The sequence below is a fragment of the Leishmania martiniquensis genome, chromosome 34 (assembly GCF_017916325.1).
Source record: "Leishmania martiniquensis isolate LSCM1 chromosome 34, whole genome shotgun sequence".
Lineage (NCBI taxonomy): Eukaryota > Euglenozoa > Kinetoplastea > Trypanosomatida > Trypanosomatidae > Leishmania > Leishmania martiniquensis.
The window spans coordinates 60,183-127,594 of record NC_090169.1 but is presented as its reverse complement, the minus strand read 5'-3'; the positions used below and the strand labels follow the sequence as shown (position 1 = coordinate 127,594).

General features: G+C 60.4%; 15 protein-coding genes across 15 annotated transcripts; all 15 read right to left on the bottom strand.

Moving 5' to 3' along the window:
* Positions 1-2,769: 2,769 nt before the first annotated feature.
* Positions 2,770-3,846, bottom strand: LSCM1_02089 (uncharacterized protein; the record flags this gene model as incomplete). The annotated part of the gene is made up of 1 exon (XM_067319681.1): positions 2,770-3,846. The coding sequence occupies one exon, from the start codon at positions 3,844-3,846 to the stop codon at positions 2,770-2,772; it is 1,077 nt and encodes a 358-aa protein (XP_067175056.1).
* A 1,825-nt stretch (positions 3,847-5,671) lies between these two features.
* On the bottom strand, positions 5,672-7,729 carry LSCM1_02088 (uncharacterized protein; the record flags this gene model as incomplete). Its single annotated transcript, XM_067319680.1, has 1 exon — positions 5,672-7,729. One exon carries the CDS (start codon positions 7,727-7,729, stop codon positions 5,672-5,674), a length of 2,058 nt encoding a protein of 685 aa, XP_067175055.1.
* Positions 7,730-9,021: 1,292 nt separating this feature from the next.
* LSCM1_02087 (uncharacterized protein) lies at positions 9,022-11,298 on the bottom strand (the record flags this gene model as incomplete). The annotated part of the gene is made up of 1 exon (XM_067319679.1): positions 9,022-11,298. The coding sequence occupies one exon, from the start codon at positions 11,296-11,298 to the stop codon at positions 9,022-9,024; it is 2,277 nt and encodes a 758-aa protein (XP_067175054.1).
* A 1,087-nt stretch (positions 11,299-12,385) lies between these two features.
* Positions 12,386-14,413, bottom strand: LSCM1_02086 (uncharacterized protein; the record flags this gene model as incomplete). Its single annotated transcript, XM_067319678.1, has 1 exon — positions 12,386-14,413. One exon carries the CDS (start codon positions 14,411-14,413, stop codon positions 12,386-12,388), a length of 2,028 nt encoding a protein of 675 aa, XP_067175053.1.
* A 1,821-nt stretch (positions 14,414-16,234) lies between these two features.
* Positions 16,235-21,088, bottom strand: LSCM1_02085 (uncharacterized protein; the record flags this gene model as incomplete). Its single annotated transcript, XM_067319677.1, has 1 exon — positions 16,235-21,088. One exon carries the CDS (start codon positions 21,086-21,088, stop codon positions 16,235-16,237), a length of 4,854 nt encoding a protein of 1,617 aa, XP_067175052.1.
* Positions 21,089-23,737: 2,649 nt separating this feature from the next.
* Positions 23,738-26,128, bottom strand: LSCM1_02084 (uncharacterized protein; the record flags this gene model as incomplete). Its single annotated transcript, XM_067319676.1, has 1 exon — positions 23,738-26,128. One exon carries the CDS (start codon positions 26,126-26,128, stop codon positions 23,738-23,740), a length of 2,391 nt encoding a protein of 796 aa, XP_067175051.1.
* A 958-nt stretch (positions 26,129-27,086) lies between these two features.
* LSCM1_02083 (uncharacterized protein) lies at positions 27,087-27,359 on the bottom strand (the record flags this gene model as incomplete). Its single annotated transcript, XM_067319675.1, has 1 exon — positions 27,087-27,359. One exon carries the CDS (start codon positions 27,357-27,359, stop codon positions 27,087-27,089), a length of 273 nt encoding a protein of 90 aa, XP_067175050.1.
* A 1,706-nt stretch (positions 27,360-29,065) lies between these two features.
* LSCM1_02082 (uncharacterized protein) lies at positions 29,066-30,313 on the bottom strand (the record flags this gene model as incomplete). The annotated part of the gene is made up of 1 exon (XM_067319674.1): positions 29,066-30,313. The coding sequence occupies one exon, from the start codon at positions 30,311-30,313 to the stop codon at positions 29,066-29,068; it is 1,248 nt and encodes a 415-aa protein (XP_067175049.1).
* A 1,158-nt stretch (positions 30,314-31,471) lies between these two features.
* On the bottom strand, positions 31,472-35,542 carry LSCM1_02081 (uncharacterized protein; the record flags this gene model as incomplete). Its single annotated transcript, XM_067319673.1, has 1 exon — positions 31,472-35,542. The coding sequence occupies one exon, from the start codon at positions 35,540-35,542 to the stop codon at positions 31,472-31,474; it is 4,071 nt and encodes a 1,356-aa protein (XP_067175048.1).
* Positions 35,543-36,908: 1,366 nt separating this feature from the next.
* Positions 36,909-39,068, bottom strand: LSCM1_02080 (uncharacterized protein; the record flags this gene model as incomplete). The annotated part of the gene is made up of 1 exon (XM_067319672.1): positions 36,909-39,068. One exon carries the CDS (start codon positions 39,066-39,068, stop codon positions 36,909-36,911), a length of 2,160 nt encoding a protein of 719 aa, XP_067175047.1.
* A 1,018-nt stretch (positions 39,069-40,086) lies between these two features.
* Positions 40,087-40,398, bottom strand: LSCM1_02079 (uncharacterized protein; the record flags this gene model as incomplete). Its single annotated transcript, XM_067319671.1, has 1 exon — positions 40,087-40,398. One exon carries the CDS (start codon positions 40,396-40,398, stop codon positions 40,087-40,089), a length of 312 nt encoding a protein of 103 aa, XP_067175046.1.
* A 1,705-nt stretch (positions 40,399-42,103) lies between these two features.
* On the bottom strand, positions 42,104-42,721 carry LSCM1_02078 (uncharacterized protein; the record flags this gene model as incomplete). Its single annotated transcript, XM_067319670.1, has 1 exon — positions 42,104-42,721. The coding sequence occupies one exon, from the start codon at positions 42,719-42,721 to the stop codon at positions 42,104-42,106; it is 618 nt and encodes a 205-aa protein (XP_067175045.1).
* Positions 42,722-53,076: 10,355 nt separating this feature from the next.
* LSCM1_02076 (uncharacterized protein) lies at positions 53,077-55,521 on the bottom strand (the record flags this gene model as incomplete). Its single annotated transcript, XM_067319669.1, has 1 exon — positions 53,077-55,521. One exon carries the CDS (start codon positions 55,519-55,521, stop codon positions 53,077-53,079), a length of 2,445 nt encoding a protein of 814 aa, XP_067175044.1.
* Positions 55,522-59,286: 3,765 nt separating this feature from the next.
* On the bottom strand, positions 59,287-61,131 carry LSCM1_02075 (uncharacterized protein; the record flags this gene model as incomplete). The annotated part of the gene is made up of 1 exon (XM_067319668.1): positions 59,287-61,131. One exon carries the CDS (start codon positions 61,129-61,131, stop codon positions 59,287-59,289), a length of 1,845 nt encoding a protein of 614 aa, XP_067175043.1.
* A 1,035-nt stretch (positions 61,132-62,166) lies between these two features.
* On the bottom strand, positions 62,167-63,159 carry LSCM1_02074 (uncharacterized protein; the record flags this gene model as incomplete). Its single annotated transcript, XM_067319667.1, has 1 exon — positions 62,167-63,159. One exon carries the CDS (start codon positions 63,157-63,159, stop codon positions 62,167-62,169), a length of 993 nt encoding a protein of 330 aa, XP_067175042.1.
* Positions 63,160-67,412: the final 4,253 nt, after the last annotated feature.

Here is a 67,412-nt window from a genome sequence, read left to right as displayed (position 1 = left end):
GCGCTGCGCGAGTGCGCCGCGCCAAAGTGTCCGTGATTCAGGACGGGGCATGGCGCGCGGGCAGCGGCTCGTTTTGTATATCTCACCTAACGGCACCCTGCGGCCACGGTGCCGGGCTCGCAGCTCCGCCGCCGCGCACGGCGTAGAAGACACCTGGGCGGAGGGGCCTCGTCCTGGCCTCCGCCCCGAAGTACAGGACCATCTCGACTAGGCGCCTGGCGGCCTCCCATGTGGGGAGGAGCAGGTGGCTCGTGTGTGGGCTGGCTCACCGACCCGTCTTGAGTCATGATGGGGACCTGGGCGGGTGACACCAACGCCCCAATCGCACCCGGGGTCATGTCCTGCGGTGTCCGCCGGACGGTCGTTCGTGCCAGCAAACAGCTGGCACCGCGTGCAGAGGCGGCGCCACCTTGCCGCGCTCCATACATTCCGTGGGAATCGCCCCACGCACCTCAAGAGGTGCGGTGGTGTATTCGGGTGCTGGCTGTGTGTGTGTGTGTCGAGGGGGGTGGGGGTGGGGGGTAGTGAAGGAATGCCCTAGCCTCCCGGCTGCCCCCCTCTCTTCCGTCTTGGCGCACCCGTTTCATCCTGTACCTCTACGGACACGCGTTCCTATGCTAGCGCGCTGGCTACGGCCAGCCCGCGCGACAATCGGGGGTGTCTCACAGGTGGCGTTATGTCCCGGCTGTTAAACGTGACGCCGTAGATCACCGAGAACATGACGACGGGGAGCAGCAGCATGTGCGAGCCCGGGCGCTGCGCGAGCTGATACCGAGGATTTAGGTGACGTGGGCGTCTAGCGGGTCACGGCGCACGCTGCCCTGGGGCCAGACGGCACCAAAAGCGGCACCCCTTCCCCCCTCGATCGAAAGGAGCTCTCAGGGCCCGCGTTCGCTGGGCTGCGCTGAAAGTCCTCATCCTCCCCAGGTGCGTACCGCGCCGACGGGCCACACCAGGGGGACCGCTCGCGCTCCAAGTCGCTGTGCGTCCATCAGTGCAACCCCTGACGCCACCTGCAGAGTGACCCGGCGCTGGCTGTGTGCGTAGGAGGCGCTTTGGAGGAGCACCCGCGCAGATTGTATTCTGTGCGTGTCAGTCCGAGACGAGGACTCCGCGGAGGCAGCACCGCACATGGACTCTCTCAGGCTCGCTACACCCCTTGCCGGGCCAGCGCCCGCTCCTTCTCTCGGCAACGGGCGCGGAAGGCGGCATCCTCGACGCAACGCATGAGCTACTTGGGCACCTCTGCCCTCGCCCTCAACTGCACAGCGATGGCGTCACCCGGAATCACGATCACCGCGCGCGTAGGAGACCCGCCTCTTGCCCCGGTCTTCGACGCCTACGGGGCCTGATCGGCGGCCGCTGTAATGCTCGTCCAGTCTCGCCAACGTCGGGCCGCACGAGGCTCGGCCACACACACACACACGAGAAGCCCGCATACAGATGCTGCCCCGGGACGAGCCCATCGGAGCTGCACGGAGGCAGGGCCCCCTCTCTACCACGAAGACAACAGCCGCATGCCGAGTGTTCCCTGTCTGGCATGGCTCCTACGGCGTGAGGAAGGGAATGGGGCGGAGTGAGGCCCCGCGGAGTGTGACATGATGGGCCTCAGCGCATCTTTTCCACAGAGTCCCGTCGGGGCCGCTGAACCCACGCGCTGGCGTAGGGCGAAGACACGGAGGAGGAAGAGAGAGCGAGGGAGTGTGCTAACAGCATTCTAGATGCGAGGCACGCAGCATCATCTGTTTGTATTTTCTCGCGCAGCCTGACGTATCTGCGTGTGAGAATAAATGCTTATGCATGCGCACATGTGCCCAGAGGCAGTTATTGGTGCATGAAGGCCGAGAGGCAAGTTTCAGGAGCTCATGAAGTCACTGACAAGCACACAAATCAACGGACGCAGTCACGAGTGTGAGCGGGTCACGTAAAATAATTGCACGGGGGCTCGACGGAGAAACAAAATCTGCAAGAGAGAGAGCGCATCACACAAGAGAGGCAGCGCTCGTCTTTAAGAAGCAGTGGCGTGCATCAGCCCGTCCCGGAGAGGGCGTCAGCAAGCGGGTGCCGCATGTACTTCAAGGAAGCGGAGAGCGAATAGAGCGAGAGACCTCGAAAGTGTAGACAACCAAGGCGGAGAGGAAAGGGGGGTGAAAAAAAGTGGTGACGGCGCGGAGCGTGTCATCAGAGGCCGCGATGAGCGCAAAGAAGACAAAAAAAACACCCGAACAGACAGGGTGGTGGTGGCAACGCAACGGTGATGTTTTTTTTATGCAGGTAGCGCCAGCGTACAGCGACAGTGCGGGCACCTTTTTCATCTGCGCTGGGGGCACGTTGCGTCATCGGTTCACCAAGGAAAGGACGGCTGCGGAAGCCAAGCGCACAACTACAACGATGACATCCTGTGGGCCCGTGAGAAGTTGAAGGTGGTGGTGGAGAGGAATGTTAGGACTGGGGAGTGGGCGGGCGAGAAAGCTATGCAAATAACAAGGGCAAGCAGAAGTCGCGCGGCCGCAGGCGCAGCTCTGCTCCGTACCGCAAGGACGTGCACGCGTGAGAGACACACGGGGATATCATTATCAGACGTGCCGCCCTTGCTTTTCCTGTGGGGTGCCGTGCGCGCGGTGATACTCCCATCATGTTTTTTTCGTCCATGTCGCCAGCACGGCGTCGGCTCGCCCCTTTCGCACGCTTCTGTTCGTTGCCCAATGAGGGATGCCGCCGTCCGCCTTTCTTCTGCCCCCATGAGTGTTGACACGCACGCCATTGTGTCTACTCGAAGACAATCGGCTTCTCATCCGTCAAGAGGCGTCGCTCTTCACGCTCCATCGCGCAGCGGTGGTGCTTCACAGAAGGCTTTGACAGCGAACGCTTTCGAGTTCGTACGCCGTGCCGACAAGACTCGGCGGGCACGCCGCACGTATCCGGGTGACCCTTGGCGGCTTCAGAGGACGAGCTCACGACACGGGCTGGGAGCGCATCCTTGTAAAGCAGGCGTCTCGCGTTCTGAAGCTCTTTCGCAATCTCGGTCTTCATCCAGCTTACAATGAAAGTTGGTGCCCAGCCATTCGGGCTCATGCATGACACATATGTGCAGTGCGTCTTGCTGCCGATCTGTTGAAGGCGCCAGCCGAACATGACGGCGCCACGGACGCACTTGTCCTTCTCTATGGTGATGCCAGCCGTATCTCGGAAGTCGACACTTGTGCCATAGATGAAGTAGCACCGCTGCTCCGGGACATAGCGCTTCTCTACCAGGTAGATGAAATCGCGTGCCGCCACCGGAGGTGGGGCGCGATACCGGTTGTACTCCACATACCAGTCACGAATCCCTAAGCGGCAGAGCTCCTCCAGGTGTTCGTTGTCATTGCCGATGAACTGCGCCGGCAGCTTGGGGTTGCGGGCGATGAGATCGTACTGGCAAAGATTGTTCGAGTAGCGGTTGCGATCCTGCAGATTTTGCGCATGCATGAAGGTCAATATCTTTGGTGGCGACACATTGTCGAGCGTGAATGTGGCACGAGCAAAGTTGTACGTGCCCACATGTGGGCGACTGTAAAGGCGGATGTCGCCCTCGCGATCCGTGAAGTCGACCAGCTTGAAACCTTTGCGGGCTTTTGCGTTTGAAATGCTGCCGTGAAGCAGCGGAAGGTCATCGCTCAGGAGGTCCTGAACAGCTGCGTACGTGTCGTTGAGCACGCGTTCCATGGCGTCTGTGTCGTCTCTGTCTTCGATCACTTGAAGAGGGAGGGCGCAGGGGTAAGGGGGCTGCTCAGATCCGGAGGCGAGGCCGGTCTTCGTCGCCGCCTTGTATGCGGCGTCGCCCACGGAAGAAACGAATTTAAACATGGCGGCGGATGTGCGCAAGGGCCGAGGCTGGGGAAGAGCCAGAGAGCCGCTTAAAGTACAACACACTTTGACAGAACGGGTGAAGGAAGGCGCTCACCGCGGCGCCTCAGGGTGTTGTGAGACAAGAAAAGCGGCGGCAGGCCAACGAGAGAGAATTCGCTTGTGCCTTGCGTAGAGACGCACCGCCCGGTGAAGTGAGACAGAGGGGGAGGGGGGGATATAATCACAAAGGCAGGAAGAAAACACGTTCTGGGCAGTGAGTCGGAGGCGTGCACACAGCGCGAAGGCGGAACAGATAAGTGCTTCTTTCTCTCTCTGTGTGTGTGTTCGAGTGAGTGCGTGTGTGCTAAAGGGGAGAGGGGAGGGGGCCGCAACTCTTGCGTGTGTAAGTGGGGGGAGGGGAAGGTTATTTGCTTGTTCTTGGGCCCAGCCGCTGGTGACTGTTTCCGCCCTCTCCTCTCCCCTCTCGGTGTCGTTGTGGTTCGCTTTGAGCGAGTAAGTGCGTATTCACCCTTCGGCGCGTGATATTGCGCGTGCGCGCCAGCACACACGAAAAATGCAGCGAGGTGTAACGTGGAAAGCCTGCGCCAGGCGGGGAGACACAAACGCGGGCGTTGTGCAGAAATGGGAGACGGCGAGAGGAGGCGAAAAATAAGCAAACACAAAGGCAAACAAGAACTGCCGAGGAGGACGAAAGCGATGACGGCCGCAGCGTCCTCACAGCAGAGTAGACGGGGTCGAGGGACTTGAGGGGGGAAGGGGGTGGGAGTCAGGGAGGGAAACGAGGAGAGGAAAGAGAGAGAAGGAGAGAGGAGGCGAAAAATAAGCAACGAGAGGAGGCGAAAAATACTAACGAGCGTGGCTGAGACAGTTTGTGCGTGCCGGCAGGGTGCGCTACGTGGATGGAGCAAAGGGCGGTGTATGTGTATGTGTGCGGGGTGTAGCAGCGCTCCTGTTAGTCATATCAGCTAAGCAGCTTTACGTGTGCGTGCGTGTGTGTGTGAGGATAGGGGTGGGGGTGGGGGGAGAGAAAGGGAGATGATGGTGGCGAGGGCGATAGGAAGAGCGCCAGAGGGAATACAATTGCGGAAGGGGGAACTTCGCAGAGTGCGGCACGGCGTCAAAGACACGATGAGTCAGACGGAAAGAGGCAGGGCGAAGGGTGCCGCAAGGGGAGAAGAGAAGGGCGCGACGCCCGGCAACAGCGCGTCGTGAAGGGCGACTGAGCTCCTGCTGATGCGAAGGGCGCAGAATTCCTCCACCTCTCCTTTCTTGGTGAAGCTGCACCAATTACTATGCGTAACATGCGCGAGGTGGTACGCAGTCACACACCCGTCCTTTAGCGTAAGGCCCTCTTCGGCGAGCGCGCAAGAGACCACTCCGAATGTGAGGCATGCGCGCCGTGCCTCTTTGTGTCGGAGCCAACGATTACACAGCCCTTTCTTCATACCAATGTCGTGTTGCTCATGCAAGTCACCGAGGTGCACAAGCGGGCACATCCGCGCAAGTGGGCTTCGACAACCAAGCACTTCGTATCAGCCGGCTTACGCCCTACTCGTTGACAGGACGGAGAGGCACGCAAAGAGGAGAGCCGCCGCGCGCGCGCGTTGCTGAAGCAGAGGCTTCCGTCCTCACCTTTGCTGCCCTCTAGAGGCACCTCGTACCACCACGACGAACAAACGCGTCAACGCACACCGAGAAAATGCCAGCTTTTTCACGGCAAAGATACGGGTGGCCCTTTCCGCGACTTCTACCGCACACCACAGCGCTGGCTGCTATCTCCCCCTCTCCCGCTGCTACCGCGCTTCTTTACAGCCGGCCGTGCTCAGTCGAGCGTATGCTTCCACGCCAGCCGCAGTACATGTCGGAGAGAGCGCATCCACTTGCCCATGATGTCCTCCGCCATCTCGTTGCGCAGCACCACGGAAACGATGCGACGACGCTGCGCCTCTACCTCGTCAGCATCCGCGCCAGCCTCCACGTCGAGGGCGCCTTTGCCAGAGCCGTTCTTGCCGTTGCTTTGAATGCGCTCCAGTCGCCGATTGTAGCCGGAGAAGTCGAGGTGCGAAAGAAATAGACCATTGGCCGGCACCATCGGGATGCCTCGCCGCACGTCCTTGCGCAGGAGGACCTCCCGGATGTGGCCATCGGGGAGACCGGCGGCTGCAATGCAGATCACTGCGCCGATCATCTTACGAATCTGGTTCAGCATAAAGCTCTGCCCGTCCAGTTCGATTCGCACCACTTCAATGCCACCAGCGTAGACGTCCCGGATGTGCTTGCGCATGCGCTCCCGCAGGGCTGCGTCTACATTCTTTGGAATCTGCCGTGTTTTCTCCTCCGATGCGGACGCGAGGGCGTCCTGCATCCCCGCCGTCTCGCCCTCCGTTACCCACTCCTCATACGTCGCGGCCACCCGCTCGTCCGGAGAGTAGAAGCGACCAAGAGACCAGCTATCAATGCTTTGCTGCAGCAGCGCCTCCTCTGGCGAGAGAACGAAAGGGTCGCTCACGGTGATGCTGCGGATGAAGCGGTGGCACGAGGCATCGTAGCTTCGACCTCCCGGGGTGAAGTTGTGGTAGCAGTGCGTTCCCTCGTACTCGTGGAAAAGGCGGCGAATGCGCTCAAGCTGCTCCGCGGCAAGGCGGTAGTTGGCGACGTGGCGCATCGCGTCAGCTGGAATGGTGCGAAAGAGAATCATCGACTCGAAGAGGCCATCGTGGAAGTGCGTTGCGTAATGTTCCTCGCACGGGCCGTCCGCCGCGGCTCTCTCCAGCGCGGCCTGCACGTCCATGTCGCTGTCTTGATTCTCCGTCTCTTCCTCCTCCTCCGCCACCTCGCCATCCTCTTGTGCGCTTGTGTTCATCGGGCCGGCAGGGACCGCCGAGGACGAAAATGGGGAGCTGGTGTGCGGCGGCGCCAAGTCCGGCGGCGCAGCCCTCAACGTTGCCGCTTCCACAGCGCACGCAGCCGCTTTGGCTTTCTTACGCTTCGGGAAATGCCCCTTGCTCTTACGCGCGCTGTTCGCGTATCGCCGGCGCCGCGCCTCTTCTTCCTCGTCCGTCGCCGGGGTGGGGCGCGGGGCGCCATGCTTGCTATGCTTGCCTGGCACGAAGCCGACCTCCCTCAACGTCGGTTGGGAGGGCGCCAGGGATGGTGGAAAGTAAGCCGTGGAGTACTCGGTCCGCGTCATGAGCGAAAAGGTGGGCAGGTAGTACTCGTAGCGGCGCCCACCACAGTTCAGGTAGGCGTTAAAGCTGCGGGTCACCGGCACCACCGCGTAAACGTGGAGGTCGCGGGGAAGGGCTTCATTTAGCAGCCGCTTAGCTTCCTCGCAGCTGAAGACGGCGGCATCCGCGTCGCTTGCGTCATCTTCGACATCGCCGACTGTGCTATGCGCCTCGCCGGCGGCGGCGCCTTCGCTTCGCTCTCGTAGGGCGGCCAGACACTTCTTGGTGTAGGCGGGGTCGTACGGGAGCATGACTGTCACGGAGACGACGTTCCGAAGCGCATGCACGCCCTTGTCCGTGCGGCTGGCCCGCTCAAAGTTCAGCAGTTGTTGCACCTTGAGGTTGGAAAAGTTCACTTCGCTAATCATGTCCGTCTCGAAGAGCGCCTTCATGAGGGCCTCCTCGATTGTAGGGTACTCAGGAAGGTGGTTCCACTGCAGTCCGCAGTAGCGCTCGCCAACGTAGCCGAATATGATGCCCACTTTCTGCTTCCTGCGCAGCCGCTTGAGCCCGTCTGGTACGCGGTAGTACTTGTAAGGGGTGCAGTGGGGAATGATGGGCTCGAGGGGCGGCACTGACGATGTAGGCTGCTCGGCTAGCTTCGCCTCTTCAGCAGTTGCAGAAGTGACGCCATCCGCGGTGGCGCTCGACATTATAGTGATCCTGCAAAGGGGGTGGGGGTGGGGGGAGTCGAGAGCAGTGGTAGAGAGGCGGCGGCAGAGGGCCTCGAAACGAAAGGGCGACACCACAGTGCGTGCGCGCTCCTGCGTTTGTCTGTGCCGGTGGTGATGCGATGGCGTCCTCGCTGATGCACGTCTCACACGGATGACGCACGCAGAGAGAGAGGGATGTGCGCACACGCGCCCAGCACGACACGGCAATCGCTCGGAGAAGATAAGACAGAGAGAAGGGAGAGCTTGTGCACGCCACGCGTGTGGGGGTGCCGGCGATCACGGCCGGTGGCGCGCTACTTGACAGAAAGATTGGTCGCGTGGCAGAGGGCACAGGGAGAGAGACCGAGGATGGCCTGTGGAAAGAGAAGGGGGCGCGGGCCTCTATCAAGCGCACAGCGGCGCGCCCCCTTCTCTCCTTTCTCCTCTTCCAACGCCGCTGCTAACGGCGCCACCTTTGGGCGATGGCCGCTGCTTCAGTGCTGTTCAACCCCTATCCCTCCTCTCTATCTTACGAGAGGGGAAGTGGGCGGAGAGGAGGACACCAGAACACCATCACTTCGGGGGCGCTGTGCAGTAGGCCTCCTTCTTTTTGGGACGCATGTATCCCCCCTGCGGATGCAGCGCAAGACACATATTAGAGGTGAGACAGGGGAAGTCAATCAAGGCCAGTCACAGCTGCGCCATCGACTGCTGTGCTCCACGACGACACACACACACACATACCAGCAGTGATATCACCCTCAGTTCTTTCACAAGCGACTCCCTCTGCCCTTCTGTGTGTGTGAGAGCGCACGCTCCTGTCAGCGGGTACGTGCATGACCTGCACATGAAAATGGGCGGGTGGTGGTGGTGAGGTGCTGCCCAAATGGGCGCAGGCAGAGAGACAAAGGCACGGGCGTGCGTGCACGAAGAGGAAGTAGGGCCCTCCTCCGTGCGCGAATGCACGCGCGCACACTCAAACACAGAGAGGGCGCGAAAGAGAAAGAACAACAAAAATACTTCAGAGTTATTCGCGACACATTAACGGAATCAAAGTTAGCGAAATAAAAGACGAAAGGAGCACAGCTGAGCACGAGAGAGGGGTGAGGGATGAGGGGGAAGGGGAGAGAGACGCGTGTGTGTGTGTGGAACGCAGCTTCCTTCCACTCTCTTCCCTTATCCCTTACCGCCGCCGCCGCGCTACATACAGCATCCCCTCGCACACACGCTCGTCAACACGCATAGGCACCAACCGAAAGCATACACGCATAGCACGCGATAACTGTCGTATGTCATGCCTTCACCCGCTTCACGACTTTCTTGGACGCCGCGCTCGCGGCGCTAGAGATGTGCCGCATCTTGCCCTTGTGAACGATGCGCTCACGCTTCGTTGCCGACGACCTTTTCTTCTTCACCTTGGCGCTGCCGCTGCTACTAACGGGATCGCGCTCCACGGCCACGTCAGCAAGCACGCTGCTCTGCCGAAGCACTTTCGGCATGCCACTCTTCGCTCTTCTTTTCGAGGCGACGGCAGCACCACCTGCGAGAGACACGCCTTCTCTGAAGCGCATCATACCGTCCGGGCCGACATCGAGCATGTCTGCAATCTCCTCGACCTCTTTGTGAACAGTGATGGCTTCGCCATCGGCCTCGTGCGGCTCTCCACTGGAATCGACATCCGCTTCCGAAGCATCGGCTTCGCCCGCTTGCACCTCTCCTTTCTCGGTCGCGTCTTCCTCGGCGGCGGCGTCGTCGCTGATGCCGAAGAGCTGCGCAGGTATGTGCTCAACCTCCCCGTGCATCCCCTGCAACTTCTTCCGCCCGGACTCGGTGAGTGGCACGACCAAGACGCCGTTGCGCGCACTCGATTGCACAACCCACCGACCACAGCGAGGCTCCTTCGCCAGGGCGATGAGGAGAACATCGCCGTTGTCGGTGATGCGGAGCGAGTTCACAATGGCGCAGACTGGCAGCTCTGCGAGCAGCGCCAATCTCGGCTCCGTCCCCTTCCCGGGCGACGGTGCCGTGCTGCCGTTCACGCCGTTGTCTGTGCGCCTGCCCGGCGCGGTGGCACCTGAGCCAACCCCGACTACGTGCCACACGCGCACCACGCCGTCGTAGCTGCCGGTTGCTACTACGTCGGCATACGGCACAGCAGCCACAGCGGTGATGGGGTTCGCATTACGCCGATGCGACTCGGCCCATCCCGATGAAGACGCCGTCGTGTGCCCATGCGCCACTCCATCGCCATCGGCCTCCTCCTCCAGCTGCGCCGCTACCTTTTCTAGGCCCGTGCCGTCGCCGATAAAGTCGTAGCCGTGCGCTGCTGGAACAGCAACGAGAGGCTTGCGACGGTTCACGTCGAAGACGACGACCGCGCCGTTTCTGGCGCCTGCCACGATAATGCTCTCGTTAAGCATTGCCACTGAGTCCATGACGACGCTAAGAGGCGGCGGCGACGGCGACGAGGCCGCGGCACTCTTCTCAGGCACGCAAAGCGGTGCGTAGTTGTACGCCTGCTGCGTGGCCGCGTCCATCTTCCAGAACCGCATGGTGCCATCCTCGCCGACCGTCGCCGCCGTCTCCTTGCGCAGGCAATCCAGAAAATGAATGGGGCCCTCATGACCGAAGAGCTTGTCAACAGCCATCATCTGCGGCACGGCCCACACCCGCAGCGTGCCGTCCTCGCAGCTGGAGTAGAGAGTGGAGGTGTCCATGCGGAACCGCAATCCGGTGATCGGCTTGCGGTGCATGAAGAGAAGCCCTTTGTGCACGGTGGTAAGAGTTTCCCACACACTAATGGAGCCGTCCATCGCACCAGCCGCCACGTACGACGGACACGACGTGTCCACTGTTGTCTTTTCAAAGACGTCCCGCACCGTTGGGCGCCTGGCGGTTGTGTCGCTTATGGCTATCGAGACGATGCCGGACGGAAGTGCCGGCGCTAGCAACACCTTGAGCTGCCGCTGCAGCTCCTCCTTCTCTGAGACGGACATGCCGGTTCCGCTAGTCGTGATGGATATGTTGACGAGGTACACCTTACCGGACTTGTCACCATACGCGATGCGGTCCGCACCGAGGGCCGCCACACACGTGATGGCGTTACAATTGTGAGCAACACGGACGGAGTGCAGATCCTTCATCTCTGTGTGGTGGCCGAGGAAGTGCCGCACAGAGGAGGCCACATCGCGCTGCTTGACCCCAGCAGCCAGCTGTGCCTCCTCTATCAAACGCGCACGGCGCTCATGGAAGACGTCACCGTCGAGGTCGTCCTCAAATTTCACCTCCTGAAGGCGTGTGTTGATGTTATCCCCGAGGCTTCGGATTATGTCTGCCCGGCTGCCAGCTCCACTGCTCACCTCCGTCGCATCCGCACGGCTCAGGACTACGCGGCTACTGTTGTTCCTAAAGTACTCCGCTCCGGCTGCGGTACCTGATACCGTCGCCGCCTTCTCGCGCGACTTGGGCGGCTGCGAGTGCTGTTGCCTGAGCTTCTCATGAGCCTGGTGCTCCTTACGTACGGTGGCGCTGATGGCTGCCCGCTTGGCCGCCTTTTTCTTCGACAGCATATGGCGTGCGCGCTTTCAATGCCGAGTGGAGGCTTCAGATCAGATCGGCATGCGCGACCCTTCAGGGGAAGGGGGAAGTGACGACAGCGACGTTCTAGACGCGGGCACCCTTTACTGCCGTGAGCTATCACACTGCTTTCGTCGGTCAAGTACGCTCTTGATGATGCCGTGTGAATGAGGATACGAGACGTTGTGACGGCCGCTGATTGACCGAGGCGCTTTTGGTGATCTCAAACTTGACTAGGAAAGAGAGAGAAAGAGCGACGACGCGGCACAAGTGGAAGCGCAAGCGACTCCTCTGCCGCAGCGCGTTTGCAGCCACAGCCCATCCGAGAAGAGACAAGAGGAGGGTAAGGCTTGCATCGGTGAGCGGTGCAGTCGCATGCGCAACGCACTGAATGTGGCACAGAGACACATCGCCCTACAGATACATGCGCCACTCTGACACACATGCGCATTTCGCCAGGCACATCAAGGGGCCGCCGCAGGGTAGAACGTAGCGCACGCACACGTCTTTGAGTGACTTGCTTTACTGTGCTACCGTTTCACAAACGGGTTCGTTTTTCTTGGCCACACAGCATCGATGAAACTTCACGCCGCCACCCCCCTCTCCGGCGCTACACACAGGCTCCACCGCGGGGTGGAATGGCAGGCGTACAGACAGGTGTTTGACAGCAACGCGCCGACGCAGCCTGCGGTGTGGGCGGCCTCTGCCTCCAACTCTCCCCACACCCACGCTCCGCACGCCGCCTCACAGCCGCGGCGACGATGGCAGTGGCCACGTGGTGCATCGACTCTCAGGGTGGCGGCGTGCATTTTTCGCTGGCGCAGAGCGCAGTTTGGGACCCCCTCCCATGAGAGGTGGAAATGCATGGAGGCAGTCGGCATCCTCAGGGACACCCATTCGATCTTGAAGCAGAGAACGAGGGCAACCGGAGGGGAGGGGGAAAAGGGGGCCGGGGAGGGGGGCATGTCCGCATGCACCGAGACGCACCGGCTCATGCACGTTGACTCACACGCGCACACCTTCGATCAACATCATCACCATCGTCTAGCGCGCTTACCTACCGCGGGCGGCTGCGCCATCTCACCGACGACCACCGATGAGCTGGCGAACAACGAAGCGGCCGCGCCGCTGCACCGCCATGAACAAGAGGTGCGCCACCCAATACCACGCCATCGCCTCGGGTATCGCAGCTGGGAATGCCGCTGTTAGCTCCGTTACGCCGAGCGCACAAACCGCCTCTACCCAGGTCGAAGAGGAGACTCCCCGGCGAGAGGCTGCAGCCGCACCGAGTTCGCCTTGGTCACAAGCCCCCGCAGCCCCGCCGTCAGCAGCGGCGCCCTCGCTCGGGATGTTGAAGGGGTTCTTCGGCGAGAAGAAGTAGCTGGCCAGCGTCGCCAGCGTCGCTGGAGTCGGCCGAACCGCTGCAAGCGTGATGGCGCTGTCGTGGCGCACAAGCAACATGCATGGGGTTGAAGGAGAGCTGGGGGTGGCGCACAGCTGGGACTGGTAGCGCACCACGAGTTGCTGGAAGTCTTTAACATCCTCCACGGTAGCGATGCTGAGCAGCGGTGACGGCTGACTCTCAAAGAGCAGCCGAATGCTCGCGGAAGGGCAATCATGCGTGCGCGTGGACGCTGCGGTTGCCCGAGACGCCGCTTTGGCCTCCTCGCCTTCAGCGGCATCGAGGAAAGCTGCGTCGCTGTCTTGAATGACGAGGCTGTACCACAGCGGCACCCCGCTAGGGCGGCCAGATACGTCATACGCGGAGCAGGCGGGCGGTGACATGCGTGATAAAGAGAGGAGTTCCGCCAAAGGGGCAGGTGCACGGTAGTACAGTTCCTCCTCCAGCCGGTAACAGAAGTTGTCCCCAACAGTGGGAGCGTAGAGGAGCTGTGCGAAACGACGGGTGCAGCGAGACAGTGCTGTGAAGTCGTCTTGCGAGGCCGATACGTGCAGTAGCAGTAAATCCAGCCCCGTGTGTGCCTCCCACATCCTCGGCCACACTGACATAACCTGCTGCTGACGGAGCTCTCGCACGTAGCACGTGAAGTCAACGGCATAGCACCAGAGGTAGCCGGTGCTGTTGAAGCGCGGCAGACACACCGGCACCCACGCCTCACCAGCCTGCCGGGAAACTAGCGAGCGTGCGTAGCGGTACAGGAGAAGAGCGTCGTCAATGTGAAGACTACCACACAGTGCTGTTTCGGGCCCCAGTGCCAGGGGCGCGGACGCGGCAATGCTCGGGTCTGTGCTGTACGTTTCGGGTGGCCCAACCGCGGCCACTAGATAGTTTTTGAAGTAGAGGAAGCTGAACAGCTGGTGTGCTGGTGGACTGACAGCGGCATCTGTGGAGCTGCGGTAACACTGCAGCAGTGCTTCTTCCACTACTCGACGCTTGTCTTTGGCAAGCGCCAGCGTGGCAACCGCGCCGACAGAGTAAGTCCGTTCCGTTTCGTAGGACTCGATCAGCTCCCGAAGTGCGGCGCGGTCGGCCGAGGTGTAGGTGGCCCTCACGTCCAATCCGGGTGTCCTTTCCAGCAGGGTGTTGATGGTCGGAAGCACGAGAAGAATGCTATGGTGGACGTGCCGAAGCTGCATCAAGCTGTAGCTCGCCACTGGCGGCGGTTTGCAGTCTCCTTCACCGCTTGACGTCTCGCCGGCCTCTGCTGACGGCGACAAGGCCACGCTGCGCTCTGACATGACGTACATCAGCTCACCTTCAACGTAGAAGAAGAGCGTCAGTGCCTGCAGGTCCATGCCACTTTGACTCCGAGCATCGTTGGGCGTTGCCAGTGCACGGTAGTAGACGACCTGGCGCACCTCATCCTTCACGGTCACGGACGATGCGGCGCTATCCGATGCGAGAGCCAGCTGAGACGGCCCTTGGCCTTGCTCTGCCTCGGCCTCGTCATTGTGGATATGCAGGAGCACTTGGAGAAGCGCACACAATGGGCTCAGCTTCTCTTCGTCGCCGTGCTGAGAAAAGACAGGCTTGCCGGCGCGTGTGAGGACAAGGACATGTCGCTCATGCTGCCAGAGTACAGCCATCGGGTCGTTGCTTGTGGCTGCGTCGCCGCCAGCAGGTTCGCCTGCTGTGGTGCGCTGCATGGGCGTGATTGGCGAGAGGGAGAAGAGTTCTCTGCCTATGGAGCACACCCAGCGAAGCTAATCCAAACGGAAGGCCATGATCAAAGGTGGGTTGGTGAGGGGGGCGGTGAGGGAAAGGGAAAGGAGGATGGTGCCGACAGTGAATGGGCCCTGCTAAAGGCGGTGTGTGTGTGGGGAGGGCAGGCGACTCATGCACGGCCTGTCCAGTGCAAGCAAGCACACTCGTCAGCCACAGTGCCCCTCCCCTCTCTCCTTAGAAAGAGAGGGGAGGGAGGGAGGGAGGAAGCGCGCCGCTCCGTTCATCGTGCGTGTTTCTGTAAAGGTTTATCCTGCTGTCGCATCCCCTCATCGTGTGGATGAGGGAGAGAGAAAGACAGAAAAGCGTGTGTATGTGTGTGCGCGTGCCAAAGGAACCGAATAAGAGAGAGCGCAGCAACTGCTATGGACCACACACACACACATAAAAAATCAAGTCGGTGCAGAGAAAGAGGGGGAGGGCGAAGAGGACCGAGCACACCCGCATCCGCAAACAACAGACACGCGCGCACCAACGAGCCGGCACGCGCTAGAGAGACACGAGGGGGGGCGACTGGCGAAGTTATGGAGAGGAGCGAGGCGGAAATGGAAACACACCTGTGCCACAAAAGAGGAAGGAAGGGGGAGGGGTAGCAAACACAGAGAAACAGCTAAAAGAGGACGCAGGTGCCTGTTGGCCCCCTCCTGAACGCTGCGCAACGCTGCCGCTTGAGTGGACAGACGTGCTTGCATCGAGGCGCACAAGCTCGTGTGCACATTGCAGGAGGGGCACCCTTGCGTTGGCGTATCGGTGACACTCCATGACTCATGCCAACGCGAAAAGGGGGAAGCACCGCCATTCGTCCTTGCGCGTTGCGCATAAAAATCTCTCAAGAAGCTCACCGAGCGCATTAGTGACGGAGCCGACTGCTTCGAGAGACTGTGCCTGGAGAAAGAATGACCCGAGGAGGCAACGAGTAAGAAGAGCGCATCGGATGCCCACATGCAGAAGAAGCCTGTGAGAGAGGAGGGTGCGAGAGAGAGAACACGGTGGGGAGAGGTGTGGCTGTCGAAGTAGCGGTGCTGGCAGTGCACACTACGTCGCTCACGTCCACGCCCAGATCGATAACGCGAGTCACCTGCAGCGATCAACTGAATGGATGAGGGAAAGGCAATGGAGAGGGGGGAGAGAGAGGGCAGATATGAAAAAAATACTCAAGGCGCTCTCAGCCATCCATGTGGCGGAGTGGGAATGCAAGATGCGCCTCGGAAGGGACATGGGCAAGAGGTAATACAGAGGCAAAGCGCAGCAGCGCGAAGGTACGTTCAGTCCGCCCGCGCCCAACCATCTGCTTCGTAATCGCGTGCAGGACCTGAGCCGATAGCTGATGAAGGGCACCTACCGCAGGTGTGTGCACGCGGCTGAGAGGGGCCGTCGCATACATAAGGCTCGCAGCTCTCGCATCAACGGTGAGGACGCGGAAGAAGGAGGATCACGCGCGCACTCGTCGGGAGGGCGGGGCGAGAGAAAGCGAGCGGTGCATGCGGCCACGTGGTTACGGAAGGGGAAGCTGACGCCGTCAGGCACGAGGCGAGAAGGCGGACAGAAGAAAACATCTGAAGTCCAAGAGACTCCGCCATACGTGGATGTTGGCGCCCGCGGCATGCGGCTCCACGAGACACCCCTCTCCCCCCATCCTCCCCTGCCTTTTACCGACATCCCCAGCTCGCCCCCTGTGCCTCGACCTTTGCCACCGATTTCTTCAGTCGTGCCGCGAGGGCTTTGGCTGCGCCTTGAACGCTCCTCTACTTCGCGCCAGAGATCCACCGTGAAAGCGAGGAGGTGAATCCCCAGCGCCGGCTTTCCGATTTGGGGGCCACACGCACAACGCTTGCCACGGACTGCTCACAATGCATTTGTGCTCGCCACACTGGCGCGCGGCTCCGTCCGTCCCCTGAACCGCTTGTTGGGATCAGCTCCACCACTCGTCCTGGTACGCTGAGCGTGACGTCGAAGGCCAGTATGCTTCGGCACCCGGCCGCAGCACCGCACTTCTTTCCCTGCTTCGCCACGGTGCCGCCCGCTACGGGGGTGAAGCAAGGGATAATGATGTAGTCCCCCTCCGGCAACGGCGGCAGGGACAGCAGCGGAGCCTGTACCCCCGGAGACTCCAGGCTCTGGTGCCATCGCACCCACGCCTCTATCGAGTCTCCCAGCCCTATCAGAAACGCGCGGTGACTCTCGTTCGTGACAGTACGGCGGACAAACGACATTGTTGAAAAGGTGGTGCGCAGCAGCTGCAGCCGCTGGGCCGGGCTCGACGTCAAGGCGGCACGTACGACGGCGCGCAGCCGCTCAGCCGCGTGACCGGCATTGGACTCGGACGAAAACGAGGTACACTTCGCAGGGGCCGTGTTCTGCAAGTCCACGTCGATGAACAGGTCGAGTTGCGGCACCGGCAGCGTTAACGAGCGCTGCGCGCTCTCTTGTGTGAAGGGTAGGGAGTGACCCTCGTTGCCATGCACCTCATAGGAGAAGTTCGAGGAGGTGAGTACGGCGCGCACCTCCGTGTCATGTGGTATAAGGTTGCCTTTGATGCCGATGTTGCACGCGTGCGGCGATATCATGAAGCCGTCTGCAAACGCCTGCAGAATGACACAGCGCATCTGGTCGTTGGGGTCCGGGCGGGATATGAGGAAGAAGTGCATCTGAGTCTTGTCGCTGTTGGCGCGGTCGGAGAGGGCCACGTTGAAGGAGGTGTGGTAGAGCTGCCGCAGCCGTCTCGGGTTCGGTACAAGGATGCCGTCTCGATCCAGCAGCACCGTGTGTGGCGACACGCTATCGATCACCGCGCCATCTAAGGACCAGACACCGCTGCTCAAGACGATATCGCTGCCATTCATGACGTCCCCCCGCACAGCCCGTGGCACATACGTCTTGCGCTCCTTCGCCACCGCGCCTTCGCTGCCACCTTCACCGCGGGCCTGCGCTTTGACGTCGGCTGGCGGTCCTATTCCCTTTGCGTCCGCGTCGTCCTTGCCCGTGCGCCGCACCAGCAGCACCCGCATTTCGACCGCGGCTGGCGCTGGCCCGACCCGCTTCGACTGGCAGATGCGCAGGGAGAAGTACCCAGGTGAATCGAGGTGGAAGTACCACTGCTTGCCGGCGTACAACACCTCACGCGTGGCGTCGTGCTGAAGCAGCACCGTCTGTGCATGCAACTCGGGCAAGCACCACAGCCCCTGCACCGTGCGTGAGTGAAGGTTAGGATGCTCTGGGATGGCGTGCATCGCGATCGTCTTCTCCGGTGGATTGCGTTGCGCCTCCTCTTCGATCAGGTCGTTGACGTTCAGGTCTGCGGAGGCAACCTCCAGGTTTGAGAAGCCGCCGCCCATCGCCGTCTGCTTCGCCTGCTCCAGCGTTGCGTGCTGCGCGTGTATGGCAAAAATTGGAATCTTGTTCGGGTTGCGCTCCAGCAACGGGTCAAGGCAGGTGAAGAGCGTTACAGTGTATGGGAGCATTTCCTCTCCACTCGGCCGCCGATGGCGTTCGTGAACATCCATGACAACCACGTACTGCCGTGTACCAGGCAGGCAGTCGAAGCCGAGTGTGATGAACTCGTTGCGGTTACCCTGCGCCACCGCCAGCGGCTGCAGTCCGCGCGGCCCTTCCGTTTCGCTGACGATGCGCCGTCCTTGGCAGTCTCCAAAGCAGCACGACACTCGACGGCCGCGACTGTCGCGCATCTTGCACTGCATCAGCGAAGGCAGCGTCGTTATCTCGTACACACGAAGCCGCACCACTGCCCCGCCCCCGGAGAGCTCATCTACAGTTTTCGTGTCCAGCATACTGACGTCGTGTGGCAAGGGGGACTGGTCGCCCGTGTGGGGGCAGTAGACCAGGAATAGGTGCGTGCACCTGTCTACGAGATGGGAGGTGATGTGAAACTGCGGTTGCTGCACCATGTCCTGCCCAGCGTTGCGCATGTCGTAGGTGCCGTGGCAGCACAGCCGCGTGCAGTCCTCTGGAGCGTTGGAACCGCTTGGCAGGTCCCAGTACGTGAACGGGCTCCAATTGATGCTGCAGTGGTCGAAGTGCGCGATGGCCTCCTCCCAGGTGACGCAGAAGAGACCGGCTTCATGGTGGGCGTTCATATAGCCTAGGTCCAGCAGCTGCTCCGGCGTCAGGGAGGTCTTCAAGGGCGGCTCGAAGTGTCGCGTCGACGGATCTTTTGTCGTGTCTCGCAGCATGATGGCCCGAATGCTCGGCTCCCCAGTACCGCTCAGCCGCTGCGTGATCATGTCAATCACAGGATACACGACCGGCGTCACAAACGACTGCGCACTCTGCATCATCCGCTCCGCCGGGGTGAGGGGCGGCCGGCCAGTACGCCAGTGCGCTGTCAGAGTCATCATGAGTCGACCAAAGCTATAGCCCTCCATCAGCACCGACCACATCTCCGATGGCCGCATCAGCCCATCCACGGTGGGCTCCTCGACGCCGCCGGCGCAGCGGAAGCGAATTACTTCGGGTATCCACCCGCACAGCTGGAACAGCACCGCTGAGCTCTCCATGAGGGCGAGGTTGATGCCACAGCCGTTTGCCTTGAGGAGTCCCTTCTCCAGCAGCGCTGGGTACAGCTCGAACGTCGCGGACGTGAGGCAACGAAAGAGTCCGCTCTCCGGCTCCACTGGCACCCGGTCATCGACCTTCACCATCCGTGTTGCCCCATTCACGATCATGGAGAGACAGTACATGCCCCCTGCCGGGTTCACCACCGGGCGGCCGAGGAGGTCTTGCGGGTGGATAATCTTGCGCAACGGGCCCCAGTGGGGGAAGAGGTGATTGTAGTGGGCGAGGGCCTGCACGCTCGCGTGAATGCCGGTGCGCCGGTAATCCAGCTCCCTGAGATTAGACGGGATGCCGTACACCCGGCCATCAAAGATATCCAAGACGCTTGCCGCGCGAATCACTGTGTGCCCGCGAATAAGTTTGCCCTCCTCTGGGAAATGTTGTCGTGCGCCCGGTGCCAAGTGCTGTCGCATCAGCACCAGTTGCCCAAAACGCGTGCCCCAGTCACGGCCCATCTCCACCCCGTAAATCGCGTACGTGCAGGAGTCTTTAAACTGCTTGGCGAATCCAGGTTTGCGGTCGAAGACGCTGGTGACGAGGTAGCCCTTCTTGTCGTCATCCCAGAGGTGGAGCACGTACGAGTGGTCGCCCAGCTTGATGATGCCACGCTTCTTAAGAAAACGTAGCATAGGCACCGGGATGGCGTTGTGGTGCAGGAAGGCCGGCGTCGTCTTCACCCGCATCTGCTCCAGCATAGCCTCGTAAAAGCTCGGCGACTTAGCGGACCGCTTGCTGCTCGCAGCCAGCTGTAGGCGCTTCGGCTTGCCCGCCCGCACCACTTCCCGCGGTCCTTCTTCGAAATCGCTGTCGGATGGGGCGGATAGGTTCTCGCCGAGGCTGTCGTCCTTCTCCATTTCATGCACCCGCGGCTGCCGCCTGCCGCTCAGCACTTCCTTCACGAAGAGCGTGTCGAGATAGCCTTTTTCCACCCCGGCCTCCCGGTAGCACATGGCCAGTTGTGCGTACAGTTCCTCCACCGTGGCACACGTCATCCTTGCCCGCCGTGTGCTTGCGGAGATCGCCCCCTTCGACTTCAGCTTCAATCTCTCCGTCTCGCGTGGCGTCGTCTCCGCCACCACGTGCGCCACGCGCTCGCGCTGTCGCCGCTGGCTGCTGTCCGGTGTGACCACGTCTAGGCTATCATCGCAATCCTTGCTCTCCTCGTAGTAAAAGGCTAAGATGTACTCGTGCGCGGTGTAGCAGCGTAAATCTGCGTCGGTCTCCTGCTTAGACATGGTTCTCTTCCAGAAGGCCCCGCTGCTTGCCAGCCTATCCCAGTCGAAGCCGCGCCGTGGCTCAGAGTCGCTGCGCCGCTTGCTGTTGAAGTCCTCACCCCGCTGCAGCCGCGATGCATTCGCCTTCACGAGGATGGAGCAGAGGGGTCGCCGCACCCTTCCGCAGGTCCGAATTCCCTGCTCACTTTGCAGCTGCAGCGTCTTGCGCACGTACTCCTGCACAGAGCCTTTCGGTCGCGTGAGGGTGCCCGCATGGTCGGAGGGTCTCCTCGCGACCTCGTCGGCGCCGTTCGGGCCCTTCTCGCAAAGGCGGACAGCGTGCGGACACACCGGAGGCAGAAAAGCCTCTCGTCGAGGGACCCTTTGCTGCATTTCGACAGTATCGCGCGTGTGCTCACATTCTTGTCGCCCGACATCGCCGCCATTGTTGCCCAGCACGCCCTGCTCAGGTTCCTGTTTCGCGTCGGCGTCACTCATCGCATAGGAAAGCGCGCGCAGCCCACCTGTCGAGTAGGTGCGCAGGCGTCCGGCGTCGTCGGTGGTTATGGGGAGGGCATTGCCGCTGTCCGTAAGCTCTGGTGCGCGGCGTGCATTTTTGGAGCTGTCTCTCCTCCTTCTACCCCGTGGTGCCCGCAGTCTTGCGGGCACACAGGGTTTCTCCACGTTGTTGCTGTTGCTGCGGCCATCCGTGGGGTCGGAAGAGGCTACCATGCAGTCTGGCCCACTGGCATGCGCAGGTGAAGGAGAAGGCAGAGTCTTGGGCTCGGAGCCAAAGTTGCTCACGGATGCCATCGCAGGGGAGGAGTGCTCGATTGATGGAGAGCCGCCCCTCGCCACAGTGCTGCACTTGCTCCTCTCAAGCTTCGACGGACTCACAGACGTACAGAAACAGCCGTGGCAGCAGCGGTATGAGAGGGGACACGAAATGGCAGCGCTGCGAAATGGAAAGGCGAGGCAAGAGACGTTAGCAGAAAAGAGGCGAAGGCCCGCGCCTACTGACAGACAGACAGACAGACAGACACACACACGTAGGATGAAGCAGATGTAGAGAGGAGAGGGAGTTGGAGAGAAGAAGAGAGAACTGCGGCAACACAAAACAGGGCGGGGGGCGCGTACGAAAGTAACTGTAAAAGAGAATAGCGCAAAATGAGGAGGGGGAGGGAGAAACAAGTGAGGGTCGATCACTCACGCATGCCGGTGCCAACGCAGATTCCGCAGTGCCGCGGCGTCTATAACACCCGGCGGCAGTTCCGCCAACGCTGTCACCGCGGCAGCGAGAGCTGAGAAAGAGAGGGAGAAAAAGGGGGGTCGTGGGAGGGCGGAGAGGAGAAGTGAAAGCAGCGACCGGTGCGCTCAAAGGAGTGATAATAGTTTGCTTACGAGATAAAGAAAAGGGGAAAGGGGCGGTGGGCGACCTCAACGCAACCACAGCGACAACAGAGACAGGAGGGAGGCGAAAGAAAAGGGAGGGGAGTTGGGAGAGGGAGCAGCACACACAATGAATTGCAGGGAAATTCGAAATAATCAACGAAACACACCGCTGCTTTGGTTCCAGTCTGTATGGGAGCTGAATAACTGTGTGCGCCGCAACAGAAGATAAGAATGCGTCTTGGCTATCGGCGGTGCGTATGCGTTTGTGAGGGGGGGTGGAGAAGAGACTGGGCAAAGGAGTACACGAGAGTCGAAGGACACACACACACACACAGAGGAGAATGGGAGGGGCCGATGGAGATCAATGGAATCAATCGAAATGGCCACTCAGAGCAGCCATCATCCATAGCGACGGCACCAAATAAGGCACTCCGGCACGCAGGCACACAGAGGGGGAAACAAGCCAGTGCCTAAGAAACAACGACCACAGCTACGACGGAGACGGAGTGCAGGGGGCAGGCGGAGGACGGGAGGAGGAGGGAAAGGGGGAGCAAGGCAAGACGTAAAAAAAAATAATCAGCTTTACACGGCGAATGAGGGCAAACACAGAAAGGTGAAAGACAACAGGCAGCGGAGGTGGCCCAAAGTAGATGAGGAAAGGAGAGGAGGCGGCTTCGAAAGGGGTGATGTGTGCGCTCGTACTTGTCTGAGTGTGAGTGTGCGTGGGTAGGGGAGGCTGGGGGAGGGGGGCAGTAGAAGAGACTTGCACAGAAGCACACTTAGAAGCGCCACACAACGGCTGAGGGACAGAAGATGGGGCACTAGTACGGGTAAAGGAGCTGACAAGAGGGTTGGGGAAAGGGGCACCAGTGCAGACCTGTGGCACGGCCACGGTGCGTGAGCAGGGAGGCAAGAAAACAGAAGGGGATGCCCTTCGCACTACGCGAAGAAAGCTTATCTTGGAATTCTCACGACTCCCTCTCTGTGCGCGTGCACACAAATGAATCAGAAAACTAGACGTGTGCCGTTTTATTCGAGCGCGCGCGTGCGCGCGCGAAGGGTCTGAATTGTGAGCTGCAACTGTCTCTCACTCTTTTCTTGGGCGACTACGAACGGAAGTCCTTCACCTGATCGATGATGTGGTGGCTCGCTTGTCTTATGGTCGCTGCCGTCGCGTATGAAAGCCCAGTGAACGTGCTGCAAGGACGACGCCATGCACAGACGCGCACTGGGAGAGCGATGTATGCGTGAGTGCCACGAGGAGGGTGCCGACGCTAAAGGGGGCAGTGAGGGAGGCGATGCGGCAACGGTGATGGACGGCTGGTCCAAACGGCGCAGCAAAAAAAAAGAAGATAACTGCCGTTGACGTATGAACAGCAGAGACGCGATATCCTCAATGAAGCGTAGCCATGCCCGCGAGCAGCAGGTGAACGGCTGCAGGCGCAGATGAAGCGGCGGGATGCGAAACGCTGACAAAGAGGTGAGGTCGACGGAGGAGGAGGGAAAAGGTTGGGAAAGTTTGAAAGGGGGCTGACGTGTGGGCGAACGCAGGGGCAAGAGGGGGGAGGAGGGGGGGCGGGGCATCATGGCAGACGCTAACCAACATCGCGCACCCCTCTCATGGAACGCCTCAACGTCCGTTTGCTGTCTGGATGCACCTCAGACTTTCTCAGCTGTCAGGAGTGGAGAGGGATGGCGCAACCGTGCAGCTCTTCGGGGGCTGAGGTCGGTGGTGACCCGCGTTGTGCACATGCCTGCTGGCTGAGAGAAAGCACCTCGTTCATGACCGCTGGGAAAAGAGAGACGCGAGGCGGTGCGCGCTAATGACACGGACGCGGCATACAAAACTCAGCGTGGTAGAGAGACGCCCCGCAGACACCGGAAGGCGTGCACCTCCGCACAGAGTGGAGAGCACGTGATACCTGTGAAACAGAAGTCGGCCTGCAAACGGTGAACACACACACACGCATGCATATATATCTGTATGTGTGTGCGCACGATGTTGTTGGGCCGTCAAGCGCTGCTTTCTCCTCAAGCGCCTCACTCGCTTTCCCTGAAGTTCCCCCAAACTCAAAGGAGGTCCTTCCATGAAGACACGCGCAGCGTGCCGTCGTCCGGGGAGTACGTTGGCACGCCAAACCACGACGGTGAGTACCACAGCCCGCGGCTAAAGATGAAGAAATGGATAAGCTCGTAGAGGGCCAGCTGGTGAAAGAGGCCATTCAGGAGGCCGCGAAGATCCCGCCAAGCAAGGCTGTTCCACAGATGATGATCGCAGTGCGCGAGAGGGGCGACTACATCCCACCTCTGCTTGAGAGCTGCCTCCGCTGAGTCAGCCGGCGACGACGGCGGCGAACAGCACCTCAGCTCCGTCTGCGGCGCATCATAGCACATCTCCGGCCACATCGCCCGCCAGGTGGTCATCACCACGTGAAACGAGGAGTAGCCTGTGTACCTGGCGTTCGCTTTGGGCAGCACAGGCGTCCGCGTCATCGCCGCCGCAGCAGCCACCTTGCCTGGGGCTTCCGCCGCCTGAGCCTGAGCCTGAGCCTGTGCCTGCGCCCTCTGGCCTGCAAGCACTTGTCGGACGTTGTGCACAACGACAGGTACTTGAGCCGAGACGGCACCGTAACTCTTTGCGGATGGTACACCCGCCACGTCGCCAAGCGCGAAGATATCTGCGTAGCGGCGGTGCTGCAGCGTCTCGTGGTCCACGTCCATGAACGACGCCTCATTCTCGAAGAGCGCCTCCATTTCCTCCTTTGTTTTTCGCAGAAGCGCATGCTTGCGCAGCTGCGGCACCGCAGCCTCCTCTGTACCGCGCCGCAGCGCGGGCATCACGCACTCCTCTACGTAGCACGTGCGATGCAGTCCGCTCGCGCGCACGAACGCCGGTGCGCAAAGCGGAAGATCCAGCACTAGTAGGCTGTACGGCACGCGCACCTCTGCGTTATTCTGGTAATCGTAAAGCGTTGCCACATTCGCCACGGTGTCCACAGTGGACAAGTAGCTGTGGAAGAGTAGGTGAAAGCGCTCTGCAGTACCGCCGCAATGCTTTTGGCACGCCAATTGCCGCTCTCGCCAGAACTTCTCGATGACTTCGTTCACCGCTCGTGGTGCGGGTCCTATCGGCTGTGGGTCAGCTGTCACCGCGACGTAGTGGCACAGACCCAACTTGTTGTAGTAGTGGAGGTACTTCCAGATGGTGTTGACGCTCGAAACAAAGGTGCTGTCGTGCTGGCGGCTGCTGTAGTGCATGCACCACCGCGCTAGCGCTCCCAAAGGAGAAGCAGCGGTGGCCGAGCCGGACACGCACTGCAGTCGCTCAGCCACTTCGTCTGGGATCAGCGGTGTGTCCGTCGCTTCTGTCGACGCGGCTGCGGCACGCGACGTGCCAAACGAGCGGGCGAGCAAAGGCGACGTAGAAGAGGGGCCCGCCGTTGTGGGAGAGGATGGAGTTGATGGAGCCGCCGCTGCTGGTGGCGTACGCAGCGCCGGAGTAATGACCGCACCCAGCTCAAGCCTCGGCACTCCGCAGCTTGGCACCCCGTGAGGTGCTGCCATCAATGCACGCGCCGCTTCCATTTGCGCCACAAACGAAGAAGGCGGTACCTTCACGTGCAGCACATTACCTGAGAAGAGGTTCGCCAGGTTGTCACGCGTAGTGCCGGGGTTCACGGCGATGCGGTAGGTGTCCAGCTGCCTCGACTGCACCTGGCCCGCCAAGTACCCGAGCGAGCGCTGCGCACCTGCAGCGACCACCAACGCATCGTACGAAAAGACCGTTGTGCCGTCAGAGAGGTTGGCGCTGCCGTCCTCGTTGAACGAGACTGTCGATATTTGGGGATGACGACTTGGCCAGCAGCGATGCAGGAAGCGCTCCCCCCAGCTAGGGTACCGCCCACTTGCAGCGTCGTCGCTGGGGACCGTCGCAGCGGCCAGCATTGCTTTGGTGCTGCGCACGTACACCTTCTTTGCGTCTGCGTCCACGCGCAGCGCCTCCGCAGCCACGAGGTTGGCGTCCCGTGTCACGTTCCACGTCGCAGGGGAGCGGAGGACGTCTATGCCCGTCGTGGTGGCAATGTCGTAGCTGCGGTGACCAACGTGCGCGAGGGCAACATGCCCGAGAAAGATCTGATGCCGTTCTTTCTCAATCACTGTGATCTTCAATTCCGGCATCGAATTCGCGAGGAGCGCCGCCACCGTGGACCCGCCAGCGCCCCCTCCAATAATGACAACCCGCTGCCCTTGCCGCTTGCGTAGCAGTTCTCTCTGCGACAGCCGGTTTCGCTGTTGCACCTTACGGAGGCCCATGATGGTCGACAAGATCAACGCCATCAGTGCACCGACGCAGGCCGTGCGCAGAAAGCGCTGCGAGTTCTGCACCTGCAGCGGGTGTGCATTGGGATCCTTCTTGAGGGCTCTCGGCAGGTACATTCGCTGTGGTCGCGTTCGCAGCATCCCGCGGGTACCTCGCCAGGAGGCAGAGGTGCGTGTGCGTAGGTGCTTGGACAGAATCAGCGGAAAACCTCACGCGCACGCGCTCGCGGAGGTGTGCAGAAGAGAGAAGAGAGAAGGCCGGAGACGGGCAGCTGTACGGCTCCCTCGCGCAATGAGTGCATCCGCTTCTGCCTGACCTTCTCCGCCCCCCCGCCCGCCTGCCTCGCCCTCTCTCTTAAAGTCAAAGCGCGAAACGGCGAGAGGAGGCTCTGTCGAGAGCTGCTCCAATAGCGACGCTGGCGTGAGAACAAAAAAAGTGAGGGCAGCGGCAGCGGAGGGAAGGAAGAGGAGGAGGGAGGGGAGGCCCCCGGCAACGTGACACAAAGAAACAGTACCGAGGGAAGCAGAGCTGATGGGTGCGCTAGGTGAGCATGCAATGCAGCGGATGGGTGCGCGGGGGAGGGGGAGGGAGTTGGCTGTCGCTTTCTTGTCCCACCCCTTCTCTCTTATTCTCCTCCCCCCCAACACACACACGCACTCAACACAGCCTACCTCCCTTTTCAAAGCCTCGTCAAGCGGATGCGTACACCTCGTCACTGGAGATCGCAAGAGGGGGTGAGGTGGGGTGCCAGGTAAGGGAGAAGGTGCCGTGCGATGCGGTTGGGAAGAGGTTCCCTGCCTACGCAATACCATGCAGGAGATGGTGAGGCGACCGCCATCAGCGTTGGCTTTGTGGGGCGGAGGGGATCCGGTGATGTTCATGTCCAGACAGTGGAAAGGGGGAAGGAAAGGGGGAGAGACTACCATACATTGAAGAAAAAAAGGCGCCCACCACGGCGCGCTGATAAGCGACGCAGATAAAGTGTGTGCGCTAGTCGGCGGCGAAAGATGCCGGCGCACCCCTTTCACTTGTGCAGAGCAGCTGCTGAAGAGGCGAGCCTGCGAACGTCGGGGGAGGGGGAGAGAGGATGCACCATCTTCACGGATGCCGCGGGCGCAGGAAATCTTCACTCATAAAGTACTCCGTAAGAAAGGCGACCGGGTCCTCCGGCTGAGCTTGCAGCACCCTTGCTAAGCCTTCCTGCACGGCTTTGTGAACCTCTGGGTGCGCGCGGAGATACTTGGCCTGTGATATTTGCTCTGACCGTAGATTGGTCTTGAGTGCAGTGCGCTCCTCTTCACTGAAGACGGCTGTCGCCGCCTCCTTCAGCGTCGGCTCCGCCATGAGCCTGGCAGCTGTGGGGTCCGCCATTTTTCGGTAGGCAGACGCCCGCTATAGTGATAGCTCCGCTAAACGTGTAATGGGCGCTTAGTTGCGCAGAGGAGAGCGGCCAGAGAACGCGTGTGGGCGTTCGCAGTAGAAGGAGAAGGAGGAGGAGGTGACATGGACAGAGAATAGCTTCTGTGAGAGACGACAAAGAGTACAGGGAAGTGAGTGAGTGCCCGGGCCACGTTGTCTGCGAGCCACGAAGCAGAGTCATGCGCACACCTCCCTTCCCATCCTTTTCCACCCCGCTGGCGTTGCCTCGCCGTCATAGATGCTCGAGACGAAGGCCCTCGGTGCCCTTTTTTTGGCTCACGACTGTCCACCCTCGTCTCGTCCTCAGCCAGGTGGACAGGCACGACTTACACCCGCTTGAGGGGCTCCCGCCAAGAGAAGGGAAGCAGCAGCAGCCGATGGAAGTTGGAACGAGAGGTAGAGGGAGAGCCACAGCGCGCGCAGCGGCCTGCAACGTCGCCGCAGTCGGCGCGCTTTATGTGATGCGTGTACATAAACATAGATGGATGCATACACATGGACATGTACACACATACATATATCTGTATATATATATACAGATATATGTGTGTGTATGCACATTATCGACTTCGATTTGGTGAAAGGCAGCGATGCGACGAAGACGAGGGGAGAAGAAATATTCTAACGAGGGGCGGATACAAAAGGCGTGGCCGTTAGCATACACGTTGTGGAAGAGAGGAGCATGCAGGCGGCTGCGTGCGTTCGGCACTTCACATCAGGGCGGACGGTCTGAGCTCTTCTCCGTCTCTGCCACTGCCTCGCGTCTCTGTCCCACCGCTGGCTGGAGCTAATGCGCGGAAAAGGGGGGAGGGATGGCGGTTGCAGCGTCTGCACAGAGCAACGAAGACAGACAGGACAGACTATGGGGCGAAGGGGAGGGAGGAGCCAGCACGAGAAGAGGGAGGTAGAGGAAGTGTGTGTGTTTGCGGGGAGGGGGGAAGGTGTTGAACGCTGCAGACATCCTGCGCACTTGTGACTCATGGCGGCACACAAAAAAATCAAAGAAAAGAAGGCCCGACGACGCAGTCGGCGTACTCTAAACCGATGGGTGCAGACGCACGCACACACAGAGAGGGAGATCAAAAAGGGGGAAAGGAGGAGAGACCATGCACGGTAGCGAGGAGCTCCGATTCACGCAGGTGGATGAAGGAGCAGAAAGCGAAGGCGACGTGGGGGGAATCGCTGAAGAAGCGTGTGGAGTTCCCAGCACTACACATTGCCGGCTGCTGAGGTGGCAGGGGAGGGGCTAAGGCGGGGACGAAGAAGGGATGCAGAACGGTCGTCTGAGGGAGAAGGGGTGGGGGCTGATGAACCCGAGTTGGCGATGGAGGCAGCTGCATCGTACGCCCATACTTGCAGCGAAAGACCGCCGTAGCAGATGAGAGCCATCCCCGTCGGCCCTCTCCCCCACGCGACCCCGCAAAGGGATGACACAACGCTTAGGGCGATACACACATGGCCCCCTCTCTGTATGTGTGCGTGTGTGTGAAATGCCTCATGAGCGCATACACACCCGCACGCACACCGAGTAGCCGAACCGCATGGCATCATAAGGCAGCACCGCCATTCAGCAGCCCACTCACTTACGACGAGGACGAGAAAGGGCAGTACTGGCGCGGACTGTTGCAGCGCCAGTGGACGTGCACGTGTGCTCCTCCCTACCACAGAGCGGTAGACTTGTAGGACTGCGGGCAGAGCGCGCGACCGGTGCGCCGCTCTTGTACGTTGCGCTCTTGTGCCTTCCAACGCGCTTCTGTGCGGTACCGCAGTGACGGCTCGCGAGCCTGTGGTGCGGGGCCAGGGCCGAAAATGAAGTCCGGCCGTTCCTCTGAAGCGCTGGCACCGCTGCGCGCGCGCGCCCGCTTCATGGCCAGCGAGTCCGTGTCCTCCATGCAACTGAGGTGGCGGCGTTCGTCCATGCGAACGAGTGTTGGCCTCGCGTAGAGACTGCACTTCTCGCCAACGACGGGCGGCGATGGGTAGGCCGGACCTGAGACAGCGACCGAGTCATAGGGGGCCGGCCCATCGTGCAAGTGGCGATCGCATGGTCTCACAGGTGTCGCCGGGGGAGAGGAGCTTCGACCACGGCCAGGGTACATGCGGACGTGCGAGGTACACGACAGCTGCGTGTCGGCGCGTGGCGGGCACGCCTCTGTGAGCGCGTACGGCACGGTGCGTTCGATGGCCGGTGCTGGGGAGCCCAGGTCAGGCGTGCCGTGGTACTTGGTGGAGGCCTCGATTTGTGCCACCCGCGCGTTGCTGTCCTTCGCGTACTCCTCCACGGCAACGCGGCGTGTGATTTTCTGCTCTGTGGGCACAATGCTGTAGTCGCCGTGGTGCTGCTGCAGGGCGCGTAGCACCTCTTCGTTGTAACTTGGATGCTCACGCTTGATTTTGCGCAGCCGGGCCTCAGAGAGTTGAAAGGATGTGCTCTGCGCGTCCGCGCGAAACCCTGCTGGCCGCCGGCTCGGCAGTGATGGACTATCCTGCTTCGACAACGGCGTGTAGTAGTAGGAAGTGAGGTACAGGTTGCACTCCGCGCCTGGCGGTTGAGCAACCGTTGGCTGTTTTGTGGCGTAGTAGGCATCTGCGCGCTTCTGCTGCTCTGACGAAGTCACATGCGCGCGACCCAGCCGCCCCTCTGCCCGCTTTGCGTCATCGCTGAGGTTGGTGAAGTGGTGAGGATCCAGGTGCCGCCGGCCCTGGGGGTGACGCGGCGCACTCGACAAGCCAGCGCGCATGCTATACCTCTGCTGCAACGATGGCCGCGGTTTAGCATCTGCGAGGCCGCTGTGATACTCGCTGGGCATGATTCCTGCGCTGCCCGTTGTGAGGCCGCCTCGAACCCGCGGCTGCACAGGTGACCTGCACGACGTTTGCGGACGGTCGCCGCTGGAGTTAGACATCCTCTACCAAAAGCGTCCCACAGATTATGAACAGCTGTCCAACTGCCCCGCCCTGACGTGTGCACGCTGGTGAATCTCTCTCTCAGTCTCTGCGTGTGTGCGTGTGTGTGCGTACCGATCACGATAAACGTTTTTCTTCCGAGAAGGGAAGTGCCGCATGAGGAGGAAGATGAGGGGAGGGGCAGGCACAAAAGGGTGCCCGGATGACCGCCGTGCCGGAGCTTCGACGCCCTACACAGTGACAGGAGCCCAGCGAAAGCTAAGACCGAACGGAGGCGTGCAGCCGAAAAAAAAAAGAGGAAGCGAGAAGCTGGAAAAAAAAACTTGTCGATGGTGAGGCGAGGCGGGACGGTGGCGACGCATCTCTTCGATCCTTCGCTCCGGCGCATGCACGTAGACGCAGAACACCTCATCGAGGAGGCGCAACGTGGCATGCGAGAGCCGAGCGGCGATGAATAAAAGAGCATACCTCTGGCCGCACCAAGCGGAGAGAGGGAGAATGCAAGAGGGAGGGACAGAAAGCGTGCTGTGACCGACACACGGAGTAAGGCCCCTGTGAGTCACATCCGAGCATCGCCCGACCATTGTATATATCCTGTCTCCCTAATCCCTCCGCTTGCGGGATTTTTTTTTAGCTGCGCATTTGTATATCGATGGCAGCGGGCGTACTGCGCACGCACGTTTCTGCAAGCGTTTTTTTTTGTGTGTGCGAAAGAACCTGAGTGGCCACTGCCCTCTCCTCTGCCCCCCCTCCCCCCTCCGCCACCCCACAGCACGCGTTGCCACACGGCCCGCAGAGAAAGAGAGGGGGAGGCAGAGGAGAGGTAAGACGACCAAAGAGGCATCCGCCGCCCGCGCGCGTCGGCGCCTCTCACACAGGCACCGGTAATGAAGTAAGAAGAGCCGTAATGTACACGCCAAACACCACCGCCACCGATGTGCACCGCCCTCGAGGGTGGCACGACGCATCTTCGCCACCTGTTGACCCAGCAGGACCAGCAGAAATACAGTCCTTCTGGCGTCCTCCAGCATTGTCGAATGGCACTCTCTCCTCGGCGATCGCTGCGGATGAGCGAGAAGGGTGTGAGTGAGGGGGCTGCGAAGGAAGAAGAGCGCGAGAGCGAGAGTACCACTACAGAGGCACACGCATATCACCCACTACGCCGTATACGAGAGAAGACTGTGTAGCTGATCTCGCAGAGGGGCGCGGTCGCCCTCGACCTCAGCGAGGCGCATTTCTAGTGAAGCGTTCACTTTCCGCAGTGCGGCCATCTCTGCCCTCTCCGCCGCGTGCAGCGTCTCCTGCATGGCGTATTCGCGCTGAACGGACAGGAGCTGGGCCTGGAGGGAGGCCACTTGCTCTGTGAGAGTGAGATGCTCAAAAGCGTCGGCTGCCGCACCGTCTGCGCGAAGCTGCACCTGCGCTCGCTTCAGCTCCTGCACCGACGCAACTGCTGCGTCCAGCTCCGCCTCTCGCACCTTCAAAGTCGCCTCGGTGCTGCTGAGGCGCTCCTCGAGCTGCACGACGGTACTCTTCAGCCGGCGTAGTTCCCCTGCAGACTCCTCTTTCTCACAGCTAAGTTGAGTGACCTGCTGCCGCAGCTGCACCTCCGTCGCTGAGGACGTCTCCCGCAGAGACTGCAGCTGCGTGCGGAGCTCCTGCAGCGCGTCCGCCGACTCTTGCAGTGTCTTTTGTGTGGCGCGATGGCCCTCTTCCTCCGCAGCAATCAGCTGAGCGCGCAGATGGGCCCGCACTGCCACTGCCTCCTCCTTCTCCACTTCGCGACGCCGCTGTGCCTCCTGCCACTTGGATACCCACTCAGCCCGCTCAGCCTGCATCTCGGCCTGGCGCAATTCGAGGCGGTGCTCCATCTCTGTCAGGCGAGTGTCGCGCACGGCGACATCGTGGCGCAGCTCCTCCGCACGACTCTCCGCTGCGTCTGCCCGCTTGACCGCCTCCGCATACTTGGCTGTCATCTCTTCCAGTGCGGCCTGCAGCGCACCACGCTGCTCTTCAGAGGTGCGAGCTGCCGCCGCCAGCTGCATAAGCTGCGCCTGCTGCGCCACCTCTTTACTGACCAGCTGCGCTGCCTTCGCAACCTGAGCGTCATGATTAGAGAGGTGAGCCTCAGCCGTCTTCAGCGCCTGCGCCAACGCCCCCATAGCCGAGGCGAGGCGGGCGCAGAGACTTTCCGAGGACGGCCCTGCCGTGTCCTCTGTAGCGGGAGAGGCAGCACCGGCCGGCGACGGCTCATCATTTACCACGTCGGCGGCGACGCACGCAGCCGAAAGCGTGTCTCTCACGCATCTCCATCGGCGCCGATCAGCACTAAGCAAGTGCTGCACGAGGTCGCGTGCGGCGTGCATCACCGCGGCAGCCGCCCGCTGGCAAGCCTCGACCCTCACAGGCGCAGCATCCTCTGCTTGCTGACCCTCGAAAACTGGGTCGACTTCCTCTGCCATCCCCTGCTGGACAAGCTCAGAGGAAGTGTGGCGGAGGTGGAATGCCGCACCGCCGTCCTTCAGCAGGCCCAACAGCACATCCCACGTCTTGTCTGTGCCGGTTGTTACCTCGCCACTCCCATCAATCGGTGTCAAGCAGCGCAGCACCGTGCGCTGCAACCGCTGTCGTGACCGCTCTGCTGCGTGTAGGGCGGCCTCGCACTCCGTGAGCTGACCTTGCGCATGGGCGTAACGCACCGCGGCCACGGCATCCTGTTCACCGGAAGTCCGAGGACCAGCAGTGGCACTGGCGCTCCGCTCACGTTCTTCCGCGAAGCGCTGCAACTCGCGCTGCGCTGCACGGTGTTCCTCCGCTGTGCGCGCAAGTTCTTCTTCCAGCGCCTGAACGCGACCCTTGTGACTGGCCGCAGTCGCAAGAGAGCCCGAGAGTGTTTCTTGCAGCTCCTGCCGCTGCCGGCGCAGCTGCGCCACGCAGTCTCGGCTGTCTGCAAGCGATCGCTGCATCTCCTGTTGCTGTCGCTGAAGGTCTGCAATGTGGGCCTCCTTCATGGCGATGAGCTTCTCCCGCTCAAGGCTGTTTTGAGCGTACTGCTGGCGCCAGCGCTCTCGCACGTTTTCGTCGCGGCTCGCCTGCTCCGCACGCAGTCGTTGAAGCTCGGCAGCGAGGGCTTCTTGAGCCTCAACGCTCTTTCGCAGCGCCTCCTCCTTGGAAGATAGTTCTTGCTGGCACAGTTCCATCTGTCGAGCAAGGTTGTGTTGTTGCACGCGCGCGCGATCCAGATGCTGGTGAGCCTCCGCCAAGCGAACCGCCGACGACTGTTGTTGAAGTGTAAGTTGGTCGGAGGCGACACTCGCGCGGTCCTCCGCTGCCTTGGCACCACGCTGGGCCTCCCTCACGAGCTCTTGCGAGACGCGCTGCGCATCCTTTAGCACATCTATGGCCTCCTCTGCGTCTCCGAGGCGACGACGCAACGCGGCGCTTTCAGTCCTCAGTTCTTGTGCCTCGTATTCAAGGAGCACGCATCGGTCCCGCAGCCGGGACACGGAGTTTTCGTGGGCAGCGGAGCCCTCTGAGTGCTCGGCCGCGACGGTGGCGAGGGCGACCTCGATGTCCTCCGCTTCCGCGTGAAGCGCCCGAAACGCGCTCCATAGCTGACTCTTCTCCCGCTGCAGCTGCACCACGAGGTGATCTCTTCCCTCTGCTGCTGCCCTAGCGCCATCGAACTCCTTACTCAGCACATTCTGTCTCTCCTGCGCTTCTTCAAGCTCTCGGCGAAGCCGCTCCGTCGTCACCTTTTCAGCTTGCAGTGCATCGGCGAGCGTTGTCTTCTCTTCCTGCAGAGCACTCCTCTGCATCTGCAGCTCAGCAACTGTCAGCTGCGCCGCTGCACTCTGTGCCTGGCACATTTCGACCTGGCGCCAGGCCTCCTGCAGCTCTTGCCGAACGCGGCCCACCACCTCGGTGCGCAGGATATGGGATTGAGCCTCCACCGTGTGCAGCTGCTGCTGCAACGACAGTCGCGCCGCGTGCTCTTCATCCACGTCATCCTGCCCCTGGCGAGCCACTTCTTGCAGCTTCTGCCGCAATCGTGCGTTCTCCTCGCGCAGCTGCTCCTGCACCACGGCCGACCTAGGCACATCTCCCGCCGTGCCCACGGACTCTACTCGACCTCCATCAAGAGCGTCGGCGGGTGTGCTGCCACGAAGCGCCGCATCTCGATTGGAGTCGCTCGCTGAACAGAGGAGCTGCTTTTCAGCCTCTCGTTGCTGCAGTCGTTGACGGAGGTCATGATTGACCTCCGAGAGGGTACGCAGCTGCCGCTGCAGACTTGCCTGCTCGGCAGCGGCAGCACTGGCCGCCTCCGTTCGCAGTGACTGGGCGCCCGCAGAAGCCTGCTGCTGCTCCGCTAGCTCCTTCTGCGTCCGCACGAGCGCGCGCTGCAACCGCTCCAGCTCTATCATGGTCTCGGAAAGAATGGTTTCGCGCTCCACGTCGGCTTGCTGGCGTACATCGGCCAGCTGCCTTGTGAATGCCGTCCTTTGTCGCTCTATCTCCTGCTCTTGTCGTGCGGCGCAGTGCGCCTCGCAATCGGCTACAGCGTCGCGCGCTCGGCGCAGTTGTCTTTCTGCTTCGCATAGCTGCGCTTTTGTCCACTCCACGGCTCCCTCGAGCTCACACTTCTGCGCCTCTGCCACCGCCATGCCCTGCAGCGCCTTCTGCGCCTCGACGCGATAGCGCTCACACTCCTCCTCGTGCAACCTCGTAAGCCTGCGCTTCTCCTCCTTCCATGAGCTGGAGCTGAAGGGGGTGACAGCTTTCGAGTGTGCCCCCTCTGTCGGTGATGCCGCAGCCGCGATGGAAGCGGCAACCGCCTCATCACGCTCGCATGCCAGCACCTCACACCGCTGCTTCAGCGCGTCCATCTGACCGAGCAACTCCTCACCGACGCTGATGCAGCGCCGCAGCTCCACCTCCTTCGCTTTGTATTTTTCCTTGAGGTGCCGCAACGCTTTCTCATACCCATGCAGCGCTTCGTAGGCGGCGGGGTAGTCGCGTTGCAGCTGCTCCAGGAGATCGCGTGAGAGCGCGGGCGCGGCACTCAAGGAGGTGTTCGCGGTTATTGCGCTGTCGTCCCGATAGGCTCCCCTTGCAGCACTCGCGCGGTCCTCGAGCATAGTGTGGCCGACGATGGCAGAGCGGTACGGCTCTTTCTGGCTGCCGAGGACGGCCCCGCTCAGGGGCGGCTCGCGTTCGGCTGCAGCCATTTCATGGAACGCCGCTGCGAGGGATTTTTTTCGTGGAAGCTAAAGAGAACGCAGCCTCGCAGCGCCAGTGAGGGCAGCACCGGGAGCGAGACTGCCGCCGGATAGCATGCACGCTGGTGTGGTCAAAGGCACGCGAGAATGCAGAGATAAACGACAAGAGGGCCGAAAGGGGGGAGGGGAGGGGAGAAGGGTAGAGGGCTGAAGAGAGCAGAGGAGCGACACAGAGAAGTAGGGAAAGCACAATGCTTCCCACCTCCTCGTCGCTGCCCTCACACGTACACACGCACACTCACGCTTGCGCACACGCGCGTGGGGAGGCGTGGGCGGCACTAGCGGGCAAGGGGAGCGAATACGCCATGATGTGGGAGATGCCCCACGCCGGGCCTGCCAACGGTCTTGCGTCTCCCGAGACGCGTGACAGGGAAGGAGACAACTGTGCATGAGAGGGTAGGAGGGAGAGCGACAGCGAGGAGTGCAAGAGGGCAGAGCAGGGCAGCGGTGGTCGAAGGAATGAGTAAGGCGTCAAAGCAACCCATGGTGTCACCGAGTGACCCCAGTGCCGGAGGGGTATCGTAGCACCAGACGCGCAACCCACCAGGCGCGACGTCTAGTGATGCAGCGTGACACCATAGCTCGGCGCCCCACATCCCCTTCGCTCTCCATCCTCTTCTCCACCTCCCTACTCTCTGCTGCCCCGCAGGCAACGGCGTCACTTCACGACCCTGCCCGCGCCACCGTCGTCACTCTCTGAAACGTGACGGACCTGAAGCGTCGGCTCACACGTGCGCAAGCCGCACAAAGATGACGGCAGTAATACCTCCATCAGCACACGGATGATCTGCAGCACGAAAAAAACAAAAAAAAAAACGGAAGAGCGAATGCCCACGGGGGCAGAGGGCCCCACTGCAACGCATAGACAGTACAAATGAAGCAAGGGAAGCGCACGCGTCGACATATGTGCAGAGATAGCTCCTCCCACCCCCCGACCGTCAAGGGCGGCAATACGGCGCCGACCACACGGCGCCTGAGTGACGAGGCGAGGATTCTGCCGATCAGGCGGTGTACCTACGCACGATCCTATTACATGCCCACGCGGCTCACGTTGCTGACGGCTTTTACAGCCCATGCCAGTCTTCGTCATTAGTCGCTGCGCATGCCGCCATGCGGCGCTGAGGCGGCCTGGTGCCGGCCCTTCCATCGGCTATGCCGCTCTCAGGGCGGTCTATGCCCCGCCTACCCGCTGTGCATGTGTGCGCCTTCTCCCCCCTCCCCACTCTCCGCCTTTAGTGTACATCTAAGCAAAGGCTATGGCCGCCGGAGTGCAGGGAGGTCGGGATGGGGCGGGGGGGATAGCGTTATCATCGGCTCAGCTATTGTTCAACACAAGCATGTCAGTCCCGCCGGCACGCCCCATGACTTGCTGAATGTCGTCGTCGATGGTGTGGCCGCGAGCCCCCGAGCCCACAGACGGCGCCTCTGCTTGGATGCTCTTCAGTTTGGCATGAAGAATGGTGCGGAGCGCGTTGAACCACTCCACCTGTCGCACACTGCTGTCGTGAGTTTCCTCCAGCTCGCGCCGCTTACCTTGCATCTCCTTCGTCCGTGCCTCGAGCGTGCGCGTCACGTCGGCGAGGTAATCGCCGTACGTCTTGTGCTGCGGGTCTAGTGAAGCAGTTGGCTCGGTCCGGAAGGCGCGCTCCTCCGCTGCCCGCCTCGTCTGTGCGGCTAGAAGGATGCCCTGGGTACGGACGCGGTGGTAGAGGGACTCGCTCGCCGTCGTCTCCTCCTTGAGGCGCGTGACATCCTCATCGATCTTCTGGATGTCCTCCGTCAAGAGGCTTTCGTGGTACTCGTACTGCGACTTCTTTTCCGACCACTCCTGATCCACCTCCGCCGCCGTCTGCCTAACAGCGCGCAGCTCGTTGATGAGCGGTGCCAGACGAGTGCGACCTTCACGAATGGCGAGCGTGAACTCCTGCACTACGCGTGAGAGCTCCTCAAGTGTTTTGCCCTTCACCTCCTCTATGGCGTCCTTCTCGTGGGCGAGCTTAGATAGAGTCTCTACCGTACGACTGTACCCCTGTAGGCCTAGTTTGCTCTCCAGGTCGCCGATGGCAGCGCTCAGGGCGTTGTACTGTTCCTGCAGCGTCGCCTCAGTGAAGGTCAGCGTGCCCCACTCCGTGTGCAGCTCCGCAAGGCGGGTACGCATACCCTCCGTTGCCGCCTTCTTCGCGCGCACCTGATTCGAAAATTCGCGGAAGTCATCACTGCGTAGCATGTTGGTGGCGGACTGCAGTTGCGTAATGCGTAGCTGACGCTCTCGGATATCGTTGAGTGCCTTGTTGTTGTCCGCCTGCAGAGAGCTGAGCTCGTTCAGCACCTCCTGCTTGCGCGCCAAGACACGGTGCAACTGCTCTCGAAAGCGCGGGATGGACGCCCCGTCGGCACCGGGCTGCTGACGATGGGCAACTTTTTCGCGCAGAGCCTTTAGCTCGTCGTCCAGCTTGCGATCCTTTCCAATGAGCGAGTTCATCTCCAATGGCTCCGAGACCAGCTTCTGCAGCTCAGCGTTTTCGCTCTCGGTGGACTCGAGCTCCTGCGGCAACTGGTCCTGCAGCTTCATTCGATTCGTGTCCATCTCGTCCCTCATGCGCCGAATCATCATCTCGGCGCGGCCGTCCGCTGCGTCGCGGCGGAGGTTCTGCAGACGGGCGCTGATTTCGGCTTGGCGTGCCTCCGAGGACACCTTCGCCTGCTGCTGCTCCACCTCTCTTTCGGCGAGCTTGGCGCTCTCCTCACGCGCCAGGCGGAGCGATTTGCTGGCTACTAAGAGCATCTCTTTCTCTGGCACGGTTGACAGCTTCTTCAGGGCGACGTCGACGTACCCCTGCAGGCGGTCTCGCTCGTCCTCCAAGATGCCGACCTTGCGGCGTGCTTCCACGGGATCTGCGAAAGCGGAGCGGAGCTTGTCGACCCTCTGATGGGTCTGAATGAAGGCGCCGCGCAGCGCCTGATATTGCATGTAGAGGGTACGCACATCCTCATCTTGGGCACGGATGTCGTCTGGGATGTCCAATGGCTGCAGGAAGCGGGCGAGATAGACGCGCTTCTCGTTCAGCTCCATGTGCGTCAGGATCCAGTACATGGTGGGGTACACAACGAGGGGCTCGCCGTCGGCGAAGCTCTGAGGGAAGCTGCCTTGGAAGAAGATGGGCACACGGTAGCCGAGTATTTTCAAGAGGAAGTCCAGCATACGCGGCATGGACTCATCGGGGGGCGTCGATTGCATGTCCATCTTCATGCTCGGCTGCAGCTTCGTGAAGATGTCGTTCACTACCTGCAAGAGCTGAATGCGGTTTAGCGCATCGAACTCGACGAGGGAGTAGTGTCGCTCCAGCACTTGGTTCACAAGCTCGACGATCTGCTGCAGGAGGTCATCAGCCGACATCTGCGACGCATCCTCCGGCAACACCGCAGTTTTGGAGCTGGCGGTGCCTCCCTGCGGCTGTGAAGACGAGACGGACATGTTGACAACGCTGAGCACACGCTGAAGGTGAATGAGGGTTTCAGGGGATTGGGGAGTGGTGGTGGAGGGGAGGCTCGATCTATGTATTCGTGCTGCTGCAGGACACTACGAGAGACGCACAAGACGCGCGCTACCCACGGCTTGAAAAACGTCTAGCTTGAGTCTCGCAGGGTTCACAGCTACGCACATCAATGGGCTCCTTGATCCGTCGCACGCCGTTGGGGAGAGGGCGCAAGAAGGGCACCGAGGGCTGCTGTAGTTCGGAGGCCACCACGGAAGATAAAATCACAGAGGGAGCGAAAGATAAGTGAGAGGTCAACGCAGAAAGGCAGGCGAACGCGCACGGCGGCGTGGCGCGTGAGTGAAAGAGAGGGAGAGGGAGCACCGCCGCACCCGTCGCGCGCTCCCCACAAACACCCGCTCCCACAGAGAGCGCGGGGTGAGGTGGAGAAAGAAGGGGGAGGCGCTGAGGCGCACGAAGGCGGCTAGCCGCTGCAGTGGAATGGACCTCCCTTTGTGACACGTGCTGCTCATATATGCGGAGCAGGAGTCATACAATCCACACGCACACTACAGGCACAATCACGCCGGCCTCCAAATCAGCGACACAAGCAAAGGTCACCGCACGATGGCCCTTCCTTCCTCTTCAGCCGTGTCCAGACAAACGTGAAGCCCCGAGGTCGCAGGCCGCTCCAGAGGCCACACAGACAGTCGCACCCGCCCAGGGACGCTTTTAAGAGCCCAAGAAAGCTGAGCCGAGGAGGAGGACAGGAAGGGTGAAGCTGTGAAGGAAGACTGTAGCGCATACATGTCCGAGTGGTGATCTGCCCTTGCTTTTCACCCATTCCTACCCCCTCTTCTTCCGCGTCCTCCGTCAGGGTCCCGCCTCTCTCGCGAACACGCCCTCTCCTGAACATGCAAGCCGACATGCATCGACGCATACGCCCTTGAGGCGAAGGACAGAGAAGACAGCAAGGGGGGGGGGCGGGCTTTAGCCATCACCAGCACCCTCAGTCGGCTAGATCAACTTCTTCTTTATGACGATCCCCTTCGTTTTTGTAAAGGTGAGCCAAATTGTGCCGCCCATGGTCACCAATGTTACAGTCGTGCATATCCAGATGCGGCTGACGGTTCTCTCGGCGGTGGCGCGCATGCACCGAAAACGCTCCTCCAGGTGCTCGAAGCCATCATAGACTTCGAAAAGTTGCTTCTGCAGGTTCTTGATTTCTTCCAGCTGACGCTGCACCTCCTCTGACGTCACCAACTGTTCTTGGTCGAGAAGGGCACGCAGATCGGCGGCTCTGCTCGCGCGGAAGAGCGACTGAATCATCTTTGCATAGCCGCGGTTCACCTCGGCCACTGCCCCCCTTACCGTTGCATCTCCATTCGGAGACCTCTTGACGGCGTTATCTAGCCTCGCGATGTACGTGAAGGAGGAGCGGCGCGTGGAGGCGACCTCGAGAAGCTGAATCTTTACCTGCTCGTACTGCAGCGGCGGTGTCTTCTGCGCTACCGCCTTGGAGCGAATTAGGTGGAAACAGGCCGCGTAGTCTCCATCGATGAACTGTGCTGCAGGGCCGATGCCCTTCAGGGCAGGTCGAATGCTCACCGCGGTGCTTCGTGGCTGTTGTACAGCCTCCGCCCCTGCGCTCGCAATTCCCTGCCCCTTGGAACCGCGACGCGCCACCTCACCCGGCCTGTTCCGTCTCTCCAACTCCTCAGCGCCATACACGTTCGTTTCAGTGACAGCGTCGGCGCTTTTGAGAAGGGCCACCGATGGCTGCGAAGCGCTCGGCTTGTGGATCGACACGACCACGTCAGAGCGTCAGTGCACATTCGATAGGTTCGACGAATACGTGAAGCGCACCACGCCGCCCAGTCCGTTGTCCAGTGACAAAAGTACGCAAGCGGCTCTGCCTCCTCGCAGAGCTGCGTATTCCTTTATCGACATCCTCTCGTTCGCGTACGCTGGATAGTCGATGCTGTTGAGGCTGAGGTAGAGGGCCGCCTCCACACCTGCCGCGAGCCAAAGAAGGCTCGCGAGGAGCGTCAGGCACTGCAGACTTTTGCCTGGCATCGCTGCTTCGGCTGCGAAGGCCACTCCGGCACCCTTTCATCTCTTGCTGAATATGCTCCTGTGTCTCTTGCAGGTCTTGGTGCACTACCGGGTCGGAGCAGCTGCATGCGCCACCACCGCTGTCCAACTGGTTCGCCTGGTTCGAGCCTGAGGCCTCGCACTGGGGAAACGTTTTGGAGCGCTTCTCTCTCTCACGCGCGCACGCTCGCCGTGATGAGCTGTTTCTCTTCACGCTACTCTCAAAGCGGACGGCGGCAATGAAGTCCAAGCGTGCAGAGGTGGCATGTAGTCATTCACGTTTATTGAGATGCCTGAAGAGCAGTAGAGGGAGAGGGCGGAGCAGGGAGTGAAGGAAGTGAGAAGTAAAGGCGCGTTCAGGGTGCCATGCTCGCAGGCCCAGAGGTGCTGAAGGTGCCAAGGCAGCAAGAGAGCGGCAAGTGAAACAGGAGTGGGCAGAGGTCACCGTATCTTCTCGGAGGCGCCGCACACCGCGAAAAGGACGAGGAGGCAAGAAGAAAAGATGCGAGATGCGCGCGGCATCCATCCACGCATATCTGCATGTATACATATACGTGTGGGCGTCCCCCGATCCATCTGACGATTCGGCTGGGAATAGCACGACCAAAATATCGCCTTCTCCACGCGGCAACTGCATAACCAAAACGCGTGGGATTAGCGTGCCCGCCTTTTTCGGCGCCACTTCACCATCTTTGTGTCAGGCGGTTTCTGAGGATAGTCACTGTGGTAATAAGGGAAAGACACACGAAAGGAGGGCTGCTGCAGCTTCTTGCCTTGGGAGCTGTGCGCCTCGCAAGGCCGCGTGGCAGCACTGCCACTCACGCCGCAAGCCGTATAGGCGAAGAGGATGTGGCAGGGAAAAGAGGCCTGATATCGAGGGATATTACTCCAAGGGCGGAGCGCCGCCTCCGCTTCAACGAGGAGCCTGCCCGCACTCCTTTCACATGTCGTCTTCCTCGAGCGGCGGCATGTCGCCGTCGTCATCTCCGGCCGCTGCCGATGCGCTGTGAGCCAAGTCCTGTCCTTTCGCTGAGCCAAAGCCGGGAAGGCCTGCCGCCTCCTCCGCGTCCCGCTGCCCTTGCGCTTGCATGAGCTGGCTGAGCATCTCCGAGTACTGCCCATCCATCACGTCGCTGCCGCCGAGGCCGAAGTCTCCCAAGTCGTCTGCAGCGCCCTCGTCGCCATACTCGTCTTTCCACTTCGACCAGTCGATGGTAATGTTGGGGTACTTCGCCTTCTCCTCCGTCAGCCTCGGCCACTCCAACTCATCGTCGTTGGCGTTCTCAAGCGAGTTGGTAAACTTCTTCCTCAGCTTGAGCTCGATCTGGCGCGGCCGCACCACGTGCTGGCTCTCCTCGGAGCATATCGCGCCGTAAAAGCGGATCGTACAAGCGTACTGCTTACCCTCGGGCGCGCTGCATGCAAAATGTAGCGCTTTCCCCTCATCCTTCACCTCCACGCTGACACCCGTGGTGTCTTGCAGCGGAATCGTGACGAGGACGTAGTCGGGGCGCTGCGCCCAGCTGATCGGGGGCACCAAAGGTCCGCTAGCGGACATGTTTGCGAGGTGGAAACGCCGATGTCGATGTCAAAGATAGGGCCACACGAAAGCACGCAGATGCGTGTGTGGTGTGCGTGTGTGTATGTGTATGTGAGGGAGGGGGGGATACGCCACTGAAGAGAGGAATGGAAGAAGGCGCACGCTGTGTTTCACCGATGACGAGACTCTGATATGTATCGAGAGAGAGGGAGACAGATAAATCAATGAATAAATAAATGTATGTGCGCGTGTGTTCGCTCCCGAGTTTTGCGGCAGTGGTGGTGTGCTCCTGCGGAAGATGGTGAGACGAGCGAGAATGACACGGGGTAGGGGAGTAAGTCGCACAAAGGTGTAGGGGTGGTGGTGATGGGGGAGGGGGGACTACAGAAGGACGCGAGTCGGCACCACCAGCGAAAAAGAATGGTCGCCGAGAGTCTTCTATACGAACACCACTGAAACATGTATGGACATCATGCGCCAGACTATGCTTGAGTGCTTCGCTTCGCCGACCCGTCAAAACTGGACACGCGCTGGTGTGGCCATTCACGGGTGGTGGTGGTGGTGGGGGTAGAAGAGGCAGCGCAGAGAAGGCGGATGTGTAGGCTGAGACCTCTACAGCGCATGCGAGAAGCGCCCGCCGGCGCACATATGTACGCGGCGCGCCAGAGATGCGTGCAGGAGGTATAGGCTCGATTTCGATAGAGAGAAGAGCGGCTGCCATAATGCACGCATAACCACCGTGGAGGATGAGGATGAGGAGGAGGAGGGGGAGGGGAGGGGGCGCCAGCAACAAAACGAGAAAGCGAGACCACACACACACAAACGTTATCTGCATGAAAGGGCCCCTATCAGACCCTTCGCAGCTTTGCGGAGCAATCCAAAGACACATCAGCAACGGAGCAGGGAAGGGAAGGGAAGGGGTGTACGCATCGTGACGTACGCGAGGGCGAACCTCCACGGCTACCACGATCTGAGTGTGACGCCCGTCAGATCCGCGGGACCGGCAGTTCTCCTGGGCAAATACCGCATACGTCACAGCTCCGTGGCAGCGCACCTCCCCTTCCCCCTCCCCCTCCCTCTCTCCCACGCACGCACGCACGCGTCCACCCCCTTCAGCCACCGTCACACAGGCCAACTTCACCCCCAGCTTCGCCCCTCTCCCTCGGTTACCACATTCCCGAGGAGTTGCAGACTTGTTTCAGTCCGAGCGAGAGGGCAATACGCTCAGCAATGCACACCAAAAAAAAAACAGTAAACGCACAAAAAACAGCAGCAGGCGGAGTGCCTCCGGCACCACTCCCACACACTTCTGCGCACCGAAGAGCCCGAAACGGGCTAATGGACATCTGCCAGCACGCCGAGAGACAGTGAGGCAGAGATGTGCTTATGTATGGATGCAATGAAAAAAGGGGAACCTGAAGAGTCGGCCGAGAAGTCGGGCCGCTACGGAGAAGGAAGACAGTAGGCTCAGGCTGATGCTGTCCGCTCTCCCCCCTTCCCCATCCCACACATCTGCCGAAGAAGAGCGTCGGCACCCGTGCCAGCAATCCAGCACGTGCAGACAAAGGTATAGGAGGAGATTGACACCGCTACGAGGGGCGAAGAAAGCGCAGGAAAAGCACCGCTGCAGCAGAGGGGGAAGGCGTCGTCCACCTCCTCCACTGAAAGGGACGTTATTGAGACGCGTAAGCTTGACCTCACCGCTCCAGATCCTGCCAATCTTTTCAAGCCGCGTTACCCTTCGTTCTCACAAACGGGTTCGTTTTTCTTGGCCACACAGCATCGATGAAACTTCACGCCGCCACCCCCCTCTCCGGCGCTACACACAGGCTCTACCGCGGGGTGGAATGGCAGGCGTACAGACAGGTGTTTGACAGCAACGCGCCGACGCAGCCTGCGGTGTGGGCGGCCTCTGCCTCCAACTCTCCCCACACCCACGCTCCGCACGCCGCCTCACAGCCACGGCGACGATGGCAGTGGCCACGTGGTGCATCGACTCCCAGGGTGCCTCAGGCTTTCCCCAGCACACATGCACACACACCAGTGGGCAGTGTAAGGGGCGGGTGATATGCGCTGGAGTCACGCCGACGTGCTGTCCGCCGAAGAGATGGCACAGACGCGCTCACTGTCGCACACCGCACCCGGGCAGCGTCATGTAGGACCTGAGCACGGGCCTCCGCAGTCACGCGTCTCTTTGACGTCTCTGTGCAGCAGGGACCTCGCACTGCCACCACCCGCGGTGGCTTGGCACCGGCAGGGGCAAAGGAGGGGCAGGGGGGTTGCGGCCTGCATTTTTTGCGCGCGCAGAGCGCAGTTTGGGACCCCCCCCACATGAGAGGCGGGATGCACAGCCTGGTGCGCTCCTCCGTCGTGAAGGACAACACGGAGGAGCAAGAGCAACAGCGGAGCAGCCGAATTGTTATCTGCAGCTATTATGCTGCAGCGGACTTCTCTGCGCATCGATTCACTCCCTCTCCGCCTTCCCCTTTGCGATTTTGTTTCACAACGCGAAAGAAGTCAGCCACGTCCGTGGCACCTGCGCACACTGCTGCATATTTTATTCCTTTTAACCCCTTCCCCCCTTCTCGAGTCAACACTCTGCCATAGTGTTGACGGACACGCCAGGGAGCACGGGTCGGCGACAGCGCCAAAGCGCCTCTATCCAAAGACAATGGAGGAGGGGAAAGAGGGAAAAGGGGGTGGGGGCAGAGTAGACCAAAAATAAACGCGCAACTCGCAAGCGGGTAGGGGTGGGCATGAGGCAGGCAGACGCACACGCGAAGATAGAAAAGCGAAAGTGACAGAGCCAAGGAAAAAAAAACAAAAAACGAATGCCAATCGTACGAGATGGGGAGGCAATGTCCAAGCCGCCGCATCCCCTGTCCCTCTCCCACACTCTCTCTATCAGCTGCTCCAAGAGAGGCGGTCACCTTGATCCATTGAGGGACAAATGCAGCCAGCAATACACGTGCAATCATACATATCAACTAATAATATGTGTATATATACGTGTGCGCGTGTGTGTGCCATGAGATACGGTGCAGGAGGGGAGGGGGAGGGGTAAATAAAGAACTTTGCCATCAGATAGGGAAGGTGAAAGGAAGAGAGAGCGATCAGCGCCAGAAGGCGCCACGATGCGTGCGTGCGTCTGCTTGTCGGGTATAGAAGATGCTCGCTTCCGCACACATAACGGGCCCACCTAGCGTCTCTAGGTCGAGAATAGAGCACCGAAGAGCGATGCGCGCTTGCTCCCTATTCATGGCCATACCTGGCGGCGGAAGAGGGAGCCATCACGTCTGAGTCCGCTCAGCCTCAAACTTTGTGGTAAAGATGTCCACGTCGCCTTCCACAAAGAGCGCGGTCTCGAGAGGATTGACGCGGAGCTCGTGAAGGACACCACCGGTCACTGGGTCGCGCCCCACCACTGTATGCCCTAGGGGTCTAATGTACGCGCCGGGGGAGAACTGCACCCTTACCGAGGCGACGACATCAGGTGTATCGTTGTAGAAAGCCCAGCGGCGCTGCGTCTTGTCCACAAGGCGGAATACGAGACCGTTCCCATGCTCCTTGAAGCACTTGTAGACCTCATCAATATGCGGCATTATGGCGGGGTCCGGCCCGCTGTTGCAGTACACCGGTGCTTCCTCCGGAGCCGGCAGCGCTGGAGGCACCGTTGCAGCGGGAACCGTTGCGGCATCGGGCTGGAATGAACTATCCGGCTTCCCTGAGGTGGTGGGGGACGGCGTCAGAGCGGCGACAGGGGTGGCTGCGAAGGTCAACTCGTACTGCCCCGGCACCCCTACAAGGAACGGCACTGTGGCAAGGGGCATCACCTCGATAGCTGCGATGACGATCCCCTCGCGCTCGCTATGGGCCATCACCTGCACGCCTGGCGCAAGGCGCACGTCGCTTGTGTGCGGATAGCGCATATTCGCGGTCATTACGTAGTCTGGCGTGTCGTTGTAGAAGGCCCAAATCGCGTTTACATCATCGACAACACGGAACAGCAGCCCGTTGCCGTGCTCCTTGAAGCACTTGAATACATGCGTCTGATGTGGAATGACGGTGGGGTCGGGGCTGCCGTTCAGATACTGAACCGGATCCTCTACCACCGGCGCGGCTGCAGTTTCGACCGGCTCCGCGGCATACTCCAGCGTGTAGGTCAGAGGATCACCCTCGATGAAGGGTTCGGTGCACCCCGGCGCGACAAGGAGCGTGTAGACGACGCTATCCGGTAGGGCGTCGGCGTGCGGCGCAACAGGGGTTGTGCGCCCAAGCGGCTGCACCTCTGCGTGATCCGCAAACCTCACGGTCACCTTCATCATCAAGTCACGAGTGTCATTGTAGAAGAGCCACCGGCGCGCGCGCATGTCCACAAGGCGGAACAGCAGCCCGTTGCCGTTCTCGAAGCAGCGGTAGATCTTGTCGTATGGCTGGGTCGGCTGGCGGTACTCAAACACAACTTCTTTGAGAGGCGCAGTCTCCGTGCGAAAATCAAGGTGGAAGCCTTTGTGCTCTCCTTCGATGAACGACTCCGTGAACCCGGGTTCCACATCCAGCGTCACCTCGATGGAGCACGTCTCGTCCGTCACGTTGGCGGGGCCGGGAATCACACGCATATTTGCTCGCTGCAGCGGCCGGATGATACTGCCGGGGAGAAAGACCGCTCGCACATGCACAATTGTGTCTGTGGTGTCGTTGTAGAAGAACCACTGCTTCTTCTCAACGTTTACCAAGCGAAACAGGACGTTCCGGCCGTTGAAGCATCGGTAGCACTCCTGATACGCGCAGAGAGGCTCGCCGTTGATGAAGCGAACGGCCTCCGGTGCAACGAGCTCCGTCATGGCTCAGCCTACTGTCGAACTGAGTACAACGAAGCTGCCGAGGTAAGCCGCTGCTGCGAAAAGAGAAAACAGACGGCGCGAGCGACGCGGCGGCGGAAGCCGTATTGTATGCTGTCGTTGCCTCCCAGGCTCCGAATGCGTTCGTGCGTGCGCGGCACGCCAGCAACAGTAGCGACAGCAGTCAGTGCTGCACCTGCTCATGCCCTGTGCAGTGGCCACCAGAAAGAGAGCGCGCGAGGGAAGCCTTAGGTCGCAAGGGTCTTCTGCGAGAACTAGTAATCACGTGGAGGTAAGACTAGGCAAGTTGTTTGTGGCTACCCCTGCCGTAGTGAATCCTCTATCATGTGTCTGTGGGCACCTTTTCAAGGCGGAGATATCGAACGGGGAGGGGGAAGGGAGGAGGAGGAGGAGTGGGGGGAGGGAGGGGAGGGGCGCATTAGGCGTTTGCCTTTTTTTTGTATGCTGCGCGTTTCTACCGGCGCACGTGCGCATGCATGCTGGACAGCGCATGGAAGTGTGTTGGTGATGTGCCTCCCCCCTCTTTGAGCGTCACGTGCCCCTTTGCCTCCTTGGAGTAAGGGCATTGTTTTCTACTTGGTCCGGATACACACACAAATACGCACACACAAGGCCGCGTCCGCGCATTAGCCCTCTCTCTACTGTCGCAGTTCCGCATGCGCTTCTGTGGCTCTCCGGTGCGGCGATGCAACACCAGAAACAGCAATGCTTTGCGGCGCTGGGGGAGAGTAAGGAATTCGGCCACGCGAGATGACTCTGCCGTCCCTTTCCTTTCTTCCGCTTTCGCTTCGCGCGTCTCACACTGTACTCCTCACCCCTTCCCCTGTGCTCTACACTTCGTGTAAACTAATTTCTTCCGACCCGATGCTCACGAGGCAGCAGCGCCTTACCATGGGCGATGTGCGCTAGCTCCGGCACACACAGGCAGGCAGCATGTCGAGAGACACGCATTTAGCGGGCCGGATGGGAGAGGGAGAGAGAGAGGTCACCTTGATGGACCATGCGAGCGCTTCCATTGCGCCGCTCAGAACACGAAAGAGGGGGTGAGAATCATCTCAGGAGGGGGGAGGAAGGAGGAAAGGGAGGGCACACTTGACCAAGGCGTCTGGGCGGCACACGCGTGGGCTGTAAAAGGCGTATAGCCCCACTCAGGCAAGTACATTAGCGGGAGACCGGCGGCATCCGTCGGGTCCACGCTTACGTTGCAGGCTTCCTACCTGCTTCTCCACGCCTATGACGACCACTCTCAGGCGTGTGCCTCAACGCCGTCATGGCTTCGCTGTTTTAGTGCATCTTTCCGTGCTTCTGCACGTGCGCGGGGTGAAAGTTCATGGGCCAATCGTGTGTCCCTTCCCCTCCCCCACTACTCCTCTGCTCCTTTTTTTTCCGGCCACTCAGCCGATCCGTGGCGCCGTGATTGGCATCGGCTTGAAGCAGAGGCGGAGGAGAAGAGGGCAGGGAAGAGGTGTGAATGGGCAGATGGAATGAGAGGGAGGGAAGAGGGGCACCGTACCCCTCCCACCCCCACCCCCGCAGACGCAGACGCAACGACCAGAGCAACATTATAACGAGGAAAATCGACAAAGACAAAAAAAGAAGGGGAAAGACAGAGAGAGGGAGGGAGGGGGCCAGCTACAGCTTTGTGCGTGCGTACACAATGCGGCAGGGCGTAGGGGGGAAGGGAGGAAGAGGGAGTCGACGTAGCCACGTTGTAGTGTACTCAGCCAACCAAGCAAGCCGTGTACTCGCGTTGTGCGACTTGAGTATAATACGATGAGCTCCGAAGGCAGAATGAACCGTGCAAGCGAAAGATCCGCGAGGCGGCATCTCTACAAGGTGAGCCCACATGGAAAGGCAGAGAGACACATGCAGAAGAGACGAGGCCGCGTAAGAAGAGAAAAACAGAAATGGACGGAGTGGATGACGGGTGAGGGGTGAAGGATGCGAGGCACAGAGGCAAAGATCACATCGGGAGAAGAGAAGAAAATCCAAAAAAGGCATAAAAGAATCGCACATAAATAAATGCTGATTGAGAGTGAGACGGACAGAGACACACGCGGAGCACGCGAGAGGCGTGTGATGGCGATCCGATCTGTTTAAAGGGAGGGATGGGGAGGGGAGGAGAAGGGGTATGTGCGTGTGCGTGTCTGCTCCGATGTGTGGAGGTGCAGGGAGGGAGGGAGTGGGGACGAAATGGCGGTGGCAAGTCGCAATCCAGAAATACAAAGGAAAACGATGGGGAGAAGAAGAGAAACACACGAAGATGAGCATTCAAACTTCCTATACACGCGCATCTCGGAGAAAAAAAAAGACGGGGAGGGACACGCGAGGATGACCTTGTTTAGGATGAAGTACGTGCGCTCGCCACATATGCGCGTGCACATGCAAGTTAACCTGTCGCCGCTTGCGTCCACTTTCTCACGCTCGCATGTGCGACAGGAGCGAATGCTACAGCGATCAAGAGAGAGAAAGAGCCACACACACACGCAGAGTCAAGAATGAAGTACGCACATACACCGCCACACACGGTCCATTAAGCACTGCGCGGATAGCAAGGGAAGCGGCATACGAGAAGAGGAACAAAGGAGAGGGCCAGGGGGAGAAAAGGCGAAGGCGAGAGGCTGAAGATCCGGATGACATCGGTGTGTACGTCACCCTTGGTACTCCTCAGCTCCGCCCCCAACATGAAGGCGTCGACTCCCGCGACCCGTGCACACACACACACACACACGCACAGAAAGAGAGAGAGAGAGGCCCTTTCGCAATCGCAGCTCTGCCATGTCTGGTAATGCGCTCGCAATGTTCACGATCGCGATTGGGCGTGAGTTTCGCTCTTTGAGTCTCCCCTCCATCGGCCTGTGCGCGACCCGGTCGCGTTTGCACTCGGGGTGGGGGTGGGGGTGGCGGATGCGCTGGCCTGCCATCAACGGCAGCACAGCGGAGCCACCAGCCGCCGTGAGAAAAAAATCAAGAATGCAGAGAAGCGAGGGGTATGTGCGTGTGAAGTTGGTGAGCGCAGGAGGGTAAGCGTGGGAGAGGCGCGACTCGGCGGCGGAACCACCCAAGTCGAGCATGTGGAAGAAAGACCACAGCAACAGTCAGTACGTCTCCTCCGCTTCTCACCATGCCCACTCTCCACTCTTCTTCTCCTCTATGCTGCAGCGGGCACTCAGTCCCCACTCGACGCCGTGGCTGCGCCTCGTTCAGTCTCGCGTTTTGGGGGGAGAGTGGGGGGAGGGTAGAGGCCAGAGGGAGACACATAGGACGAACTCCTTTGAATGGGAAGTGCGCGCCCCTACACAGGTGTCTACGCGGGCGTCTTACGCTTCCCGGTGAACTGAGACTTGAAGCCCCGCACGTCGCCCTGCACAAACGCCACCGTCGTGAGAGGTGGAATGGCAACGACGTACTGGACCTCGTCGTCGCTCTGCTCTTTCTCGGTGCTCCCCAGGGCACGGATTTTGCCGTCGGCGTCGAAGGTGAAGCGCGCGGTGAAGAAGACGTCGGCTGTGTCGTTGTAGAAGCCCCAGTGCTGGCGGCTAGAGTCCACGAGGCGGAAGAGGCGGGCCTCCGGCTTGCCCTTGAAGCACTGGTAGACGGCGTCGTAGTTCACCACTTTCCGGTCCGGCTCACCATTAACGAACTCTGGGCTCTCTTCTGGCGCGGTCTTGTGGATGCTGTCAGCGACCACGGATACCTCATACTTCGCAGGGCGGCCCTCGATGAAGAGGCGCGTCTCGCACGGGGGTATCTCCAGCGTCACCACCATTGTGTCCTCTTCCTCTGGGTCGGGCGACATCTGCGCGTCTGGCCCGGGTTCGATGGCGGAGCCACCGAAGAAGCGTACTTGGGGCTTCATCATGTACTCCTGCGTGTCGTTGTAAAAGGCCCAGCGACCGGCCTTCTCATCGACAAGGCGGAACAGGAGCCCGTTGCCGTTTTCCTTGAAGCACTTGAACACCTTGCACTGGCTCACCTCGATGATACTGCTGTCCGGCTCACCGTTGATGTACTGGGCGTCCTTCGGGTCCAGGCAGTTCTCGTCGATCGGGTCCGCGTTGAAAGCTTGGTGGTACGAGGTGGGCGTCCCCTCAATGAACGGCTCCGCATTGCCCGGCTCCACCGTGATCTGGTAGGCCACCTCATTGACATCGTCCTGCACTGGCACCGCCTCCGTGTTGCTAAGCGGCTTCACCTCATCTGCGCAGGGAAAGCTGACTGTGGCTGTCATGCGGAACTCGTGGGTGTCGTTATAGTAATACCACCTACCCTCTCTCTCATCCACAAGGCGGAAGAACAGGCCGTTCCCCTCGTTCTTGAAGCACTTATACACCTTGTCGTAGCGCGGCAAGACGCGGTGGCGGTTCATGAACTTGACGTCGTTCGCCGGAAGCTGCTCCGTGTAGAACTCCAGCTCGAACCCGTTCACGTCACCTTTGATGAACGGCTCCGTCGCGAAGGGGTGCACCTCCAGTGTTACAACCGTCTCGCACAGCTCTGGGTTCTCCTCCGTACCGGCCGGTACCTTTGTGGCGCGAGCGCGGTTGAGCTTCTCAACCTTGCAGTCCGCGCTGAAGCGAGCCTTGACCTGCATGATGGTGTCTGTCGTGTCATTGTAGAAAGCCCACTTCTTCTGCGCGGAGTCGACCATGCGGAAGAGTAGGCCGTTCCCTTTTGACTTGAAGCAGCGGAAGATGCGATCGTATTCGAAGCTGGGCTGGCCGTTCTCAAACTGCGGCGTTGCAGGGGCGACAATTTCCTCCGTCATGGCTGCAGTGTCTGTGTGCGAAGAAGAAAGAAAGGCGGACACCGATGCGTGGGTGCGTAGTGGTGCTGGGTGAGGTAGAGAGGCGCTGAGGAACACGGGATGGGAGATGGGGGGAGGGGAAGTGCAGCTTTCGTGGTGGTTATACGGTGCTTCGGTTGAAGAAATAGGTGGCAGAGTCATGACAGTGGCGGTGCGACGCACGAAGAGTTGGGATGCAGGGGAAGAGAGAAAGAGGAAGAGAGAAGAGTGTGAGCTGAGCGGCGCGATCGATCGAGACGGGAACAACTGCGACACCAGAAGTAGGAGGGAGGGGGGGATGGGTGATCAGCACAATGGCATACATGCCAGCTGTCGTGCCCTCGGTCTACGGTAAGCAGCGGTAACGCCCCCTTCTCCTCTGCTCTCTTGCTCGTGTATCTTGAGGCGGTGCAGGCGGAGGAGAGGATGCGAGAAGGGGGCGAGAATACCGCACGCGGTCTTTGACCCTCATGCACACACATGTCCACCTCCGCCCTCGGCAGCAACGTTGTGGCAACCATTATCAGCAAACGTACGCACACACACACACACCTACACGAGAACCTTCAAGAAGTTGCCTCAGCTCCAAGGAGCAGAGGCACACCTGGCGTCATGAAAGTGACGTAAGAGGCCAACAGCCGCTACACACGCAGCCAGACAAGCACAGTGAACATGCGGGGGGGCACACAAGGCGCTCATGCAGCTGACCTGTAGCTCTCTCTCTTTCAGTTGTCATAGTCCTTGAGATCCCACTTGGAGAGCTCGTTGAGGAGCTCCAGCTTGGCAGCGCTCGACCTCACCAGTTTTTCATCGATGTACCACTCCTGCAGCTCCAGTGGACTCAGGGCCAACTTGCGCAGCTTTGAGCGGCGCCGCGTGCGCAGTTCTTGTGCAAAGACGGTGCGGAAGTTCGCAGACGCCAGCTTCGAAGCTTCTGCCACACCGTTGGTCCCTTGATCGGGCTCTACTGCTGAGGCGGCACTTGGGGTCGCTGCGCCAGGCACGCCATAGCCGGCCGACACCGCTGAGTTGGCGGGCAAGGGGTGACCCACCGCCAAGAAGTTGCGCTCGGCACTCGGAGAGTCGTAGAAATCCTTCTCCAGATACGAATAGGAGGGCACGAGGGCGGTCCAGTGATGACTTGTATGCGGAACTGCACCGCGCGGGTAGTATTCGTTGTACTCGAAGGAATCCTCCCACTCCACCGAGCCGGCCGCCGCCGTGTCCTGCCTCAGGCTCTCTCTACGCCGAGCGTCACACCGACGGGCCATCGACCGGTTCTTGCGCAACACCAGCACATCGTGCCACATGTCCTCGCGGGAGATGCGCTCCACCTCCGCAGCCCACTCTGCAGCCGCGGCGCTTGCAGCTCCCTCGGCTCTCAGTTGCGACTCACGAAAGACAGAAAGCAGCATGCGTCCCACCGCGTTCGACGACTGCGCGGCATCTCTGGCCGGGCGGGACGCGTGCATGCTGCAGCGCCGGCGGAGGATCAAGTCGTAGTACCCGTTTAGCTGCGCTATCACCAAGTCCGCTAAGGAAGGCATCCCGAGCGTCTCGCCGCGCAGCAGGAGGTCAGTGTCGTAGGTGCGAGCCAGTACAAGCACTACGTACCCTTCGTCGGTGAGGAGGACGCCGCTGTGCTCTGTCACGTCCGCACGAAGCGCATCCAGCACCTGCTGAAGGCCGGAGCGCGTGGCGAGAGGATTGTGGCGTGCAAGTGCTGGTGCTGCAGCGCACGGCAGATACGGCAGGAGAAAAGCGGTGTCGAGCCCCTCCGCTTTGGCGCTGCGGTTCAGGCGGCGCCACCACATCGTTTTGCGCAGGTTGAACTGCTCCGTCGTTACGACCGGCCAAAGGGATGCTGCGGTGGGGGGGTGAATGTACAACACATCGAACGGGCCAGCGGCAGCGTCTGCGCCAACGCTCTCGGCACCGCAGCAGGCTCCCTCCTCGATGGGCCGGACCAATGCGCTGTAGCCGCGTGCCTCTTCCCTAGCCCGCCGGCGTCGCCGCTCAGCCGCGGACGCGCTTGTCACCTGCACTTCGGCTCCAGTGCCCACACCGGCACCACCTCTCCGTGGCTCGAGCGGGATGCTGCCGCCACTGCTACTGCCAGCGCGCGTCGCTGCCGGGGCAGGCAAGCCTTCACAGCGGCGGGTGTACAGCACCGGATTCCGGTGCCTCCCTCGACTTTCCCGCATGCACTCATGAAACGTAGACTCTGTGTTGGCGAGTGCGGCCGGGTCGGAGTCGGAGGCCACCACGACGCCGGCCCCAGCGCGGATGAGCAAGTCCAAAACATAGCCGCTCTGGCAGCACACGTCGAGGGCCTTGAAAGATGGCGAGGATGGCTGGAACGGCTCAAGTGCGCGGTGGCGCTCCCATAGGTCTGTCGCGGAAGGCGTCGCCTCGCCACTGCCTCCCCTCCTCGCCAGCATCCACTGAAGAAGATGCACGTAGGGTATTTGCTCGGCCGTGCCGGTGGGGCAGTGCATGCCATGCCACGGGTGGAGGAAGTAGCGCCGACGGTAGTAAGCGGCAGCCGCAGCGTCCCCTCCATTTGAAGCCCAGTCACCACTGTCGCGGGACGCGCCCCAACGGACCCCCCGACGATAGCGGTCATAAGAGTGCAGAAGATCCGCAAACTGCGTAAAGGAGAGGGTGCCGGTGGGCGGCACACGAAACTCGTCTTCACTACCATCGGCCTCGCGTGCAGCAGGAGCGGGTACCGTGCAAGGGACACTGGACCAGACCCATTCCTCCCATTGCGCAACGACCCGTTCCTCGAACTCGGCCCCGCCAATATCACGTTGGGCGTCGTCGGCGTGTGCGGTCTCCACCAGCAGCTGCCCCAAATCGGCAGTGACCACCGGCAGTTGCACCAGCCGCTCGACAAGCTTCCACCACTCTTCCGTGGAGGAGACAAACGCCTCGAGCGAGGATGGCATCCGCTCGCCCCAAAGCTGCGCCAGGAGACAGCTGGCGTGCATATGCGCAGACGCGACGCTTTGGTGCAGAGTTGGCGTCTCCGTGGCTGCGGCTGAGAGAAGTGGAAAGAGGGGCACCGAAGCGCAGCAGCGAAGAGGCATCCCATTTGTGCGTATACCTAATAGCTGCGTGTGTCTTGTGTGCCATCGCAGGAGATGCGATGGCGCCACAGGCTTCATTCTGAATGTATCGCGTTAACTACCCAATGAGGTATACCTGAGCACACGTTATGGGTATGCATGTGCGAGCGTGGTCGGCTGTGAGCTTCTTAATCGACGGAGTCCCCTCTCTGGACTTCAATTACTAGTTCTTGGTGGCCGCTGCCGCAGCTCTCTCTCTCTCTCCTCACGAGACAACAGGCAAAACAATAAGAGGGGTCAAAAAAAGGGACGAAGATGCTGGAACCGGTGAATAGCACGCTGCAACTCGCTTGCACGGCCGTCATGAGTGCGCGAGGCTGCGCCGATGACGCTGCGAGTGTGTCTGTGGGTGTGAGCAGCGGCTTGACATGCGAAAGGGAGAGGGGGTGGGACAGGGTGGGCGAGGGACCGTTTGCCGTGAAGAACAAATGAAATGTGCGCAGTGCCTTGCAGGCGGTGCGTGGAGGGGTAGGGGTAAGAAGGGGCGGGGCGTGAAGCGGGTGATAAAGAGGGCATGAGCTCTAGTCTCTGTGTGCACGTCACCACTCCCGCACCTTGGCGCTCTGTCGATTCCTCTGGCGCGGAGAGGGGAGTGATGACGAAGAGAGAGAAAGGGCAAGGGAGGGCGTCGATGCCGTTTGGCGGGCGACGCCTCCGACCCGCACGGCAGCCATGTGCCCAGGCTGCGCTTCCTCGCTCAACTTCTCCTACAGCCGTTTACCTAATAACGGCAGACGCGTGATATCCTCGGCCGCTGAGCTGGCTAGCCTCCTACAAAGGTCCCGCGCTCACACACACGCGTGCGCCGAGTGCGCCGTCGTCTCAAAAGAGGCCCGTGCGAGGCGTAGGGATTCAGAAAGAGGAGGTGCTTGCAAACAGGCGCCGTTCATGCGATACCCGTTCCTAAGAAGATCGTCTTTCACTGCATCCGAAACCATTACGCAGCCATTCTTCGTGCAGCAGTTGCGCAAGCGAAGAAAAAAAAAGAGGAGAGCGAAGCAAAATTGCATACACGCAGACACACGTAAAGGAGGAGAGCAATGGAGGGGGAGCGAAGTGCGTGACGATAGCGCTCGAAATGGCAAACGAAAAAAATTAACGCGCAAGAAAAAGAGTGAGAGGCGAACGGCGGCCCAAACATCCCCGCCACCCCCTCCCACCCCCTCCCACACACACACCTCTTCACCCGCCATCCACGCATCCTCCTGCGCACAGTGGCGAATACTTCGGGTAAGGAGGGCGACAAACGCCCCCCTCCCCCATGCAGCTGCGGGTAGACGAAGGAGATGTCGAGGGGAAGCAGCGCATCAGCTACGGAGAGAGGAGAAGAGGGAGGAATGCCAAAGAGAAAGCAAACAATCAAAGAGAGTCGTAGAGCAGCGAGAGGGGGGAGAAAGGGAAAAGGCGCTTTTCAAGAAAGGAAGGCACCGCTGCATCCGTGCGCGCCTCCGTGCGTTTCACTTATGAACCGTCGAATTACAGACGGTGGGGTGCGTCCAAAGAAAAACTTGATATCAGTACAAAGCGCTTCAGCTCAAACGAAAAGCGAGCGGAACTGCCCACGCCTAACACGGACGCTTACGCCATACAGAAGCGACACTGCGGCAACGGTGCCAGACGGCATCCGCACGCACGGCTCCGTTGTGGCTCTTCTCAATCCGCCAGCCTCTCCCTCCCTTTACCTCGCGAATAAAGTTCACACGCTATGCTATTCACCTCATAATGCCATCTCTCGTTATACAGAGATGTATATGTCTATGTGTGGGCCCTCGTTCGCTGCACATGAGCGGAACGTGATCGGCATGCGATTTTACTGGAAACGAAAAAAAAGCGCACGTTCACAGAGAGCAACAAGAGGAAGGGAGCGGAAGCGACGTAACGAGAAGGGGAGCCGATGCGCACACGCACATGCGCGATAACGCGCGACGTACAGAGACGAGAGGAAGAGGGAAAAAAGGAATCGCGCTACTGACAGCGCCTTAGGTGTGTACGGGTCGCGGAGGGCAGATGCATGACCGCGAAAGGAAGAAAATGCAACGAAGCAAACGGAAGCGAGTGAACGCACGCGCACGCACGCAGACAGATATTTATGCGTTATGGTGAAGAAAGCACACAAACGTAGGGGAAAAAACGAGTAACCAAACGAAAACTGAGGCGCGTGCGAGCGCGTCGGTTCTGCAGGACACGTACGGTGACGCCTACGCGCCTCTCATGTATCTTAGCCGACGCCACATTTTCTCCTTTTTAAAAATCTTGGCGTCCCTGCGTTAGCGATCTGTGTTTATGTAAGTGTATGCGTGTGTATGTGCGTCTCTGTGTGTCACAGAAGGGGGACGGGCGTCGCACATTTACGCGAGTGCGCCTCCACCACCACGACCACCCCTACACCATGGAGACAGACGCAAGCATTCCACCGATGGAGAGCCCTCGAAGCGTCGACGACATAGGGAAAGGAGAACAGACAAGAGAGAGCGCAGCACTATGAGCGGTAACAATACGAAAAGATGAAGCGAAAGCATGCGGACAGGCAAAGCGCGTCACGCACACACGCGCACATTAGCGGGGGAGGGAAGAGACTGACCTGCACACGAGTACACCACTCAGGAAGCGTGACCAAGTCAAGGGGAGCGGGGGTAGGGGAGGAAAGCGAGGCGAAGCACGCAGGGTGTCCCCATGGCAATGCGCCCGAACCGAGGCAAGACAAAGAGACGCGACGGCATCCACGATCATCGTCGCTACCCGCGCCATCACCGCCAACGAGCCCCCCTCGCCTTGGAGACAGAAACGGCAACACGAACACTGAGGAGGAGAAAACTTATAAACACACACACATAGAGAAACGATGGAAGAGCGTGCAAAGCTCCATCACGAACAAAAGGAAGCTCAACAACAAAAACGGCGCAGTCTGCGCATTGCTACCTCCGCTACTTCTGCTGAGTCGGCAGCACCGCTTTCCTTTCCTTAATAGTGCCTTTTTTCTTGTTGAGGACGGAATGGGGAGAGAGAAGAGGGGGTGGGGCGGGAGTGAGAGGGAGGAGGGGGAGACGTGTAGCAACGGGATAAAATTACACTAACACAAGCATGCGCTCTTCTACCTCTGAAGCGAGGTGGGCGATAACGGGTGGCGACGTATCGGAGAAGGTTTGCAGCACTGAGAGCCTCGCGTACACATACACTCATATGCACGACAAAGGGAGCTGAAAAGGGTGCAAGAGAAACACAACGGAAAGAAGGGGAAAGAAAAAGCGGCGTCAGTTCGCTCGTGCCCGCCACGTCAAGGGGGGAAAGCAAAAAGGCCCCGACACACACACACACACACAGAAAAGACGAAAAGAGGTAAATCGAAGGCAAAAAAAAGCAGAGCGCACTCGAGAAGGCGGGCCGTGCAGCAGCGAAGACGCAACCATAAAAGAGACCGTGCACCTCACACTCGCGGCCGTTCACCCGCGACGTCTTTGCCCACTCACGCCCCGCCTAAGCAATCGTCAGGCGAAAGGAAGAGATGGGGGGTGGGGGAGGGGAAGCGGACGGGAGAAGAGGTGGAGCGCGGAAGGAGAGGGGCGCTCCGCGCCGGTCACAAGTCGCGCGTTCAGCATACGCGTACACGCGAAAGAAAGCAGCAGCGAAAGCGAGAACAAAGGGAAGAGGGAAAGCACGCCGGTGTGCGGGAACAAAGCAGCCAAAGAAAAGATAAGAAGCCAACAGATGATCCGGAGACGCGGGCGAACACGGCGTGTGCAAGTTTTGGGGAGGGTGTGAAGAAAGAGGCTGACGAACAAAGTAACTCTGTTGGCAGAGGTGCGTTTAAGCGCCGCTGCGCCGCTTGATCTCGATGGCGTTATCGTCTGATGTGGAGACACGCCGGTGGCGTTGTTGCAGTCTTGGATCCTTGCTCGACGTACGCTTCGAATCGGTGGGACCGTTTACCGAGTTGCGCTGCTGCTCTGCCGAGGGCCGGTGCACGATCGCGTCGCGTTGCTTCTGATTGGCAGCATGGGAGAGGCGGTGGTGCTGGTTGACCTCTTCGCTCAGCCGGTCACCCGTCTCAGGGGTTTCTGAGGCAAAGACAGCGATGTCACGGAACACAGGCGACTCTTCGAATCGCGCAGATGTACTGCAGTGAAGCGGCATCTCTGCGGTGTCGCGGCCCCACCCTTCTATAGGTTTGATGCCCCAAAAGACTTCAAAGGGGTCATCAGCCGTAAGAGATTCAGCGGTGCCGGTAGCCCTTTCCTCTGCTTCCGTTACCTCGGCCGGGCCCGAGCAGAGTGCATTGCCGCCGGTGGACCCATGGGCCGCGTCCTCTTCGCTCACATTGGCAGTGGCAGGGGCGGCATACATTTCCATGGCGCTCACGGCGAAGAACGACGGGAGGGATTCCTCATCAGGGCTGCGCAGCGGGCCGCGAAAATTGTGTCGCACAGGTGAGGCGAGGAGAGGGTCGAGAGCTTCGTCTTCAAGGGAGCTCGCCGCAGCGGGCCGCGTTGGCCTCTCTGCCGCTCCAGGCGACCGCGTCTCGCCGCCCACCCGAGCCAGACGCTCCTCGGGCCCAGCTGAGGCGGCTGGACGATGGCGTGACAGTCGACTCTGCGCCTGGTCAGTCCCCATAATGCAGCCAAGCCCAGGCGAGAGAGGTACTCTGGGTGCGATGAACGGTGGTGTCAAGGAGCGGAGTAGGGGCGACCGCAGCAGCGAATGCCGCTCCAACGTATCCGATGGCAGACATGAGGAGGGCGCTGGTGTGGCGCCGGTCCCCTTCGCCGCTCTCCCCCGCGGCGCTCTGATGCTCAGCTGTGCCGAGAGAGAGACCTCAGAGGAAGGTGAGAGGGTGAAGTCCATCGCTAAAGACCGAGACGACTGCACGCGGTAGAATGGCGTGAAATCTTTGGGTGCAGGGGGACGGCTAGTGGAGTAGGCCGCTGCGTTGTCATGCACTGTGTTCTCTGCGTCATCACCTTCAGCTGCGTTGCTCATGAGGTATCGCTCTGGCATTCCCACGCGGGAGCGCAGCGTGTCGTGCGCGGCCACCGATCCGCCCTGCTGCGGCCAACCTGGTGAAAAGAGAAGTGGTGATTGCAAAGCGGTCCCCGGGGCTGTGTGACTGCCCGTGGACGTTTTATCTGCATCGGCTGCGGGGCCTTCGCGTATGGTGCCCGACTGCCAAGCCTCTGAAGTGAGGGGGCAGAAGGCTGCCAGGACAGAAGCAGACGGCTGGGGGGTAGCGGGGGGAGACGCATCACCGAGGCCGCTCAGCAGCACCGCGGCACGAGAGAGACCGCTGCTGCAGCTTGCGGGACGGCATTCAGCAGCAGAAGTTGGCCTGCCGCGTGGTACCTCAGAGTCGAAGGATGCAAGAGGCCCGATCAACGCTGCTCCAGTGCCAGTAACACTATTGCTGAAGGGAAGCTTGCTGGATGGCATGGTGCTGGCTGTGCACGACATGGCTTGCGCGGGCGGCACAGGACGCTTGGGCGATGGTAGTGCGGATGAAAGAGTGGAGCTGCTCGACGGGGATGGCGCTCCACTAGCTGCTTCGAGGTACTGCGGGTGGCGTGGTGGATGTGCGAGATGGTTAGGCAGCGAGTCGCAGGAGCTCCACGAGCTGTTGTGGCCTGTCTTTCGCTCTTCGCGAAGGGTCGGCGACGACATGGGGTGGGTGGGGGCACACCACCGCTGAAGACGAGTACACGCGGCAACGGAAAGTGCCCGTCTCCAGTCGGAAGAAGATGGCGGAAGCAAAGCAGCAGAGAAGAGGGAGCCGTAGAGCAGATACCGCGACACGGAAGAAGGAAAGACAGCGAGGAGAATCCAAGGGTGAGCCGGCGCCACGCCGTTTACTAATTCAGAGAAGCAGTGGGTGAGCCGCGCACAGAGCTCCAGAAAAAAAGCGCAGACTGCTGTGCGAGAGAAGACGGAAGAAAAGGATGAGGGGTGAAGAGAGCGAGCACGTCTGAGGAGTATGACACCAATCGGTCACTCCGGTGCCGGCCACGCATACGAGATACACCACGCCACGATGAGCACTGAGGTGTTAGCGTATGTGAAGGGGGTACAGGGCGGCAGGTGGAAAGGGGAAAGAAGAGGGAGGAGGCACGGGCAGTGACGCCAGAAGCAGTGCTTCCGCTACCCACTTTTGCTCAACATTGGCCGACCTCTACACAGAAGCGCACCACCTCATCCAACAGCACCATGTTTTCGAGCGGCAAGTCATCTGCAAGAAGAGTCGCACACACGCGCGCACACTCACGAACTTTTTTTTTCGTCCTTACAGGACCGCAATGCCCCTTTCCGTTGTACACGGCCGTCACGCCACCGCCTATGCGAGGAAGAAGGGGAGGGAGGGGGGCGAGAGTGAGAGCCTCAGACAGAGAGGTACCGGGCACATGAGGTTGGAGACGTAAAAGCGGCACTTGTCCTCCCGTTTCCCACGCATCCGCCTCCCACACCCTCTTCCCATTATTCATGTGTTAGTGGCATTACGCAACCACAGTCGCAAGCGATGCCAAAGCCCCGCCCCCGCGCAGTCGCACCCACTGGTGGCAGATAAATCGCCCCCTCCTTCCCTCAAGGCATACATAATCTGGCACACGCTTAGAGACACAAGATATGCGACACGGAAGAAGAGAGTATGCGAGAAGCCGTCACGATGGCACACACCTCGGCCACGCTCCAACGAGTCATCGCTTACTTTTTTCGATTTTTCCGCTTCCCAGAGGCCTTCCGCTTGCCATGGCCCTTACGCGAGTGCTTGCGGATCTTCCGAATCTTCTCCAGCTCCTTCATCATGTGCACGCGGGGCTTCGTCTTCGTGGGGCCCTTTGTCTCTTGCCTTAGCCGGCGAAGCTCCTGCTGCACGACGAGAGGGAGATCATCGAAATTGTTTGAGGGCAGCGCCTTCGAAGACGCAGCGCCGTCTTGACGCGCACTTGCTGGGTCGCCGCTGGAGGTGCTAAAGAGCGGCTTCACCTCGACCGTCACATACTCGCTGTCCACCTCAGCGGAGGAAGACGACCCAACAGAGCCGCGCGTGCCTGCGGCGGCAGTTGCCTCTTGATTCACCATGGCGCCAGGCATCGCGTGAGCGCTGTGCCGAAGAGTGGTCAATCGCTTCTCTCTGCAACGCTTCTGCGAAGCCTCAGCTTTCATCTTCTCGCTGGCGCTGTCCACGGATGCCGCTGGAGCGTCGACGCTTATCCACGGCATGCCCACATTCTGCTCCCCCTCCTCGCCCTCGCTGTCGTAGCCGCTCTCACCTCGCTCCTCGACCTCCTCCTCGTCGGCGAACCGATCGTCCTGCGGCTTGGGCAGGCGATACGTGTAGTCAGGTAAAATCGGCACACGTGCGTAGTTGTTGTACGCCCGTCGTGCCTCCTCGCGCTGCTCTCGCCGGGTCTTAGCGCTATCCCTACGCTGCTTGCGCTTTGCATCCACGAAAGCCTGCACGCGTCGCTCGTTTTTTTTTCGGTGCAGCGTGAGGAGATATTCTCTGCGTGAGGCGTCGTCGAACGTGACTGCCTTCGGTCGAACCGTGTGCGCTGGGGCATCTCTGACCCTCTTGCCGTTTTTCTTTGCCAGCATGCGCCGGTAGTTCTCTAAGCGGTCTGACTTGAAGCCTTTACGCACCTTCTTTTTGCTGCTGGCGGCGGTACCGGCTCCAGCATCCACATATTTGACCATGGCCACTTCTGCACAGGAGGAGCAACGGAAGGGGGAGATGAGAAGAAGCGATGCAGCGTGTGTGCCATGCAGAAGGGAGGGTGGTGGTGGGGCAATGTGCGTGATGCTCGTGCTTTCTGTAGGCATGCATGGGGGTGAAGAGAAGGGGAAAGGAGAGGGAGAGGGGGCGCAGATGTGCATTGGGTCGAAGAGACAGACAACAGATGCGCGATGGCAAGAGAGAGGAGGGGAGAGCAGCTGTGCCATCGTTGGCATCAGCCACCTCACTAGACTCCCAGCCCCCCCCGCCCACTCCTCCTCCTCCTAACATGCTGTCGCATGTCTTCGTGGTAGTAGTGAGCAGAGGGTATGGGGGGTGGGGTGGGGGGTGGAAAGGGGAGGGCGAGAGGCGTTAGCGGCCGATGCAGCAGTATACACGATCACTACTGCCGTGGTAACCCCAAACAGACGTTTGTGCGCTACAGTGATAGGAGGGACACTTCTAGTGCGCAAGTGCCGCTCCACGAGGTGCGGCGAGGGAAGGCTGCCTGGAGGCCCGTAGAGAACGGCTTACAGCAATCCAGAGAAGAATTCGCTGTGAGCGCTTGCCGACAAGACACCACACGCGATCACGCCAGAGAGGCAACATACACACATGGAAGCGCAGGTTTACATAGTGAACGCGTGCATGGGTGTACATGCGTGTGCGCCCATGTGCGAAATCGGCGTTCCTGACTCAGTAGAGCGTCAGCTGATCGATTGGCGAGCACGGTACGTGGCCTTCGTGGTGGAGGCATGCAGCGAAGGCTACGCTGCCGTGCATGCGCACGTGGTAACTGTCGCAGCGCTTTTCACCAGAGCGCTTCTCGGCCTGCAGCAGTCGTCAAAAAAGCCGCGTAGTCAGGTGGAGAGGCTGGGGAGGAGATTACTTCATCCTCTTCGCTTTCAGTGAAATCGAAGCCGATGCTCAATGTCTCGGCAAAGTCGGGCTCTCTTTTTGCGACTGGTACAAAGAAGGTCGCCGCAGTCCAGGGAGGCCTTCAAGTAGTGGGTCGCACACGCCGACGGCCTCCGCCTTCAGCGTTCCTGCAGGCCCTGTCATCACTAGAGTTGAGGGCGGTGAGCTTCCTGGCCTCCACCTCATCTGTGAGCTGGCATACCTCCCGCCTATTCTCCCCCTGAAGGAGGAGGGGGGGCACGAGATATTTTGAGGTTATCCCTCTTCGTGGGTCCTCACGGTTGTCACCGCAGACTCTGGCTGGCGCTGCGAATGCGCCAAAGCCAGTGCAGCATCGATCAGTTATTGTCGTGAGGCGTGCAGGCGGCTTCGCTGCACAGCGAAGAGGCAAAAAATGAAGGAGAGCATCGCGACATGAGCTCTCAGCCTTCAGCGCCGCGTCTCCTCGACGAGCTCGGTCCCCGTGAGAGCCAAGTAAGCTGAGCTGTCTGCGGAGCTCGCGGCGGCTATCGCCAAAAAGCCGCTTGACACCTACGAGGCTACAACGCTAGCCGTTATCTCGGGTCTCCAGCCAGCGAAGAAGAGACTCCTTCATAGGGCAACGGTACAGCACACCGTGTATGCCGAGTAGGATGAGAGAAGCAGTGCGCGCCGCACCGGGTGTTCCGCCCCACTCTGCTCCTTCGGCCGTGTCTGTCGAGAGACGCAAGAAAGGAGTCCATCACGTCATTGCTGGCGGTGCTGACGTGCTCGTTGGCACCGGCTCTTTGCAACACCGCACCACCAAAGATACGGGCGACATGCCACGTCACAAGCATCAAGTCATCGGCTTGGCTCCTTGGCAGAGCCCTAGTACATTGCCACAGGGGCATCCCGATGAGCAGTGACGCCTCTGGCGGCACTGTGATACAAATAACGTTTCTCAGAGAGCATACCAAGACGGTTCGTGCGTGAACATTCGTTGCACTCGCTACAGTGTGTGTATGTGTGTGTGTGTGCCTGTGATCAGAGAGAGAGCGCGGGGAAACGGAGACGACGCTTACGATTGAGCTACACGGCTCCATTACTCTTCTCGCAGACTGTCGTAGCCCGCGTCACCAAACGTGCGTGGCGTGGCCAGACAGTGCGGGGAGGGGGAAGACTGACTTGTGCACTCCACTCTTACGGGATGGCAGCGCATCCTTTCTGATGGCATCTGCACAAGTGGAGGGGGAGCCACCCTGACACCTTCGCCTCCCGCCATGTCCTCTCCCATTCTCCCTACATTGCTCGTCAGACACCATTTCTTCATCTGGTCTGGGGAAGTCGAAATTGGAACCGTCTGCGGGATTAGCGGCCGACTTGGTGTGCCGAGCCGTGACTGCGAATGGGGGAGTCCGACCACCAGCGCATGCATTTCAGCATTGGTCGCATAACCGCGTGAATGACCTTCCCAGAAGGGTGGAGAGAACCGGCATGCTGCCATCGCGTCAGCACCATGCTGCTTGCCGCTTTAGAAGTGGTGTGAATTCTTGAAAAGCGGTGGAAGCTGGGCAAAGCTCAGCCGCGTAGATGCTGTGTAGATCTGGCGCCCCCTCTCCCACCGACCACCGGTGACAAACAGCAGCCTCGCACGCCCATGAATACACACCGCTGACTAATTGCCGGGCCCCGTACCGATATGAAGATCGCATCAGGCGGCAGGAGCCGGAGGACGCGCAGCACAGCGTTGCCAATTCGCTGCAGCCTCTCGACGTCACGCGCGAGCCTCGCCTCATGCGCTCAGATGCAGACACGGCCCGCAAGGGGCTAGGGAGAGAGGGGAGGATGGCATTGTGGCCATCTCGAAGACAGGCGGCGCGCCGTCGTGAACAAAACACTGTGCAGACCAAAATGCATCACTCGTGCGGCAGGCCAAAGGCAGCCCCCACCAAGCGATTCCACTGCTCAAGGGCTTCCTGCAGCACTTGGCCGCTTCACGCACGTGTGCTCTCGAAAGCAGGCCGCTCCAAGGCTGCCACCAACCACCACTCGGCAAGTGAGTGCTCCCCTTGAAGGCATCGACCCGGTCGCCATCCCAGTTGGTATGCAAAGCATTTTTATGGCGCTTCGAAATGTCTGCATGACTGCCTTCGCGGCCCGTCCCCCATCCCGTCAGCTGCGGATGCGGTCGATCCAACCCTTCACATGAGCGTCGAAGGTGGGCCGTCGCTTAGCAAGCATGGAATGCCGAAGGGCAACCTCGCTGTGATATTCTGTCATCACCTCCGGGCTCGCACCTAAGCGTATCGGGTGTGCTCTTCATGGATTCACGTAGGGCAACTTCCTCACTCATGAGCTAAAAAGCGGCTGTAGGCGCGTGGTGGTAGAAAATGCCCCCCCTTCCCCCTGAAAAAATCGGCGCATTCAGATCCCGTTGGTATGCCGCACTCGTGCAGAGCGGCCCCCTCCCCCCACACACAAACACCCGCAGTGCAGTAGCAGCTCTTCCAGCCGACCCTGCACTGGTCGCGGTGAGAAGATAACTCGTTGCCTGAAGGGTCTCGTCTTCCCTTCCACGGCGCTGAAGAACTTCACGAGAAGGTTCGACGCTGCGCTCCGCTCTAGCACGTCTGCAGCTGGCAGTGCCTTCCGCATATCCGCATCTGTCACGGAGGGGCCCTAGGGGAGCTGCGTTGGCCGTTAACATGCAGGGAGGGGGGCGTTTTAGTCAGACGCATGCCGAAAGCGCTGCAGCCGCTGCTCCTTCTCACTGCTCAGCTTGCCACACCCGCGCAACTCAGCAAAACGCACCGCTGCTCATGCGCGCCATTTGCAGAGGGAAGAGGAGGGCCCCGCGCTCCTCTTCCGTAACTCGTACGCGTGCGCAAGCTTGCCCTGGGGTAGGATTTGTGGGGTGTGCAAGACGGTACTTCAGGCCGTACGTCGAGTGCATGTGCGAGAGCAGCACACCGCATGCTCTAGGCCTGCGACTGCGCGCATGCTGCCTCATTTAGTGCCTTCTCACTTCTTGCAGTCATCCGCCACTGCACCAGAGCCGCCGCTTTCTCTACACGCCCTTCACACAGCGCAGATCGGAGGCGGAGAGCGCGAGCTCTGCTGGTTTTGGTCGCGGCACTAAAGTACAGAGCGATCCTACGCTTTCCACGCAGGCAGCAGATGGCCCGTCGCGTGCCCCCACGTGCCGCAGCACACCCGGAGCACGTCGGTGCAGTACCGCAGCCTCGCTTGCTGAGGAAGAAAAGCAGCACGCTGATCGCTCTAAGCGCTGCGCCCCACAGCGCATGTTCGTGACGAAGCTCACCAAACTTCATAAGGACGCGAGGCGGGCGTGTGT